Source organism: Pinus tabuliformis, chromosome 4_2, assembly GCF_031772625.1.
Source record: "Pinus tabuliformis cultivar Carrire ecotype Pingquan chromosome 4_2, CPIR1, whole genome shotgun sequence".
Classification (NCBI taxonomy): domain Eukaryota; kingdom Viridiplantae; phylum Streptophyta; class Pinopsida; order Pinales; family Pinaceae; genus Pinus; species Pinus tabuliformis.
The window spans coordinates 646,326,149-646,398,237 of NC_142304.1; the positions used below are offsets into that span (position 1 = coordinate 646,326,149).

Genomic DNA, 72,089 nt, shown 5'->3' on the forward strand with positions numbered 1-72,089 from the left:
CTTGGAATGGTTCAGACAGGTCGTTACGAAGGAAGATCATGAAGAGAACGTGTATAACATGTAGAAGTACATCAGTGGCCCTGTCTAGATCAATACCATGTTTCTCCTGGTAAAGAAGGAAACTCATAAGGGTTCCAAATGAGTGTACCCAAATTCCATGGAGGCTAGAGTCCGCTTTCAGCACGATCCCATCACACAGTTTACGGATTTCATCACGCAATACAAATCTTGGTACCATCATCTGACCAAGAACCTACGAGTCAAATCTGTTGAGCTGGAGTTTCCCCAAACTTAATCTTGACTTATTTGTCTTATTAGGCTATCTAGTTGGCTCTACCCAATTTTGTCTTTTATGGGTATGAGTATATTCTATTATTCTTTTGTAATTAATTTGTAAGTGGAATTCCAATTTTCAGTTGTGGAATGTGAAGAGGCATGATGTAATGAAGTTGAAGAGTCATTTTGTAAAGAAGTTGAAGAGTCACCCCTTTTGTTATAAATTTATCCTCATAATTGATGTAAGGGGATTTTGGGGATCTAAGCTTTTGATTAGGCTTTTAGCTTAGGATCAGGAGCTTGGGAGTTTATTGAGAGCCTTCCCTTCTCCGTAGCATAGATGGAGTATCTTTCTTTGGAGGAGAAAGTGTTGACTTCATGTTCCACTATTGAGGCTAGTGCTTCATCAATGGTATATGCATGCTTGGAACTTTCACTTAATAAATGCTTAGAGCAGACACGTTTTGACTTATATGTTGTGAATATAATAGGATTATTCTTGTTATGTTTGCAATATATGTTATTTCACTTACGCTAACGCTTATGAACTATTTCATTTGCTTTAGTATGAATCTTGTTGGATGTGGTTATTTTTCATCCATTTCTCGTGGCTTTTGGCACACAATTTTCACCTTTACTGATTTTGTGGTGCATGGTGGTTTTTCCCATGGTTTTGTTGTTTCAATTAAGGAACTATAGTATATTCTAATCCATCATATATGGATTAGTATTTTATGGATGTCACAAGATATATATTGTATTATAATAATACACGTAAATTATATTGAAATAATGTCGCTTGTTTTTGCAGTTTGGGTTTCTAGGATTTTATTTTTATTTTTATTTTTTGTGTTAATGTGTGTGTTTTCCATTGTATTTTTATATTTTATTTTTTATTAAGAATATATTTGAAACAATTAATTGTACATGGTTACACCCTATTTTTTTGGTGAAAGATATTTTATTTTGGGTATAGAAATTGAAAGATATCAGGAAGATAGGAAACTCTAGTTAAATATGAGGAAGTATGTTGAGACAACATCATAGGATTTAATATGAAAGAATGTAAACAAGTAGAAGTACTTATTCATGTAAGTGTAAATTTATCTATAGAACAATGTTCCAAAACACAAGAAGAGGAAAAATACATGTCTTGTGTTCCATATGTTAGTGTAATTGGAAGTTTGTTGTATCCAAAGATATGTACTATACCAGATATTGCACATGTAGTGGGAGCCTTGGGTAAGTATATGTCGAAACTAAGGAAGGAGAATTGGATTGTATTAAAGAGGGTTTTCATCTATTTGCGTGGCACTACTAGCTATATAAGATGATACCATGGAAGACCATGATTGGATAGAGTGTTTGGAATACTTGGTTTGTTGATGTAGATGGGTTGGAGATTTTGATTGTAGAGGATCTATAAGTGGGTATGTTTTTAGTATATTTGAAGGAGAAACCAGTTGATGAGCAGGAGACAATATGTAGTGTTACTCTCAACTACAATAGTTGAATACATGGTAGCCACTCATGTAAGCAAGGAAGTAGTATGGTTGTATAGATTGTGTTTATGTATTTTGTTGGCCCAACGCGTTGTAAGGATAGATTGTGCGAGTCAGACTACAATATTATTAGGAGAGAACCCAATGTACCATTCTATGACAAATCCTATTGATGTCCAATATCACTTTGCGAGAGATATGGTTGAAGAAAATAAGGCGTTGTTCATGAAGGTGGACACTTTGAATAATGTTTTAGATTCATTAATAAAATCTATGAGCACTATGAAATTCTCTTGGTGTACAGAAACAAAGGGTATTATTGCCATGTATTTGTAATAATATACTCTTGTGAACCTTTTGTGCAAAGAATATAACAAGTGTGAGAATGTTGGGCATGTGTTATATTCTCTTCACAACCATCTCTACATGTTGTACATTGCACTAGATGTAGTTGGGGGGTCACATTGGCAGCAAAATGCCTTATTTGGGGGGGTTTCAAGTGGGGTGAACTCCCCCTTGGTCTATTAGTTTTAAAGTGGGCTTCTTCCTCCTTGCACAAGAGTTTGGGGGTAGCACCCCCCAAACAAAATTACACTGTTTTTTTGTATTTATTTTTAGTTGATTTAACCACATGATTTTTTATTTTAGTAGGTTTGAGGTGCATGGTGTTTTTTCCCATGGTTTTTTAGTTTTGGTTAAGAAACTACAATTAGATTCTAATCCATTGTAAATGAGTTGGTATTTTATGGATGTGACAAGATATATATTGTATTGTAATATTGTACAGAAAAATATATTGAAAATTTCTTGCTAGTCTTCCTAGTTTGGGTTTCGAAGATAAAATATCTATATTAATGTGTATGTTTTCCATTGCATCTTTTTTTTTCTAGCAAGAATATATTTGCACAAATTAATTGTATAAGGATAAAACTTCCAATTTCTCAGCTATGAAAGGAAAAATAGTTTGAGTTGTATATGTGGGATTGTTTTGATAGTAAAAATTATGCATAGACCAATAATTTAGATGTAGGATGAAAAAAATATAGATGTCTACACTGAAATTTTTACAAGATGCTTTCACAAAATTTTTATAAAAATGTTGAAAAGAAAAATCAAAATGTAGCAGGAAAATTAATTTTGGTTACAAATGAAAAGTATTTAAGTACCTTCCCGTGTTCTTGAAAAATGTTCAATTTTTGGTGCATAATCTGAGAAAGATTGGAATTGCTAAGTTCCATTCTCAAATATTAGTATACATTATTTAATGTTCATCACAACTCATTGATTTGCAATGTCTAATTGTTTTTTAGTAATGCTGGAATTTTTAATATGTCTAAGTAGAAAATTATTTTATAAGAAATAATGAGATATCTCACAACAATATATTTGTGAGTAGATATTTCAAATATGGTAAATAACCTTTTTTTTCCACTTCGTGATGTTACTATACATGTAGATTAATGAAATAAAGATCAATACTAATTATGAAATTTATTTAGTAAATAATTTGTTTTTCATATTATTATCCATAAACTCATTTCATATAGAGAGGTTGATGCATATGTGGTGATTCAAAACTATATAATACCATTAAAAATCATATACTGCTTAGAAGTCATTGCACCATGTCGCAATCCAAAAATTGAAATTATCCACTATCAATTATCTATACATTTACATGGAAGCCACATGTTTTGACTTTTTTTTTTCTATCCATAGAATGATGGTATACAAGTTGTCAATATCCAAAACAAATGAATGAATATTGGTAGGAATTTTAGACCAAGAGGGAAGTGTTTTCACATTATTAGAAAAATCAGAAGTTGCAATATAATAAAGACAATTTTAGAATCCTTTAAATGATATGATAATTAAAGGAAAATTTAATAGAATTCTAAGGATATTTTAATAGAAGAATTTAAGTAAATATGAGAATACTTGCAACATTGTTAATTTGGTTAACATTTAATAGCTTTTTTCTCTATATTGTTTCATGGCAACATTGCAACTGAAACCATTTTCATTGTTGAAAAAAATAGAAGTCGAGGTCACCTTTGGCATCTTTGTTGAAAATAAGTATAGTCTATAGGGGTTTGAAGTTCAAAATATTGACTACATTAGAATTTCATGTTTCAATACTTGTGAAGTTGAACCCTGCTTTCCAAGAAGTGTTAGTGGGTGAAAACTAGAACCTTCTCTAGAATTTGGTGGTTGCAGTTATTCACCTGATGGAGGATGTCTTCTTGAGAAGTGATGCCCATTGTCCAAGATTTCTGACTCAATAGTCAATTTATCTACAACTTCATGCCAGTGTTAGATACACCATTCAAGAATGACCTAGAATTTGAGGACCAAATACTAGGATTCTTGGAGTCTCTTTTCATAATGGAGAAAATCTGGTCTTGGAGTGTCATAGTGGGTTCCATTTATTCGATAATGATGGAATGATACATGAGATTTTATCCATATATAATTGCAACATATCGGATAAGATGAAAGCATGAGAACTTCGAGAAAAGTGGAAAATGGGGCAAATGCTTAGGACAAGGGAAGAACTAGATAACCTGTGTCCTGATTTATGTGTAATTTAAAGCTTCTCAATTTTTAGCTACAATCTAAATAAGGGAGTAAAGGCATAGGCGAAATAAATGCTTTAGGGTGTGGTCCATCTTATAGAGTTTGAAGAGAAATACTAGTTATACCTACCACACAAGTCAACAATTCCTTGCATGTGGAATGGCTTTTCTCGCACAAAATGCTTTTGGTGATATGTTGCATCAATTTGTGGATTTTCTAAGACATAATTTCCTCTATAGAGAGACGAGACCATGGAATTCCATTGCTAGAGGTGGACGAGGATACAAAATTGTATTTCAAATCTCATTCTTTAGATCTGAGGCTTAGTACAAGCATTGCAAAGAAAGAAATGACAGAGGTTGGTTTGATTGTCGAATAAAATATTGAGAGATAGTTTGACTCAAAAGTCTCATTAATGGTAAGATCACACCAAAAAACTGTCTTAAAACTTAATTATAAGATCAACATGTTATATATAAAAATTGAATACTAATGAGAAAGATAACAACATTTCTCTCAACCATACAACCTAAACTTAATTGACATAATTATATAATATAATACATATACTAATTAAAAGAAAAATTATTAAATTATGTATTATATAATTTAAATAAACCACAAACATATATATAATTATAATTTTTATAAATATTTTGAACAAATACCTAAACTTTAAAATATTGTTCATGAAACCATTTTTACTCTAAAATAATAAAATTAATTATTATATAATTTTAAGAGAACTTTATTTAATTTAATATGAACATCAAATACTTCTAAATATAATTCTAAAATATTTAATAATTGGAATTCTTATTATATACATATATTCCTTTATAAAAATGCATTCAAAATATATATTTGGAAATCATAATGATAAAAGATTGAACTAAATTTTTAATATTCCATTTAAAATTATAAAGTTTTTATTAAAAATTTGAATTAAATATGATTATTTTATAGTGATGTTTTTTTTGTCATAATATAAATTGAAATTAAATCCATAATTACAATTTTTATAAAAATTTAATGATTCGATTCATTAATTATTTATTTTCAAAAAATATTTACAATTTGATCGACAAAATATATAGAAACACATCAATAAGATCAATTTTATTCCTTATAAAATTTAATTTCATTAGCAATAAAGAAAAAGAAAAAAAAAATTCTAACTATCCAAAAATAGTATTAATCAAATATTAAAATAAAATAGTGTTAGATTTAAGACTTTTGTGACCCATAATGTAGATAGATATCTTTCATATTAATCACATAATCAAGATTTGGTCAATGTTTCGAACTAATGTGGTCCATAGCCAGGACAAGGTGAATAATCAATCGATATTAAGGAATAAATAGTATGGATGCATCATTACCCAAAATTAACCATTGAAAACTAGCCGTGAAATTAGTTAATAAGGTAAATCGAATTTATAAATTACTCAAGTAACTATACATTATTAATTATTAAAAGTAGGGAGTTGTTTATTAAAATAACAAAAATATATTTGCTCAAAACTAGCCCTCAGGAAAATAAAAATAAATTATTAAAAACAAATATAAAATAATTAAAATATCATATATTTATGTTATTTTTAAATAATTAATAATATATATCTATATAAAACTAGCTTTTATAAAATATCTTAATTAATATTTCAATGAATAAAATCAAAGTCGATAAATCTATTTATTGTAATGTTTTAATACCTAAATATGTGTATGAGAGATCATAGGGCTTAAATTAATTTAAATACATAACATATATACTTGAGGAACAAAATGTCATTAATCAAAAAGTTGTATACATAAATTACATATATTAAGGGATCTAATAATAGTATTGCGGGATCTAATAATAATATTGCGCAAAATAAAAGTTAGAGAAAAGCTCCAAGATTATAAAATTACAAAGCATGAAGGGAAATAAGATAGATAATAAAATAAACAAAAATCATCACGAACCAAGTAAACAATACTACAAATAAAATGAAAACTTAAAAATAAACAAGAAATACAAGTAATGATAAGAATAATGATAAAAACGAGGGAGCAACGAGAGAGGAATCAAGAAGTGAGAACCTAAATCCAACTCTTACTTGGAGTCTTTCTCTAACTTTTATTTTGCGCAATATTATTATTAGATCCTTTAATATATGTAATTTATGTAACTTTTTAATTAATAACCTTTTGTTCCTTATATATATATATATATATATATATATATATATATATATATATATATATTATCTATTTAAATTAAGTTAAACCATATATATATAAGAGTATTAAAACATTAAAATAAATATCTAAAACATTAAAATAAATAGATTTATAAACTTTGATTTTATTCATTGAAATATTAATTAAGATATTTTATAAAAGTTAGTTTTATATAGATATATATATATTAGTAATTATTAAAATTAACATAAACATTTAATATTTTAATTATTTTACATTTATGTTTAATAATTTATTTTTATTTTTCCTAATGACAAGTTTTGACCAAATATATTTTTATTATTTGAATAAACAACTCTCCACCTTTAATAATTAATAATAGTATACTTATAATTTATAATATTCTACTTACCTTATTAACTAATTTCACGGTTAGTTTTCAATGGCTAATTCTGGGCAATGATGCATCCATACTATTTATACCTTAAAATCAATTGATTCATCACCTTATCTTGAGGATGGACCACATTAGTTGGTTCGAATTTTCACCTTATCCCGAGAATGGACCATATTAGTTGGTTTGAAAAGTCAACCAAATCTTGATTATGTGATTAATCCAAAAGATATCTATCTACAAATATATGTTAATCAAATATTAAAAATAATTATTTATAATATATAAAAAAAAATAGTTATAATATATTTTAAAAATGTATTTATAATATATAAAAATAAAAATATATTTATAATATATAAAAATATAATGAGTATATTACAATAAATATTATTCTGTAATAATATATTTATTTATGTTTCAAATTTTGGACGAGTTAGTTTGTAGAAAACAAATAGATATTATATTATCAATATAATATTTTAAAAACTAATTTATATTAAAAACATAATGACGATGGAATATTCAAACTCGCAATGTCTCTTAAAGAAGACTTCATGAACTAAAACATGTAAAAAAAATTATATATATAATTTAAATATTTTAGAAAGAAAAAAGTTAAAAGGTTATACTCTTCTCAAGAAAAATCACTAAGCATGCCATAGAGTTTCGCCATGAGATAGCGATCTTCTCTCCTCCTTTTTTCCTTTTTGTTGTTGTTGTGGTGTTTGTTTTTTTAAATGATATAACAATGTTTATAAAATCTTGTTATTCCAAAAGTGTTATAAAACGCTTACTAAAGTTATTTAGTTTCATAGATGTAACTTGAACCTAGATTAGTAAATTGATTTGATCCAAAATGGATTTTAAATCCTCTAAACTTCTAAGTCTTCAAATATCGGAAAAAAATATCGCATGGAAAAACCATGAAGAATGGCGGAAAACAGAGTAAAGCGAAGGTTGAAGTATCGTTGAATCAGAACCATTGGATTGGACAGATTAGTGGTCCAGATCAAATCGCCGATATTGCATCGGCAGAGGTCAGCAAGGCATATCGGTGCTAACCCTGAGTGAGTTGTGACTGGGATCCAGCGATATAACGTGGACCGTCGGATCGGCGCGTAGATCAACGGCAGAGACCACGTATATCGCATCATATATTTCCAAAGGGAGTACTTACCACAGGCCCAAAGACTCAGCGATATGCGATTGCGACTTATCGCATCACACTACCGCATCGCAACAATGCAAAGGGATGATGCAGATAGGCCGCGGGTAATGCGATTGCGATTGTGATGGGCCGATGGCGCCGATTGGTGATCAATGATCGACGGAGGAATGGGATCAGAACCAAATACAAAGGGCCGTTGACATGCGATATGCGATTGCGATCAGGGCGGACCCGAAAGGAATTATAGATGCGGCTGTATAAAATTTGAAGTTTGATAGTAGGTGTTTTCCTATGTATTTCTGTGTATTTTCGCTATGGATCAAATACAAAGGGATTATGACCGTAGCGCTAGGACTTGCTATAAAAATCAAGTGCAGACCTGATAGGATTATAGGGCAGATTCAATATCATTTGAAGTCCGGCTTGAGGGAAATTGTCACTATTTTTAGAGTATTTCCTATGTATTTCTCTGTGTAAACAGAGAAGTGATTCTTTGGGATTTCCACCCGCGCTAGTCCTTTCCATTTGAAAACAGTGGCCACCATACCTTAGAGTGTTTTGCAATGATTGTTTAACACTCAATAGGGATTTGAACGAACAACGACGGGGAGCTAGAGAGCCTGAAAAGGAATGAAAACTAACAACGTCGATAGGCTTAAAAGCCATTAAATGGTAGCGCAGAAGAGGGAGAAGCAGCTTTTCAGAGAAGGAAGCAAGAGAAAGTAGAAGACGGAGAGCAAGAGGGAGAGTTTGTGCACTCTTTTAGACTCGAGGATTTTGAGTAAATCCCTGTTGTGTTTGTCACTGTTGTGTTGAGACTCTGCTTGAGATCACACTTGTAATATTCTACTCTTAAAGACATAATATAGAGGTCAACACTGAAAGCTGGACCAGGTGACGTAGCCAGGAAGTCTGGTGAACTCCTTGATTATTTGTTGTGTTGATGTACGTGTTTATTATGTTTTATAGCTATTCATTGTCTATATTATTCGCAATCTTTTCGATCCGTTGCACTAAATAATATAGGCATTCCTGCACATGAGTTTGTAATACATCTCATTTTCAAATCAAGTGGTATCAAAGCATTTGGTTTTGATTTTGTTAAGGTTAGACAAGCTTGTGTTGGAATTTGAATGCTAACTAGATTGAAGCTCAGACATGGAGAAGGAGAACTTGTTGAGGCCAACCCAGAGATTGGAAGAGTCTTTTCTCAGATAAGAATAGTAGAAGAAGCTCCACTGGGATCAAAATCTCCGTTCATGGACAATTTTGTGGCCATGCAAGCCATGGTGGAAGAGATGTATCTAGAGTTTAAGAAGGGTCGAGGTGAAAGCACTTCAACACCAAAACCAGACAAAGGAGAAGAGGAACCTTTTCTAGTTTCCCCTCCAGAAGGCAAAGAAAAAGGATAAATGCCTTCTCCACCATCTCCTCCATCATCGCCTTCATCACCCTCGTCATCTTCTTCGCATAAAGCTAGCCCTGATAAGAAAAAGAAGAAAACTTCTTTGATTAAATTAGATGTGAAGTTTGATTTGCCAATTTATGATAGAGAACTAAATGCAAAAAAGCTAGATAATTGGATAAGACAGATTGATGTATATTGCAGGGTACATAATGTTGATTCAGAAAGGAAGAAGATTCAACAGGCTAGCCTTCGACTTGGAGGAACTGCACTAGTATGGTGGGAAGGAAAGACACAAGTTGATATGCAAAAACATGGTAAAATCATTTCTACGTGGAATGAATTTGTTTCTGCTATCAAAAAGCAATTCTATCCTTTAGCTTACATGCAGCAGGTAATGATGAGTTGGGAAACTCCTCGTCAGTTGAAGGGTCAGAGTGTACAAAGTTATACTCAGGAATTCAGAAAGAGAGCTTTAACTCTAGGTATATCATTAGATTCACTTGAGACTTTATTGAAGTAGATAGGTGGCCTTCATAGCTATTTAAAGCATATTATTCTCATGTTTAATCCCACTAGCTTAGATGATGTATCAGTTCAAGCCACACATCTAGAAGCTAGAGGTAAGAATGTAAACCCAGAGGTTAGGGGAACATCTAAATATTCTGTAAGCAAGAGTAAGGAAAAGAAGAAACTAAAATGGAAGGAGAGGCAAGCAAACACTGTAAAGAAGGATAAACCTTCATGCACTCATTGCAAGAAAGAAGGCCATGATGAGGCACACTGTTGGTCTTTGCATCCAGAACGGAGACCTAAGAAGTTCGTTGGAAAGGAGAAGAAGAATGTTGTTGCTATTCAGTAGGACTTGGGATCAGATTCAAGCGATGAAACAACAATTACAGCCATAGGTATTAAAGGTAAAGATTCTGAAGCATCCATAAATAATTCTTCACAATCTGTTGATAATGAAAATAATGAGAGGGAAAGAAATGATCTTTTTCGTATTAGAGTGATTTCTAAGCACAATAAGATTGATACTTTGTTTGATAGTGGATCACAAGTAAATTTGATTTCTGAAACAATTGTAAAGAAGTTGGGATTACAATCAAAACCTCATGAGAAACCATATCCATTAGGTTGGGTGTGTGATAAAACAAAGCTACAAGTAACGAGACAATGTAAACTTAGGTTTGTTATTGGATCAACATTTGTAGATGAAGTTGAGTTAGATATAGTTCCATTGGATATATGTGGTATTGTTTTGGGAAGTCCATACTTGTATGATAGGAAAGTTATTTTCTATAGAGTTGAGAATAAGTATCAACTCACTAAAAATGAAATAGAATATATTGTAAGAGCTCATAAACTCAAAGATAACTATTCTCTCATAAACTCAGGACAAATGAAAAGAATTGTGAATTCAAGCAGTTTTTACTAATGGTTATAAAGGCAAAGGATTCTAAAAAATCCAATGCATTTGAAGGCTGTGATTCTAAATAGAAAGTTGATTTAGTTAAATTTGGTTCAGAGTATGATGTTCTATTTCAAGAACCAAAAGGTCTGCCACCCAAGCGATAAATAGTACATGATATTTATTTGCAGCAAGATGCTCCATTACCTAACATTGGAATGTATAGGTTGTCAGCTTTAGAGAATATAGAGATAAAGAAGCAGGTACAGGAGTTTCTCGATAAAGGGTTTATACGATCAAGCACATCACCATGTGGATCTCCAATCGTTCTGGTGAGAAAGAAAGATGGTTCGTGGAGAATGTGCATTGATTATAGAGCACTACATAAAATAACGATCAAGAATCGTTATCCTCTTCCTCATATTGATGATTTATTAGATCAATTGAAAGAAGCAGTTTACTTTTCTAAGTTAGACTTTCGAAGACTGCTTTCAAGACAAAGCAAGGATTGTATGAATGGTTGGTTATGCCTTTTGGCTTAACTAATGCTCCTGCTACATTTATGAGAGTTATGAATGATGTACTCAGACCACTTATTGATGATTTTGTAATTGTTTATTTAGATGACATTCTTGTTTTTAGTAAGACATTAGAAGACCATGTAAAGCATGTAAAATAGACTTTAGATGTTTTATAAAGAGAAAATCTCTATGTAAAACTGTTAAAATGTGAATTTGGTAGAACATCTTTAAATTATTTGGGTTATATTGTAGGGGGTGGTGAATTGAAGATAGATCCCTGTAAGGTTGAAGTCATTGTGAACTGGCCTAAACCCAAATATTCTATAGAGGTTATGAGTTTCCTAGGGGCAACACAATACTGGAGAAAGTTTATTGCTAACTTTTCTTTGATTGCAGCTCCATTACATGCTTTAATAGGATTGAAACACATATTTAAGTGAGGAGGCAAACAACAGAAAGCCTTCGATACCTTAAAAGAAAAAATCAGTACTAGCACTGCCATATCTTCAACATTCATTTGAGGTTGAGACAAATGCCAGTGACTATGCCATGGGAGTAATGTTGATGCAACACGAAAAACCCATATGCTATCATTGTGAGACATTTACTTCTGCAGTAGTTAATTATCCCACATATGATAAAGAATTGTATGCATTAGTACAAAGTGTGAAAAAGTGGAAACATTACCTAATGGGTAAAGAAACAATCATACATACCGATCATCAACCACTTCAATATTTGCACTCACAAACTAAATTGCAGCAATCAAGACATTATAGGTGGATGGGTTTTTTACAGCAATTTCATCTTGTCATCCGATATAAGAAGGGCATACACAACAAGGTTGCAGACATGCTATCAAGACCAATAAAAAATGCATCTACTATACTTAAGCATAACTCAGTAATGCATGAAAGTTACATTGAACAATATGCTCAAGATGTAGATTTTAAAGATATATATGCAACTTTAAGACATGGCAAGCAAGTGGAAGAATTGGATTATTATGTAAAGGACCAACTCTTATATCATTTGGGAAAGTTATGCATTCCACAAACTGAAAGAGTTAACATAATTCGAGAAGCACATACTTCTCTTATATCACGTCATTTTGGTGTAAGTAAAATAGTTGCACAATTGCAAAGGTTCTGTTATTGGCCAAGAATGCATGAGATAGTTTCTAGATATATCAAAGGATGTACAATGTGTGCTACAAGCAAACCAAGTAATTGAAAATTAGGCTTGTAAACTCCACTTCCAATTCTTTCTTGTCCTTGGGAAAGTGTTTCCATGGATTTTGTTGGGAAATTGCCAAAATATAGGAAAGGTCTTGATTATTTGTATGTTGTTGTGGATAAATTCAGTAAAATGTGTATTTTGATACCATGTAACAACCAGGTTACAGCTGAACAAACAACAAAGTTGTTCTTTCAGAATGTATGGGTTCATTTTGAGTTACCCACTTCTATTGTATTTGATCGAGATTCTTGATTTGTTGGGAATTTTTGGTCAAATCTATGGGAGTTGATGGACACCAGGTTGAAGAAGAGCACAACATTTCATCCACAAATAGATGGTCAGACAGAGGTGGTCAACAGGACAGTAATCCAGTTGCTCATAGGCTATTGCAGCAAGCATCCCAAGCTTTGGGATGAACATTTGTGTTATGTGCAGCATGCTTACAACCATGCCAAGCACTCTTCTACTCAGAGATCTCCTTTTGAGACTTGTTTTGGTTTTATTCCAAAGTCTCCCTTGGATTTTGTCTTTGGTAGAGACATAGTAGTTGATGGACATAGTGATGTGGACAAAGCAACCAAGTTCATTGAACAAATCCAGGAAATTCACCAAGCAGTACAAGAACAGCTAGAAAGAAGTCAAGCCAAGTACAAGGAAAGACATGACACACATCGAGTTGAGCATAGTTTTCAAGTTGGTGATCAAGTCTGGCTGTACATCAGCAAAGACAGAATGCAGGGTGAAGGTAAGAAGCTAAAACCAATAAGGTATGGAACTTTCAAGATACTTGATAAAGTTGGTGAAAATGTTTTTCGCCTTGATTTGCCAGCTTATATGCAAATCTATTCAGTCGTTAATGCAAAAAACTTGAGATTGTATGAACCATCAATGATTGAAGATCCTGAAGAGCAAAGCCAATTGCCTTCTATTGAGGATCTGTTGCCTGAATATCTCAATGAATTACAGGAAGACAAAGTTGTGGACAGGGAGGTGAAAAATATGTGTTGAGGGGATGTTGAGTACCTGAGAGTAGGGCTCAAAGGTTCAAATCCAAGCAAAGCACGATGGATAGAAGTTAAACAAGTGAGGGAGTTGTATCCTCACTTGATTGATACCTAAAAACCAACTTTTAGTGGTCCAAAAGATTTTCAGTGGGAGTGATAAAAAATGGATCTTAAACCCTCTAAACCTCTAAGTCTTGAAATATTAGAAAACACTATCGCATGGAAAAACCATGAAGAATGGCAGAAGACAGAGTAAAGTGAAGGTTGAATTATCGTTGAATCAGAGTCGTTGGATCAGATAGATCAACGGTCCAGATCAAATCGACGATATCGCATCGGCGGAGGTTAGCGGGGCATATTGGTGCTAACCCTGAGTGAGTTGCGACTGCGATCCAACGATATAACATGGACCATCAGATCGGCGCGCAGATCAATGACAGAGACCACATATATCACATCACAGATTTCCAAAAGGAGGACTTACCGCAGGCCCAGAGACTTAGCGATATGTGATTGCGACTTATCGCATCGCAACAATGCAAAGGGGTGATGTCGATAGGCCACAGGTAATGCGATTGTGATTGAGATGGGTCGATGGCGCCAATCAGTGACCGGCAGAGGAATGGGATTGGAACCAAATACAAAGGGCCATTGACATGCGATATGCGATCAGGGTGGACCCGAAAGGAATTATAGATGTGGCTGTATAAAATTTGAAGTCTGATAATAAGCGTTTTCCTATGTATTTCTTCGTATTTCCGCTATGGACCAAATACAAAGGGATTATGACCGTAGTGCTGCGACTTGCAATAGCAATCAAGCGTGGACTCGATAGGATTATAGGGCAGATTCAATATCATTTGAAGTCCAGCTTGGCGGAAATTTTCACTGTTTTTAGAGTATTTCCTGTGTATTCCTCTGTTTAAACAGAGAAGCGAGTCTTTGGGATTTCCACCCGCACTGGTCCTTTCCGTTTGAAAATAGGTGGCCACCATACCTTAGAGCATTTTGCAATGATTGTTTAACGCTCAACAAGGATTTGAACGGACAACGGCCAGGAGCTAAAGAGCCTGAAAAGGAATGCAAACCGACAACACTGATAGGCTTAAAAGCCATTCAATGGTAGCATAGAAGAGGGAGAAGCAGTTTTTCACAGAAGGAAGCAAGAGAAAGCAGAAGACAGAGAGAAAGAAGGAGAGTTTGTGCACTCCTTTAGACTTGAGGATTTCGAGTAAATCCCTGTTGTGTTTGTCACTGTTGTGTTGAGACTCTGCTTGAGCTCACATTAATATTATGCTCTTAAAGACATAATATAGAGGTCGACACTGAAAGCTGGACCAGGGGACATAGCCAAGAAGTCTGGTGAACTCCTTGATTATTTGCTGTGTTGATGTGTGTGTTTATTATGTTTTATAACTGTTCATTGTCTATATTATTCGCAATATTTTTGATCCATTGCACTAAATAATATAGGAATTGCTGCACATGAGTCTGTAATACCTTAATATTGATTTAAGATCTCATTTTCAGATCACGATTAGACTACCCATTTAAATGAAAGCCTTTTACAGCGCACTTAATATTTTATCATTGACAAAACGTCTACAAAACTAAGCTAAAATGTACTGTGAAATTTCGGAAATCATCCAGCAACGTAGAAATGGAATATCAACCTCAAAAGCATGCCAAGTCAAAGGAAATAGAATCGGGTGTGTTTTTCACCTACAAACTGACCCAAATTTTCTTCTCGACAAATACATCACAATGCTTTCTAGATAGGCATGAGTACACATTGTTTGGTCTACCTTCACTACATCCAAAATCTTGTTGCTGTGATGATAGAAAAATCATTTTGAAAGATTGGTTGTTCATTGAATTGCCAAATATCAGCCTTCCACAGGGACCCATAAAAAAAACTTCCATAGTTTCACCGAAAGTAATTCAAAGATTTTTCCATGGAATTTGTAGGATTTCCTTTAGTCTACAATAAAAACCATTTGGTTTCCGTAGATTTTTAAATTTCTCAGAATTCACATTACAAACCAATTGGTATTCAAATTTGTGTTAACTCAATCCATGTGTACAATACCAATACTTTACGCAAGCGCCGACTCCCACCCTTTCAACTCTGGGTAGATCATGCACGTATGACATTGAAAAACTCGAGATGGCGTGTTTGCATTCACAACCTACAATCACCCACCTTCATTAATGTTGGCGGCGCCTTTCCCAATGCATATAATGTTGGCCGTGCCTCTCCCAATGCATATAACGTTGGGGCACCCCTTTCAATGCATATACATATGTATTGAATAGTACTGAATTTATTTCCACCAATAAAAACATAATTCAGACACAGTTACTGCATAATTTTTTGAAATTATATTATCTCAATTCCAACTATTTTTAGCTATCCAAACAATTCCTTCCCTTCCTTAAACTACCCATTAAATATACTCTTAAAAACATATACTCCATCTTGGTATGTCCTTCCAACCTTTCCACATGTTCACTCTCAGTTAGTCGTCATCGTTGGAGTAGATATGGTTGTAAATTTTGTCAGATAGCCCTCGACTGCACTACCTGTCTTGCACCATTTTATTTCGATGCCTTCTTTACCGGAAACTAATAAACAAATTAATTGTGAGATTGGTTTTATACTTTTTCGTTGAGATGTCATCAGTTTTATATATTTAAAACAAGAGAAGCTGCGACGCAGCGAGTCCCTGCGTGAAGTTCGATCCAGGCCCATAACCTGAAAGCTAGATAGCTTCTATCGCTTGATTGCTTATTTACTATGGGTTCCACAGCATAAAAAAGGTAGATAGCTTCTATCGCTTGATTGCTTATTTACTATGGGTTCCACAGCATAAAAAAGGCTATGGAGGACAGCAGAAGCAGAGAAAATTTATCTGGTTAACAAAAGCAAATTGTTTGTAGTTGATTGTAATTATGCACCCAAAGAAGGAAGGGTTAAGCGCTTTAGTACGGGACTACAGAACGGAAGCAGTAGAGGCCTCAAATCAATTCTCTATCTTTCTGGGCATATACCTAGCTGCTGATTCCAACGGTAGAAGACCAGAGCACACCAAAACCCCTATTTTGGTTTTTAAAACGCTCAATTTAGCTTCCGTAAGACTTTGGAATGCCAATTTCAATTTATGCTCCAAAGCTAGCTCACAACCCACCTGTCCCTGGCTCTAGTGCATTGACTTGAAACTCTAATTTGAGAATTCGTTGCAACAATATTGCAAACATAGTAATCGTTGGAATGCATCCGCGTCATGTGATATTTGGAGCATTTCCAAAGTTTGCGACATGATATATCAACAAATCTGCACCATATTAAAATATGGTTTTAACAACATTCCTACCATATAATATATGGTTAAAACTTTTGAATCGTCGTCAATAAATATGACTCCCCATATCATGGCTGAAAACCATAATGCAATGTATATTTCATACCTTGTCTCACTGCATATAATCGTTGCCGATGAGTTTGGCAGATATACGAATCTTTGTGGTACATTTCGGTTATAAAACCAAAGTATGCACTTAGCACTTCGCTCTGGTGCAACCATATACCACATATGGCATAACAAAGACCCGGCGGTGACAAGACCTCATGGCATTGGATATGATATAGTCATAAGCATAGGATAAACATAAGCTCAATTGAACTGACGGATGATATTTTTGGGTTCAACGTGGCATATATTTGATAACTTTTCCATATGCATTATGACCAGAGTCCAATGGTGCGTCATCCATGATTGGATAGGATGGTTATAATAAATGTAACATTGTCATATGAGTGCATGAACTCTAGTAGTTATGTAATTCTCCTCGGCGGTGTGGTAAACATTGACGGTGGAATATTACTCTAACCCATGGCATATATCAAATATAACCAAAGTTTGACATAGCTCCCCACGGAATATTCGTGATATACGATTTGACTTTGGAATATGTCATTGTCATAAGATTGCTCCACACCGAGGTAGAGCCATAACACGTGGCTTGCATGCTCGCAACTTTGTTGTAACAATCCAAAACATCTGTCTACGGTCACTATTACAGAACTCCATGAAGATGACATCCGATCCAGATTTTAGTTCCCGATTCAAATGTCATATCCTTCGACATGCAAGGTCGGTAAGCTCTCTCGGATGACCGGCTTCACTTGTCGCAGTTAGGAGTTCGTGTTCACACTCACATTCTGTGAGCTGGTTCTTGATCCTTTGGACATTTTTCCCTGCGCTCTGAGCATATTTGTCTCCACATGTCCCGTCCCCTTCTATGGCGAGGCTGCATGGAAACTCTGCTCAAGAGCTTTAAAGGCCACGGATTGTGTTGGCTTAAGAGTAGAGGAGTGTTTCTGTTAGATGCACATTCTGAAGAGGCATCGATTTAGCTCTCGATCAGCTAATTTTCTAGGAGGTAAGCTCATTTAATGACCTAGTTATGAAAATGGCGGCTTTCGCTGTTTCTGGCTTCGCTGCAAAGCTTTTGTCATTGAAAGAATCCGTGTCCTGCAGAATTTAAGAACAATCTTCTTGAAAACTAAAATGGAATTTGAGATACTCTGTTTTTGCTAAAAATTGGACTTGTGCGTTGCCGGAAACATAAAGGCTTCGTTTGCTGGCATTTATCAGTTCTCTGTCCTTATTTAGGTCACATTTCACTTTATTTTGCAGTACGAATTAGTTGTGAAAAATGTTACTTCTGTATCGTAATGCACATCGCAGTTTCGAAAAGCTGGATTTAGTTGCCTAGTCTGGGCTGGCTTATACCAGTTGCTAAGTACAGATCCGAGGTTTCACTTCACTAGTGTCAGATTTCTTGTGGCCATTATTTTTATGCAACTGCAAAGCGCCTAATAAAGCTAAAGTCGAATATTTTAAATTGTAAAGAGTTAGGGTTCGAATCTCGTTAGTAGCAATAAAGCTAACACGATCTGAATTTTTAGGTTTGCTTTAAATCTATATTTTCGAATCTCCTGGCAAACAGATATCAGTGTGTTCTCTAATGACATGGTTCCGCCAGGGTGTTTACTCGTGCTAATTCTATCTTATTTGAAGGAACTTCAGTTTCTGCTTGCTGTTAGCTCTGAAAATGCTTTTTTTTTCTATTGAACATAGTATTAAATCGAACTCGTTGGGAGGAAAATTAGTGTATTTTTTATTTTCATTAAAATAATAGGGGGGAAACTCCTCGGAATACCATCGTATTGCACAGCCTTTGTATGAAGAGCAAATTATACAAGATAGTGAGTCTGCTTGCTGTTCCCTGTAAAATAAATTTAAATTTGCTTTATAAAAGTAATAAGAACCCATACATGTCAACAAATGGACAGCAAACCGTATAGTGTAGCAAATGAATGCGTAGTTGGCGATGAAACAAGAAAATGTGGAAAATTTAACTTTTACAGTATACATTTTGACAGGTTTCGAAGCGTAATTAGTGCAGCATTACGATTTCTTCATTCTTAGATACAGCATTGCTCTTTAAACAAAATATTAAAACCTAGTCTTGACTGACTGTATGATTACGATTTCTTGATTCTTGAAAATTTTCCGCATATAGGATTGCACTTGAAACTAAATCTTTAAACCGAGTCTTTATTTTGCTATCTACAGGGCTCTTGCGGAGCACGGTTACCAGAGAAGTTCCAAGAAGTGCCGGGAGAAATTCGAGAATCTTTACAAATACTACAAGAAAACAAAAGAAGGCAAAGCAGGAAGGCAAGACGGAAAGAATTAACCGGTGCAGAAAGAGCGGAAAGAATTTTTGTTGCAGGTCTTGGCAATCGGTATGTCGAGAATATCTGAACATTTGTTCACTCAACAAAATTTATTGATTCCCCATTTCAGCGCCTCGAAATTTCGAATAATTAACTGCACAGTAGGAATGATCAGGTTCACATTAGAAATCTCACCTTGTTCATTGCTTCTCGCTGCAGGAACCGTCTGCTGTTGCAGAGAGCATTAGAGGGTCTGCGAACGCTCTGCCTTGGAGCAATCCAAAACCAGGAGGGTAGCAGTGTATTTAATGAGATGCAGTCGGCCGACGTCACAAAGACACGGGTGCAGGGCATGCACAAAGACACGGGTGTAGGGCAGGACCTCACCACAGAGCGCGGGGTGTAGGGCAGGACCTCACCACAGAGCGCGTACATTGTAATAGGGAACACCACCTTTGCATAACCGCCAGAAGTAATGCTAGCATTAAAACCATACACCCGTGACGGTTAGCTGAAAATGCACCGCACTTAATTGCTTTAACATATGGTTTAGGTTGGGATTAGCTTCGGATTACGTTAGGTCCTCGGGAGGAGGCCAAATAAGGTGATTTATAAATATGTCTTCAAAAAACTTGGTATATAGTTGATGACCGGGCATCAGAAGCAGGTCAATTAATGCTAAATAGCTCGCGAACGATTACAATAGTCCATGCCTGAGGGCAGGGACTAATAAATGATGATGTATTAGTTATCTCACTGCAGATTTTGAAAGCTCTTGCAATGATCCACTCTCTAATGCATCAATGAACTGATGAGTATGAGAGTCTGATGTTTGGTGTTTTTTCAGCTCCGGAGATTATGATTCTAATATATTGCACAATTCTATTAAAACTTGATTATAAATATAAAAATAGATATTATATTCTCACAAATCATATATCAAGACATGTCCCTTCTTTGTGCCATTCTAACAAACACGTTTACTTTTTAAATGGGGAGGCACCAATCCATAGAAAGGTTTGAAGAGACATGTAACTTTTACTGGAACAATAATATTTTAAGATTTACAAGCATATTGCATGAGATTGTTGGTATGAGCTTTGGAATTGTTGTCATGAAAATTCCAATTAAGACTACACATAACTATTTACAACTTTAGAGTACTCTAAGCCAGCCCAATCAAAATGTAACTCATTTAGATTTAAATCGTATTTAACAATACTAATTTACTAAATAAATGAAATCAAAATTATTTTCAAGATGCGACAGTTGCATAAAATACAAAATTCTAAAATAAATCATATATAAATATAAAACAATATTTCATTAATCATCTTAAAAAAATCATTCTAAACCGTTCGTTAAACATTATACATATTATAAATAAAATAAATATAATACTAATTTGACAATGTACTTAACAATATTATCACAAATATTATATATATTAAGAAATTTATTATGAGTTTGAATGCATTTTATAGAAGAAATAAAATCCATTAACCTTTAATGTGTTTTTTAGATATAATGTACCATGCTTTATTTAGCAGAAGGATGTTCAAAAGCATATCTCCCTTCCGTTTCTTTCTTGGATTGATTTTAATACCCTAGAAAATCGATAAAAGAATATAATATTTAGAAAGTGGTTGTCCTTGTCTTTCTCTTCATTGAGAATTAGATAATTTGGTGCCTAGGAAATAGGAATAAAGTGAAATTGGGATTGGCCCCTGGCTCAATTAAGCATTGAATATAGTGTGTCAAACATTCTCATAGATTGATTTCACTAAGTGGGTTGTTATGTTCTATTAGATTATAAGGGATAGAATCGACAAGAATGGGGACATGCATGATGGAAAATAACCATTGATCTAGGTTTAGTAGGCCAAGCAGCTCATTTGGAATCCTATATTAATATTGTCATTTCAAAATTTATCAGCTAAGGGAGGACAAAGAATATGATCTAGAATCATCCAAAATCCCTAGCAATGGGGAATTTGCAGGTAAACTAGGTTATGATTCCTTCACTAAATCTCAGTTTATATAGGAGAAAAAATCGTAGTAGAGTCCATTATAGAAACTCCATGCTCCTGTTAAGTGCAAACTCACTTTCTAGTTGACTATTAACAACAATTTATTAACGTGGGACGGTCTCATAAAAATGGATTGGGAGGGCCCAAGTTGCTATCCTTTATGCAAATCTTTGAACGAAAATGCTTCACATCTATTCAGTTTTTGTTCATACAAAGTGCATATAATCTCCAAAATACTAATCAATATGGTCATCAAAGGTTCTTGGTCAAGTATAGGCTTGGAATGTTTCAAAGCATGGATACAATATGGAGCCACTAATCCATTCAAAGTGTTTCCATGCATTCTTATATATATATATATATATATCCTTTAGTGGGCTAGAAAATTTAGAATTATCTACTCAAAAGACATTCCAAATGAGGTCATCGTAGGATTGATTGTCAAATTATTCATTGAATACAAGGTTGATCTAAAGGCGAGTCCCTATCATGCCCCCTCTTATCCAAAGATTCCCATGGGGCTTTTCTTGTGGTGCCTCATAGGGTGGTCTTCCCAAGTATGGTTTTCATGTAGTTATTTTCAACTCTTAGTTACTCTATCTATAAGTCAAATATACTCAAGGTCATTAAACAAATAATTGAGAAAAAATCATTGCATTATGCACTCTTATGACAATTTTTTCACTAAAGCCTTTCACAAATCAAAACTAGTAATGGATTGGGCCAACAACAAGGTCTTTGTTGAAAATATAAATATATAGTAAATCCTAGAAGATACAAAAGAATCACTCTCATCCTTCAACTGGATTTCCTTTACCCATATATTCAGAGAACTCAATTCCATCACATATGGATTATCCAAGGATGCTCTAGATTTACCTGTTAGAGCTTTTCTGCTAACATATTTTATTGATGGGGTGAAACATGATAAAATGTTTATACATGCATAAAATGATATATATTTTGGATTATATCTATCCTGTCTAATGTTAATATGATCAAAGATAAAGTGGCGTTGTAGCAAATAGTGCAAATGTTAGCCTCTCCCATCTTTCATTTGTACCATATATATATATATATATATATATATAACAATTCAACCTAATCTCTTTTGCAACAATAATAGAGGATGTAAATCCGACCTATGTAAAAAGAAGTATCTTATATCAAAATTTAATAGTCAAAAGAACTTTTATATATATATATATATATATATATATATATATATATGAGATTGCAAATATATAATTTCGAACTAAAACATAGGTTTAAAGGAGGAAGTAATAGTGACTCAACGATGGATCAATCACTATATTATGGCCTTCTTAGAAATTAATTGTCTTTATGTATTTTCTTTTTCAAAATTTGGAAGGTATACTTTGACTCCATGGATATGTTTTTTTAAAAATGAGAAGATATAAATAATTTTAAAATGGGTTAAATTTAAAAAAAAATCTATATTAATATTTTGATTAATGAAATGAAATTTTATCAAGATTTTGAGTTGGTGATGATCGGGTTCACTCTTAAGGTATTCTTAGATGTTAAATTATTATTTCAATTCCATATCTTATTTAGGTGTTATTCTTGGACATGACCATGATGTAGCCTCACCGTTGTCAAACTTACAAAAAAAATGAAATGAAACTCTATAAATTTTGTTTTATTGTATTTGTAATTTTTTATTAAATTTAAGAAAATTTTATTATATTTGTTTTTAAAAATGGGATAAAAGAATCTCTATAAAGCCATTATCATTAACCAATTTTTAAGTAAGTTGCATGGAATATATTTAAAAGAAAGATTCAATGTTTGCTAAAAAGTCAAGAAAAAAAAGTTAAATGACAGGTTATATTTATGAGTTCTCATTTAACTATATACTATCTTGTTAGGTTATATTAAGTTTAGAATCTTGTTAGGTGAGATTTAAGAGTTTTCATTTAACTAACTATATAATGCCTTATTAAGTTTAGAATCTTATTAGGTCAGATTTATGAGTTCTCATTTAATTTTATATTGTCTTATTAAGTTTAGAATCTTGTTATGTTTAGGCTTATTGTAGAGAAGTGTTGCAATAGCAAAATCAATTTCCTTGTATTTTATTGACTTTATATAAAAAAATTGACCTAGTGCCCATGTCTACTTTTGGAATAAGATATAAGAGTTAAAAGTTTTTTGGAGTTGAGAGATGCTACAATAAGTTTTCACAAACATTAGCACAAAATTTAGGAACATTGTGAGATTATTAGTAGAAATTAATTACAATGTAGGGGTTAAGAAAGTTTGTACATTCTCCTCTATCTATTTTCACATATACATTGATGAGTTAGGGGGTTGTTTGGAAGAAGAAGGTTGTGTTATACTAAGTCTAACTATTATCGTCATTATCCTTCTTCTTTATGCTAATGATGTTAGTTTTATGGAAATAATTCCCTATGATATCGAAAAGTCAAAAAAATAAATTATCAAATATTTTTTCTTAAGTATGTGTATAACATTTAATATTCACAAAATAAAGATTATGATAATTAAATTCCAAGGCTCACTTATGTGAAATGTATGCATGAAAACAATCCCCCAGAGGAAGTGATTTTACACACCTATCTCAAAATAAATTTGCATCACAAGCCTAGCTCTAACTATAACATTAAAAATGAATTTTGTATGGTGGAAAAGCTTATAATGGACTTCAAAATATTTGTAACTTAGTAGAACTTCAATTATGAGTTAATCAATAAATCTTCTTTAAGACTCTACTATATTATATGATTATGAAGTTTAGGGTTGCAACATTTCTAAAGAATCATGGAGAAAGATAGAGCAAATGAGAAAGTACTCTGTAATTTATAATCTTAAAATTAAAGGAAACACACCCTATCTTATCCTCCTCATAAAAGAGATAATTTTATTCCATTGGGAGTGTGACAATGAATAGGTAACTATTATCCATGAACAAGATTAACAACATGGAAGAAAATATGTGTCCTAAGATTGCTTTAAACTACTTCTAGGTCACATGTAGCTTAGCTAAGGTTGGCATACTCTTGGTTAAATAATTAGGAAATGAAAAGAGCTCAATATGCATAATAAAATAATATTAGAATTTCTATTACATCTATAATTAATAATAAATTATGTCATGATAAAGAATTAGAGTATAAAAGAAAATTAAGATACTATAAGGAGGTTTTCAACTCAAATTAGAAGATCAAAAGTATAGATATATTTAGAATAAAGTAAATAAGAAAACCAATAACGTTTTAAAATAAATACAAACTGTCACAAGCAACATAGCATTGGACCATTCCTAAAACATCATAGATGGAAAGAACTTTTCATGTTTGTGTTACTATGAGACTTAATGATGAAAACACATTCTCTTATAATGCCCACCTACATTAAATCACAGTTTTAAAATACACAATAAATCATGAACTTTCTTAACCTTTGAATTCATTAAAACACTCTATATTGGTTTAAGAACATTTTATTAAATTTTTTAAAATACAAGATTTTTTTTAAGTAAAGAAAGTAATTTCTTATATTTTTTAAAGATATAGTAAATTGATTTAGTTTTGATTAATATTAAACACCATCATCATTATCATAAATAAATTTATAAATAATTTATTTTCTAAATATTAGTTTAATAAAAAAGAATTCAAAATATAAAATTGATTTTATATTCCAACTTTTCATCCACTTAAAATTTAAAATACTTATTTTAACCCAAAAAAATATATTAATCATAATAATTTAATATTTTTTCAAAAATATCATTTGATAAGGCATCACTTTTTTTTCAACAATACAATTTTTGGTAATATTTTGATTTCTTATTGTTTAAAATGTGTTTTTGAATGCATAAATAGATTCAATACTATTAAAAACCATTAAGACACTCATATTTTGTATATTACACAACTCAAACTTATGATCCTAAAACTCTTTACTAGATTTTAGGCAAAATTGTCTTGAACAATGCCTAAAACAGGGAAAAAGCATCTATTAATTAGACTATGTATTTTAGGTGTAGTCAAAGCAATAATTTTTTTTTTCTTTTTTTGTTCAAATCCAATAATACAATTTGGGTCATATTGTGATTTCTTCTAGTTTAAAATGTGTTTTTGAGTGCATAAATGGATTCAACACCCTGAAAAACCATTAAAACACTTGAATTTTATAGATTACACAAATCAAATTTACGTCTCTAAAAAATATCTATCGAACTTCATGAGAAATTAATAGGAAAAAAATGTTGAAAATGACCAAAACATATGTTAGTTAAAATACACTCTTTTATGCACAATGTAACTAATAAACATTTTGTTTTGTCTTATTTCACCATAATTTGGTGATACAAGTTTAGGAGATATTAAAATTTATTGTTGTTTAGATTGTGTCTTTGAATGGATAATTGAATTTAATGGCTTGAAAAAACACTCACATTTGGATTTTGAAAGTTACATAACTCAAACTTATGATTCTGAAAAATCTATGTGGGATTTGAGGCAAAATTGATCGAAAAATGCCCAAATAGGAACAAAATATTAGTTAGCTTATGCTCTTTTAGGAATAGTCTAGGAAATAAACACTTTGGACTTTTTCCAACAATATCTTTTTGAGTGATATTGTTATTTTTTGTTATGCAAATGTGATTTTGAATGCATAAATTGATTAAACAATGTGAAAAATCATTGGAACACTTGAATTAGGTAGATTACCCAAATCAAACTTATAATTCTATAAAATATCTGCCATATTTCAAGAAAAAAATTACTAAAAAAACACATGAAAAAGGAGAAAATTTTCTATTACTTAGACCACATTTTCTTAGTTGCAGTCTGACTAACAGATATTTTGGGCTTTTTCATCAATTTTTGAAGATACAATTTTGGGTGATATTGTAATTTTTTGTTGTTTAAAATATTTTTTTGAATGCATAAATGGTTTCAAAACATTCAAAAACCACTGAAACACTCAAATTTTGTAGATTACACAACTCAAACTTGTCATTCTAAAAAAAATGTTAGATTTTTGGAAAAATTGACTAGAACGAAGCTAAAAAGGGGCCAAAACATCTATTAGTTAGATTACACTTTTTAGGCACAACCTAACTAGTATATGATTTTGGCCTTTTTCACCAAAATTTGACAATATAATTTTGGATGATATTGTGAATTCTTGTTGTTCAGAATTTGTTTTTGCATGCATAGATGGATTCACATATTGAAAAACAACTAGAAAACTCAAATTTTACATATTACAAAAACCCTATGATTCTAAAAATTCTTTACTAGATTGTGGACAAAAACAACCAAAATAATGTTTGAAAAAAGGTCAAAACATCTATTAGTTAGAATATGTTCTTTTAGGGAAACCTCGAGTAATAGACATTTTCGCTTTTTTTCGTTGGAATCCAAGCATACAATTTGGATGATATTGTTATATAATGTTGTTTAAAATATGTTTTTGAATGCATATTGGGATTCAACATACTAAAAAACCACTATAACACTAGAACTTTGCACATTACACAACTCAAGTTTACCATTCTCAAAAAAGTCTACCAAATTTTGGGTAAATTTGACTCAAAAATCCCTGAAAAAAGACTAAAACATCAATTAGTTAGATTACTCTTTTTTAGGAGTAGTCTACTAATAAATGTTTTTGGTATTTTTTTGTGCGATGATATAATTTTAAGTGGCGTTGTGATTTATTATTGTTTAAAACATAATTTTGAATGTATAAATGTATTCAGAAAAACATTAAAACACTCATATTTTATAAATTACACAACTCAAACTTACCATTCTAAACATCTATACTAAATTTAAAAAAAATAGGCTTAGAAACACTAATATATTTATAAATTAAACTACGTTATAAATATTTTCATAACCCATTTCTCTATATTATATTATATATATATTCAAAAAAAATAGTTAAATAATATTTTGATGATCTGATATAGTCTCCTCATACGAATCCTGTTAAAGTTTCATTATCACAGTCGATCCCAGTGCTGGTGACGGGAAGACCTATAAATGTAGGGCAGTCTCACACTCCGGTCTGGTAGGAGGAGCCCATTCGGTCTCCTTGGTTGTTATGTTTCTCTTGCCCTAGCTTTTCCTTTACCTGTGCCTATTCCCTTAATGTATTTAAGGGTTATTGGTGGGGTTGTTCTTTTAGATGGCATCACGAGGGAGTGTCATTGGCCAGATTTGAAGGCATTTAATAGCTTGCGCTTTTTCGTCCTCCTTACCGGATAAGACGCGGCTGTATAATGGTGTAGACATTGTTAAAATAGTAACGAGTTATGTATTGTGATTATTTTTTAATTATGCATTATAAAAAGTTCATATTAATTGGTTTATGGTTAACTATATATATGTGAAGTGCTTTTAAACAACTGCGAGTAAAATTATAGTTTTTTTTTTGAGCTTTTCGTTTAAGAATTTTTTATTTTTTTATTTGTAAATGGATGAAATAATTTCCAAAACACAAAACTCTAATTTCAATTGATTTTTAATTTTAAAACAGAAAACATAACACATTTGGTCACTTAGGGATCAGCCGAAGAAAACCTTGAATCTGCACTTGCGATTTGCCAGATGGCACTTCTTGAGGCAAATTCTCGGATCTGTCACTCAAAGGGAGGCGGTGGCAACCTTATTGTAAGCTTCTGAAATCATAATTTTAATAAAATTAACTCTATAGAAAGGAGCTTCCATTAAACAGAGAGCAGAGTTAAGACTACGATCCAACATCAGATGATAAGTTCAGATTCATAGCAACACAAAATTTCTTCGCAACACAAGGGAGACGAGTGGGAAACCCTAGCTACCGGAGGAGCTAGACAAGGTTCATTTAGATTGATCCAAATTATTATGCCTAAAGTGTTTATAGATCTAGTTTAACTATTAATAACAATTAAGTAGATGGTAGATTTAATTTTTATAGAATATTTTTATTAGTATACACAAATCAAAAGATTTCATTTATTTCTAAAGTAGTTGTTTTTTCTGGCAAAGTATCATGTAAAATGAGTTATGGGTTTTTGAACATATGGTATAAATAAGCCATAGTATGACCCATTGTAATATAACAAAATCTATTTACAAATTAAGAATCTCCATAGTAAAGTGAGGTGAATATCCATGATTAAGAATCTATATATGTTTATCTTATATATTAATTCATTTTATCATTAATAATAATAATTATTATTATTTTATACTTTCATCGATCATGCCTCTACTCTAGATTTTATATCTGTCGAAATCCCGACAATCTATGCCTTTTTACCAACCAAGGAATCTCATCTTCTGCCAAGGGCCATCATTGAGGAAGTAATTAAGATACAAATTCCTCAAGGTCATATTTCTATGGTGCATCCAATCAAGATGGATCATGAGGGGGAGGTCTCATCCTTTATCTCAATGAGCATCACTTTCTAAAGTGTAAGATTGGTTTAGGCAAGGGTTCCAACAACTATGTAAAACTTCTCAAACTACTCCTCTGTTGGGCTCAAGAAGATAATTTTTAGTCTATACAATTCTTTGGGGATTGACTGAATGAATTCACTAGTTCAATGCTACTCAACTCTTCATTAGTTCAATGCTACTCAACTTTTTCACATCCACACATTGTTTCCCGATACATAATATCTGGAGTTGAATATCCATAGATATCTCGAATAAAACGTAAGAAAAAACCATACTCTTGTCAATAGTTTCACATGGAAGACATGAATTGGTAAACAACACAAGAGGAGCTCACAGGGGCGGATCACTAGGAGCTCCTACAAGCAAATACGCCTCTTAGGCTTCACATTAAACTCCAATAATAAATAGATACACTTTGTTAGGGATAGTAAATCAAATCCTTGAATGATAGGAACTGAATGTCCAAGAAAAGCACAATCATAACTACATAACAATAATCACCTAATCTCCATTAATTCTAACTCTCCCCCTTAATGGAAAATGGGTTATTAAACACACCTAATGTGTCCCTAAACAAATCAAACTTTAGTCTTCCCAGAGGCTTAGTAAATATATCAACCATATTATCACAAGAATTACAATATTTAACACAAATCTCTTTGGACTGCACCTTTTCCCTAACAAAATGAAATTGAGTGTCTATGTGCTTAGTGTTTTTATGAAACACAGGATTGTAGACCAGTTTGATGGAACTTTGATTATCACAATTGATAATCGTAGCTTCTGTCTGTTCTTCTCCTGCATCTTGGAGAAGTCTACGCAACCAAACTGCCTCACATGTTGCTGCACACATAGCTTGATATTCCCGCTTTTGCTGAGGATAAGGCTATAGTATGTTGCTTGTCGTTGCACCAAGAGATGACCCCGGACCCAATGCTGAAGGCGTAACCTATAATTGATCCTCTATCATCTAAATTGCCTGCCCAATCAGAGTCTGTATAACCTGTCAAACTAACATCAAATGAGTCAGAATACAAAATACCAAAGTCTGAAGTTCCTTGCAAATACCTCAGTACTCCTTTTGCTGCAATCCAATGGTTCTCATGAGGTCGAGTCATGAACTGACTCAAAACACTCACTGCATAAGCTAGATATGGTCTCGTTGTAGTCAAATAGATAAGACTACCAACCAACTGTCTGTACAATGTTGCATCTACATATTTCGAACCATCATCCACCTGAAGTTTGTTGTTCTACTGTAAAGGCACAAATGTAGCCTTGCACTCATCCATTTTGAATTTAGTCAACAAACTCTTAGCATACTTACCCTGGGACAAGAAAGTTTGGCTTGAATCTCTGCAAACTTTGAGACCCTAAGAGTAATGCATTTCTCCAAGGTCCTTCATCTCAAATTTCTGTGATAACTATTGCTTAATTTCTTCAATGAGATTGTCTGCACTCCTTGTCATGATCAGGTCATCTACATATAAAGAAATCAACACTATCTGCCCTTCATCATTAAACACAGTATACAAATTAAGATCATTTTTGCTCCGTTTATAACCATGCATGAGGAAATGAGTCAATTTTTTCGTACTAGGATCTAAGAGCCTGCTTTAAACCATATAAATATTTCTTTAATCTACATACTAAGTGCTCTTCTCCCTTCTTAACAAACCCCTCAAGCTTCACTAAGTATACTTCTTCTTTTAAATCACCATTTAAGAAAGCAGATTTAACATCTCTTGATGTATTTTCCAATGATACTTAGTGGCTAAAGCAATAATCAATCTAATAGTATTTAATTTTGCAACAGGGGCAAATGTTTCCTCAAAGTCAATACCTTCTTTCTGGGAATACCCCTTTGCAACCAACCTTGATTTATGCTTATCAATAGACCCATCTGCTTTAAATTTCAATTTAAATAACCATCTGCAACCTATGGGTTGTTTACCATGAGGAAGCTTTACAAGATCGCAGGTATTGTTCTTAATAATAGATTCATATTCCTCTTTCATTGCTTCCTTCCATTGAGAACTCTTACTAGCTTCATAAAAATTAGAAGGTTCTGCAATGTTTAACATACCAGTCATGAGCGCAGAACCCCTATATCGAGCTGGTAACTGTTTTGGCCTTCTAGATCTCCTGAGTAGTGGGGGTTCAATTATTCTGCTCTGTTCTTCTCTTTGTGGACTGAACACAATTTCCTCCTCTTTATCCTGTTGCTGTTGATGCTGTTGACTGATCCCTGTTTCAACATCCTCATCTGAAAGTGAAGGTACATGCCATTCTTCATTGTTTTGAACAGGATTTCCATCATCAACTTGTTCATAGAATACTACGTCTCTACTAACAAACACCTTGTGAGTAGAAGGATCAAACAATTTATAAGCCCTATACTCACTGCAGTATCTAATGAAGGTACATTTAATGGCCTTCGAATCTAACTTCTTCCTGTTCTCTTTGGGAACATGTGCAAAAGCTTTACAACCAAACATTCTAAGGTGACTTATTGCAGGCTTAAAGCCAAACAATGCTTCAAAAGGAGTTTTATAATCAATTTAGTGGGACTCCTATTCTTCACATAAACTGTAGTATTGACAACTTCTGCCAAAAAATTATTAGTTAGATTCTTACCTTTCAACATACTGCAAGCACACTCCACCAGTGTTCTATTTTTCCTCTCAGCTACTCCATTCTACTGAGGAGTGTAAGGTGTTGTAAACCGCTATTGTATCCCATGCTCTTTGCAGTATTTGATGAAATCCCCTTTCTTGAATTCTCCACTTTGATTTGATCGAAGAATCCCGATGAACTTTCCTGTTTGCTTCTCAATCATGTTTCTGAATTGCTTGAAATACTCAAAAGCATGACTCTTCTGTCTAAGAAAATACACCCATGTGAATCTTATACAATCATCAACAAAGATTAAAAAGTAGTGGGCCCCACCTTTCGATCTTGTCTGCATAGGGCCACATAAATCAGTGTTTACAAGTTCGAGTATATCCCTCTGTCTCCTATCTTTAACAGCAGGAAATTCATCTCTATGATGTTTACTGAATGCACATGCTTCACAATTAGTATGCAACTTTTTCAAAACAGGAAGATCATCTACCATAACTTTGTTCTGCAACAGAAGGTCACTGAAATTGATGTGCCCAAGTCGCCAATACCACAAATTTTTAGCAGACTTATCCAATGACATCAATGCTTGTTGTGGCGTACTCTTCACATCCAGTTTATAGAGTCCTCCTATACGAATACCTGTAGCAATAGGCTTCATCTGGTCCAACAAGTATTTAATAATATAATATGATTTAAAGAATTCTACCTAGAGATCCTGATCTGTAATTTTTGATACAGAAATCAGGTTCTTCTTAATATCAGGAACATACCACACATCAGATATATCCCTGATCTTTCCATCAGGAAGAGTAACAAAAACATCTCCATGTCCCTTGATCTCATACCCTCTATTATCTCCAAGGTATACTTTTACTCCAGTGTTGGATTCTCTAAAATTTCTAAACCATTGCTTTTTACCTGTCATATGTGAGGAGGCTTCAGAATCTATGAACCAAATATCCGATTCATCCTCCTCAATAGCTAAAGTAGTGTCAGCCTCAGCCATAAACAATTTGACATCCTGATTCTGATCTACATCTGCATCAGCCTAATGAACTACATGTCTTTTCTGCTTGTACCTTTCCCCATCTGCCTTTTTCTTATGGCAAAATTTAGCAATATGGCCTATCTTACCACAATAAAAACATTTAAGAGCAAAGTCATGTTTATGTGAGGTCATACCTTGTGGTATCCTTTTTCGTGATGTGCTGCCTTTCGTGGGATCAGCCACTGCTTTCCCCTTTGGCTTGAACTTTGTCATCAATGGAAGATTTGGATTTTGAGGTTTGAGAGACAACCTCCTTTTTTCTTCTTGTAGCAAAATCCCAGTGAGCTCTTCAAACCCTGGAGGCTTTTCTCTTGCATTCAATCTCGTTATAAACATCTGATAATCATCTGTCATGCCATTCATAGTAATCGTCACCAGATCATCATTTGCCACGGTCTGACCGATATCAGTTAGTTTATCTTTAACTTCCTTTATCTGGGATATGAATGAAGAAACAGACTCATTCTCCTCCATCTTGATTGAAAGAATCTTCTTCCTGAGGTACAAAGTTTGACTGGTGTTCTTGATCTCGTACATCTCTTTGAGAATCATCCAAATATCATTCACTGTCTTGCAATCCCGAATGTGAGGGATGATGCAATCTTTGACTAATAACTTGAGAAGAACCTTCGCCTTCATCTCCCTTTTCTCCCAGTCTTGAATTGTTCTATTCGATCCACCAGTTGCAGTATTCGGCTTGACCTCATCACTGGTGGCAATGCCATAGGCGTTCTGTTCCTCAAGCAAAGTCTGGAGCTTAAACTTCCAATTAGTGTAATTGGAACCATCAAGCTTATTGCTCTCATTGAGATAAGCTTGAGCGATTTGATTATTCATCTTGAATGAATAAAATCTTCAACAATTTAAGCAACCCTCAAATGTTAAAAAAATACCCTGATCACTGAAAATTTCCTTCAAAAAAAAATTGCCCTAAATGATAATAATTCCTCAAATTTCAATTAAAGAAACTCCATTTTTTTTTTTTTAAATAGATCACTCCAAATTCTCTTAAAAAATACGCACCCCTTTATTTTTAAATAAAGAGCCCCTCCTTTTTTTAATTAAAGATTTTTTAATTCTTTAATTAAAAATCTTCAATTAATGGCACCCACATCCTATTTCATGACAATATATGTAGGCCCACTATTCCTTGTTTCAACCGAATTCAACGTTAGAATTTAACATATTTCAAAGTAAATTCATGGGAATGTGCGCACACCTACTCTTTGTGTGGGTCACGAATACGGTTACAATTATGATGAGGAGCAAAAAAAAAAATGGCGGGGAAAGTAAAAAACTAGGGGCTTTTCCCGTCAATGGTTGTTACTACGTAAGACGGCCACCGTTCTCTTTCACCCTGGCAGACTCTTTAATATAAACAACACGCAGTTTTTTTTTCAATCGCACTCCTCTTCGACAATCAAACACAAGCCATCCACCACGACCATGGCTCCCTCACGTGGCAAGGCTGGGCTCCTCGGCTAGCTCCTTCACGCGGCAAGGCTGCGGCGATCTCCCCCGTCTACATGCAGCGTCCTCAAAATAAAACGCAGGTTTTCAACCACCGTAGCGACCGTTTTCCACGCAGATTCCAGACACACGCAACCAAAAAACTCAGCCAACAAAACAATTGTCGCAGCTATTCACCTCGGATTCGCGACTAGTCGCTGATGTACACCTGAATCCTGCGACGATGCAACAAATAAAAAAATGAGTATAGTCCCCAAGAGTATCGGTGCGATTACTCTTCAGTCTCAATGCCACGATGTCGCGTTCCTCAACTCAGCATACAGGTCTCTCTTTTCTACAATCAATAGTGGCACATGGAAGACATGAATTGATAAACAACACAAGAGGAACTCACAGGTGCGGATCACCATTAACTTTGATTATAATTTTTAGTATTTATCTCTTTCATCTATTAAAAGTAAATCATAATTAACTCATAACTTATTTACCATATATATTAATTTACAATTCATTTATATGTTTATTTGATTATAATTTTTAGTATTTATCTCCTTCATCCATTAGCAACAAATCATAATCAACTCATAACTTATTTACAATATATAATAAATTACATTCTATTTTACCACAAAAACATCTTGCATGATATGTAAACTTCCCATATAACACCATAAATGTATTGTTTTTAAAAATATTTTTGATTTTACACACTCCATTTGTACCACATTCAAAGGACACATGGAAACCCACCTTGCACTTCCCTTTGTAACTTAAACTAACAAGATATATTATTCACGACCCAAACCTTTCCAACATGACACAACATTGTATTCTTGATGAACCTTCACCAAAGTTAACTACCACCAGCATAGATCCATTTTAAAAATGGATCTAACAAGAGAAATTTAAAATGGATGTAACAATAGAAATTTTTTTATGAATAGGCATTATTTAAATATTTTGTATAATTATTTAATTTTTTTAATTTAAAATTTTCAACTTTCATGGCAGAGAGAGGACAAAATTACACACACAAACAAGTATAGTTAGTCAAAATTTATTTATTTTTATAAGTTACACAAATAAGTATAATTAGTCAAAAATTATTTATTTTTGTAAATATGGGAATTGGGTAATATATTTCAATATTTATTATTATTATTTATAAAATTACAATTTTTTTCTATTTTTTATTTATTTAAGAGAGTAGGATAACTTTATGGGTTATCATTTTTTTTTATAATTTTTACATTTCACTTATCTAGAATGTTCAAGGTTTTGATGCTTAGGCTTGAGATTAGTTTACAATACTTTAAGAGATTCAAGGGGAATATTGTATGTAGGATGAATTATAGATGACTTACCCATCTTATTTGAAATTAATGTACATTACATGAAGAGTCACTTAGTGACTCATTGAGCCAAGTTGAAGGTGGAAGGATTTGATTATGCCTACGTTGGCAATGAATCATTGAGCCATGTTGGAGGTGAGAGGTTCAAGTTATGCATGCATCGACGAACCCCACCCTTCATGTTTAGGCTCCTCCTAGGCCTATACCAACAATGTCCACGTTGTAGGGTGTCTATGTGTTTGCGATGGTTCGTGTTTGGCCCGATACCTATCCAGGCGGGTTATTTACTCCCTTTCTTAGCATACTATAATTCACAGTTGAATGCACTAAGTCTCGGTCCTTCCCTACCAATCCGTTGACATGCTTAGACATTATGAAGACCACTGGATTGTAAATTGATGACAATCCCCCTTCTTGTCCTAGACATGACGATTGCCATGAATTTAATGACGAATTTTTAATATTAGTTCAGCTAGAGATGATACAAGAGCTCTGACAAAGGCACTTGACACCTGGATGGAAGATTGGGATTCTCAGTAGGTGCACTCCAGAATGAGGGTTCAAATACAACTTATGGAGTTATGGACCTAGACTTTTGTATTTCTATTGTCCCTTTTTCCTTTCATATATGTGTATTTTGTTCCTTGGTTCTGTTCTTGTTTCCTATGATCTTTTTTTTTCCTCCCTATTCTACATCTCGAACCTCTGAGTGTCAACCATAGTGATGACCCATATTCACTTTTTTCCCTTACATGAAATATATACTTATCTTGACAATGTTTACCTACACTATGTAAAATTTCTAAAATGGATTAGGCGTAATTACAAGTAACTATTACCATTCGAGCTTCCATTATTTGGTATTCAATTTTTTATTTTACTTTTGTTTCTTCTTTTACAAGGTACTAATTGTTTCTTGTGTGGATTGGGCAGGAGGGTTGTCATTTGGAGGAAGGAACACTACTACATAAAGGGGGGTTTTAAGACAATATTTAAGACAATTTTTGAGTAAATTGTCTTAAATTTTGTCTTTAAGCAGGTGTCTCAAATTATTGTCTTAAAAACTTGTCTCTATAAAGACAATATAGATCACAATTATTATTGTTTCTTAAGAGACAATTCATTTTTGTCTCTTAAGAGACTATAGTTTTTATTAATGATATACTATCTCTATAAAGACAATAAATGAGATTAAAAACATATTGTCTCTGTAGAGACAATACGTCTTTAATCCCAGTTATTTTCTCAACCTGAAACAATAAAAAATTCTCTCTAGAAACAATATATAGAATGTGAATATTCTTGTTTCTTAATTCATTAATTCATGTTAGGGCACGATGGAATCGAACCACCAACCTCCTACTTGTAAGACAGGTGCTCTTCCATTGAGCTATCAACATTTAAAGAAATGTGTTATCTCCATCAGAAAAGATAAAAATTAATGAGCACTCAGAGAAACAAATAACCTGAAAGACAAGGCAGGTGTTGTTCCATTGAGCTAACACCCTTTTAAAAAATGTCTTATCTGCATTAAAAAAGATAAAAATAACGAGCACTTAGAGAAACAAAGAACCTCAACAAACATAGTAGTGAAAGAGATCGAGTTGAGAAATACAAGATATCTATATACATATAGAAATATTATCAAGAAAAATGAGGGCAAATAAGGGTATGAATTATTTTACTAGTATACAAATATTTGTGATTAATAAAAATACGGGAACTAATCCATTGTGTGTGTATATATACATTTCAAATCAAATAACTATGCTACATATTTTTTAAAGCCCCAATATTTTAACCTTGAACCTTTATTACTTCGTCTAGTAAGAAATTAGACAAGAAGGAAGCTCATTGCAATCTGAAGGAAATATCACGCAACCTCACTCCTAAAATGGTGTGATCAAGGGGGGAATTTATTATCGTGATGTTGGTTGGCTAAATCGAACAATGGCGGTTAATTGTACCCAAAAAAAAAGGGACAGAAAAGGGAGTGACTGAGGTGGTAGTGCTTGTTAAAACTAACGTCGAGAAGAAATGGGAATGCGTAGATTCATGTTGTTGCACCATAGGATATATTGGTTCTACATGGTGGATTTTGTTGGTGATCTACAATGCATTGCCTTCATCATTCTCACAGTATATAACTGGGACTTATGTTGAGCCACCTGGAATTAAATTGAGGAAGGAAGGCATGCAGGAAAAAAATCCCATAGTTTTTGTCCCAGGGATTGTCACAGGAGGGCTTGAGCTGTGGGAGGGCAGGCCTTGTGCAGAGGGACTCTTTTGGAAGAGGCTCTGGGGTTTTACTTCTAGTGAAATTTATCGGAGGCCACTTTTCTTGTTAGAACACGTCTTTGGATAATGGAATGGGATTGGATCCCTCTGGGGTTAGAGTCAGGCCAGTTTTAGGGCTTGTTGCAGCAAATTACTTTGCATTGGGATACTTTGTATGGGCAGTGCTGATTGAGAACATGACACACATTGGATATGAGGAGAAAAACATGCACATGGTTGCCTATGATTGGAGACTCTCTTTTTAAAATACTGAGGTGTGGGACCAAACGTTGAGCAGGTTGAAGAGTACAATAGAGCTAATGGTCAAAACCAATAATGGCAGAAAAGTTGTTGCAATACCACATTCAATGGGAGTCCTTTATTTTCTACATTTCATGAAATGGGTGGAAGAATTTGCCCCGATGGGTGGTGCACGTGGCCCATATTGGTGTGATAAACATATAAAAGAAGTAATGAATATTGGACCACCATTTCTTGGTGTACCAAAGGCTTTTACAAGACTTTTTTTAGCTGAAGCCAAGGATGTTGCTTTTGCTAGAGCCATTGGCCCTACTGTATTAGACAATGAGATCTTTTGACTACAAGCTTTGCAGCATATGATGTGCATGAGTCGCACTTGGGATTCAACCATGTCAATGTTACCTAAGGGAGGAGAAACAATTTGGGGTGATCTTGATTGGTCACCTGAGGAAGGACATGATTTCCTCTCAAAGAAACACAAGCACAATAGAACACCTATATGAAAAGAGCATATTTCAAGCAATACATGTACAAAAGACACAGATTTTGAAGAAAAGGCTTGGCTCCATTATGGAAGGATACTTTCATTTGGTAGGATGGAAATAGAACAACCATCATCTAAACTAAATATGGTTGACTACAAGGTAGTTTCTAAAAGTAATAACCTTGCCCAACATAATGTACCTTGTGGAGAAGTTTGGATAAAATATCATGAGATGAGCTGGGAGAGTGTGCAAATAGTTGCTGACCATAAAGTATACATGGCAGGAACTATTCTTGATTTACTTCGGTTTGTTGCACCAAAGATAATGCAGCGTGGGGATGCCCATTTTTCTTATGGGATTGCTGACAACTTGGACGACCCAAAATATAGGCATTACAAATGTTGGTCAAATCCTCTTGAAACAGAGTGAGTGATGTTATGCACCTTGATATTCCATGATGAGTGTGATTAAGTTGAAGAAATATTCCATATATGTTCCTCTCATGATTTCCTATTTTTATTTTGTCAATGATTTGACTCAAACTTAATATTTTTTGAAGCTTAAATATAGCTAGTTTAATCCTACAAAGTTGGGCCATTTTCCTGCAGTATTATTTTGTATCTAACTCGATCACTTTAAATAAAAATAAAATAAAAAATAGACAAGTAAATGTTACATAAAGTTAGGCAACCTGTACTATCCTTGTTTATGGGAATTTTATTATGCGACATTTTCCTGAATAAAACCCACATGCTCCATAATGAATTGGTGGAGTGAATATTTAAACATAGGAAACCGACATAATGTCCTCCCTTACATATGAATTGATCACATAGGACTGCTTTAAAATGGAAACAATAAAATTTAAGTAGAAATTTGATGAATATTACATTCTCGTGAATTTCAAGTGAGTAAACTCAACCTTTTTTTTTTCAGTATGAAAAAAGCACTATTTGTATTAATCAGATATGACACATATTACATATAGAAAGCTGAATCATGAAACTAATGCCTATACATGGAAGTCTGTATGTAGTCCTCCTCATGATCTTTTGCTCCTAAAAGCATTTCATGGAGGGAAAGAAATCAAAAAAGATATGGCTAATCAGAACTATATGAAAGTAATAAAAAAGATGACCTTTCAGTTTTACAAGATATAGAAAAAACCCTTGTAGGAAAGTAAACAACATACCTTTTTGAGGAGGCAGTTTCTAGAAACACTATAACAAGGGAAAAAGATAAGCAGCAAGATAGTTTATGTACCCGGAAGGGAAAAATCTTCGATCTGGTATGTGTTAGCACCCAATTGTATATCCATTTTCCATTTTCTAGGTTGGATTAGGAGCCCTTTCTTTGACAGATTGTCAGCATGAGTATTATGTGATTTGTCCACATGTTGTATGGAGTAGTCCTTTTTCCTCTTCAAAAAAAAATCAATTCTGTTCATCCAACCTGTTAGTGAATAATTTTTTGTGGAAAATTTACTTGTGACATGATCAATTATAATTTTAGAATCACCATAGATCTGAAGACGCTGGATATCAAGGAAAGAGCTCAAATATAAGAGTCCAGAGAGGGCCATTGCTTTAGATTTATTGTTTGTTCCTTTCCCATCACTCCGGTAAATGGAAAAATGCTGATCTTCATTCATGGAAATGAAGATACCACATGCACACATGCTGTTTTGCGTTGCCCCATCAAAAAAGGCTCTAGGGAAGCTCATTTGGACATTTTTAGAATCCCTGGTTTTTTTATTTTTCTGTAGAAATATCTTGGGAGGAAGAGAGTTATAAAGAGAAATGACTTTCTCAAAGACTGTCTTAAAATCTTCCTTTCTATTTTGGAACAAATACTTGTTCCTCCACTTCCAGATTGACCAAAAAAGAATTTGTGGAATGGGTCTCCATGTTGCTTTCTGAGTGCTCCACCATTCAAGTGATTCTTTCAGAGAGGAATGTAGCACAAAACTGAAGCCAAAATAGGTTGCAAGGTTCCTCCATAACTGAAGGGTGAAACTGCATTCTAGGAACATGTGACAGTTATTTTCCCCCTCCGCTTTGCATATTAGGCATATTCCCAGCCCTGACCATTTTATTTTTTGTAGATTCTCCCATGTAAGGTTTTTGTTATGGAATAATAACCAGGAGAAAATAATAATTTTGTAGGAGGCCCCCGTTTGTGCATTATACAACCACAAACTCTGTAAACATCATAAATGACGATAAAGGCGCTAGAATGTAAAAACCAATGAAAACAAAGAATTACTTTGTTGAGACTTTGTGTTGAAGAAACACTTGCTGCAAAAATCACATGTTATTCAAGAATCAACAATAAACCCACTGTAAAATTTATCTGCATTTTGAATAATGTCGGGTCATACAAAAAAAACAATCATTTTGCAACAAGTGGAATTCTGACCTCAAATTCCTTGAAATTGTGAATTATACTTCAACCTCAAATTACTTGAAATTGTGAATTATACGTCAATGCAAAGTTAAATAGCTAGACTCATCTTGAAGCACCATCCTCCATTGAGTCTCCAAATAAATCATCATCATTGAAGAGTGCATTAGATTTTGAATAGGAATTTCGTCATCCTATTGCTTATAGAGTTTTTCTGGTCGATCTTAGTCATGTCATTAGAAGGAATTTATATTGTCACATTTGAAGCAGCTTGCTCTGAACTACCACTGTTTTGTTTTTGGAACATTTTCCCATGAGGCACCAACTTGACCAGCGAAGGAATCCCCATAAATATCTCCATAGAACCCACTTTTCATTGGGGACTTGACTGTGTTCAAATATTGTTGTAACTTTTGAGTGACCCCTTTTGGTGCATCACTCTCTTCCTTTGTCATAGCCCAGTCCTAGCCTTTAGGTGTCACTATAACTTGCACAAGAGACTCGTATTTTCCAACAAGACTACCTTATCACTCTAACTTGCACAAGAGACTTGTATTTTCCAAAAAGACTACCTTATCACTGTAACCTGCACAAGAGACTCATATTTTCCAACAAGGCTACTTTCCTTTACCCCGATGGGCCCAAGCTCAGTGCTAAAATCTGCACCATCTGATATTCCAACTACCTCCACTAACTCTCCACCATGTTGATCCCTAAAAGACACTCTTGCATTCTGTAGTCACTTGGAAACCCTTTCAAATTGGGACTCCTCATCTTTACCAATTATAGAAAGTGCCCCTAAATCCTTAATGGTATTTGGTACCAAGTCTATTTTGCTTGCCCCAAAGCGGTTCGAGATAGTATTATATTCCACAACTGCGTCCTCATCTAAAGGATCTAGAGGATCTGAAAGGGTGAATTATGGAGGCAATTGTTGCATAGCCAAAAGGGCAGCTGTATTTTTTCTCAAGATATAACCTTTGTATGATGCAACAAAATGCAAAGACTGCCCTATTTCAAGTTCTACAGGGTTATCCTTTGTCACACGCTCATTTGCAACAAAAGTACCATGCACTGATCCCAGATCAATGACATAGATGTTGCACATATAACCAATTCTTCGATACAAATTTAAGATTGCAACAAACCCACTTATTTTCTAAACAGAAGAAATATGGGTTGTATTAATTGCATGGCTCCAAATTACATGAGAGAACAAAGAAACAGGTGGCCCATCCCATGAATAGAAAAAGATGCACTGCAGGAGGATGAAGAAAATACATATACTAAAGGAAATCTCCAATAAAAAAGAATTCACAAAGAGAAACAAAAAAGTACACATTTTAGAGCAAACCAAAGGAAGCACTTTTAGAGCACCCTAGTGCCATATTGAAGGCCACAAGAGTATAGGATAAAAACTGTGCATACCCACTTATAATAAGCATAATATACCCAAAGCTTGAAAATAAGAGTGAAGTTTCTTGGCAAAGAATATTATATTGGGCTGGTAACCAATCCACTACTAAGGGGTACAATGGATAGTCCAACAAGTTACAAATGACTCTGACCAAACTAGGCCTTAAACAAAAACCATATTGTTCCTTCTTAGTGAGTTGTAGTTTCGATCTTCAGATAGAATCAATTAAATTTTAGGTAGCTACCAAGTAATCTTCTCTGGTGGAAGATGCAAACTTGCCATTTCTATGTTGCACAACAACAACATGTTTTCAAGAGACGGATGGATGGTCCAACACAAAATCACAAGTAACAACCTGTCTCCCAAATATGTGTCTCTGCTTATCCAAATTGATCTGATCTAATACTTCATTATCCTTCACAACCTCTAAACGAAAGACAACTAGTTTAGGCTCCACAACCCAGTATGATGGTTGCCAATTTGAATGCCCACCCCCTATTCTAGTGGCTTGATGCACACCTGTTGATGTTAGAGTAGGTTCAGGAGCTACAGTCATTGGCACTCCATGTTGTTGCTGGTGTTGTAACTAAGTTTGAGCAACCTGTGATTGAAAAGGCTGAGATTATTGTTGTTGTTCCACAGTGGACTTTGAAAATGGGTTTACACTAACTGAAAGTGGTTCTATTGTTTGTGCCTTTTTTAATCTATCCAGGTCAGCTCGGTTGAATATCTTGAAACCAGATCCAACAATCCCACCATATAGATAAAAAAATGTCAAACCTACTTCAAATATTATAAATGTTCTGATAGAAGTATGATCCTCTCTGTATCCTTCACACACTGCGAGTTTGCCTGTGACATGAAATTTAGACTTAAATTTTCATATATTTTCCTCTTGAAAGTAAAACTATATAACCTTAACTATTTAGAATACTCGTAGCATTTTATTTAGCTAGGTTTCCCTCTGTTCCTTATTAGTATGTGATTATAGTAGATTCTCTAGGTTAGTTATTTGAGGCTACTAAAGTACAAGGGAAAATCAAAAGGAATCTCTTTTTGTAACGACAACCAACTTCTCAATGTTCATTCTATAGATGACTTGGCTTTAACTGTTGAATTGACTAAGAATTTTGTGGAAGGTATTAGTATTTGCATGGACACATAGCAAAAGTTGTTAAGAGTGGCTTTTGCTGAGGATGAAATATTGATTTTCCTTCTTGGTGAAGATGAACCCCTTAATTGGTTGAATCATAAATAAAATATTATATATTCTGGAGGGATCATTAATTATTTGGGCATCCCCTTTTCTACATAACTCTCTCTTGTTAATCATAGGAAGTGGATAATGTTCCAGTTGAAGAAATGCTTCAATCTTGGATGTAGATCGATCTTTTGTTTTCTCGGTAAGGTTGCAGTGACTAATAGAGTACATGCAATGGGAAAATATGTTCTTCTTCATCTTTTCTCTTCTAAATCAACCTATAAAATACTAGAGAAAGTCCCTAGAATTGTTTTTGTCCTTTCCCTTCTCAAGCAACCTATAAAATGCTAGCGAAGGTCCTTTGAATTAGAAGTTTTATTTGGTGCAAACACAAGAAAGTCAAAGGAGTTCCTCTAGTGGCTTGGGATATTTGCATCTTGCCAAATGATCAAAGGGGATTGAAATTTCCTAACATAAGAGATCAAGACGATAAATAGTTAGTATGAGCAGCAGAGAGGGATGCCCCTTGGCAATCCTTATGCCATGATTGAATTCAAAGTACTCAACAAATTCAAGGTGTTATAGACTCCTTTCAATTGCATGACATAATTGGTCAAAAACACTTCAAAAGATGTCAGTTGCATGGAAAATAGTACCAGACAGTTCCCAAGCATAAAAATTTGCATTGCTTGCATATTTCAAGATCTGTGATTTGTAGCTTATCATTCTCTTTACTCATGCTTGGAGAATCAGTGCCATATAAAGTTATAAACTACCAAAAATACATGCCTCATCAATCTTCTTCCAGGCTTGATTTTCCTCCAACAACTGATGACAAGTGAAATTTACAAAATAGTACCCAAAGTCACTTTAGCTAACACTTAATATCTTAGCCTTCTTCAAACTTTATTAGTTCATTAATTTCATTACCACCAAAGAAAACATAGTGCAAAGAAAGTCATATTTACTATGCTCCAGATTTCTTTTACCATCTAATGGCTACTTCCATTACATCTGCAAATGGATAGAACTATTTGTGTAACACAAAGTTTATTTTATCTCTAAATTAACTCAGACTAAATTTTAATAAATCTAAACTAAAGACTTAGGTGGTTTTCATCCTAGGTAAAATTTTTACAAGTTGTAAGGAACAAGCCCTAGTTGAAGTACCCATAACAACATGTCATTTTATTTCCATTTTAAAGTGTCACACCATCTCCTTAAGTTCAAGCTCCCCATAAATTGCATTCTTAGAATAACAAACCAAATTGCTACATAATCTACACGTACGAAGGATTAAATCTATAAAATGATCTGAATAGCTTACAATGGAAATGTCAAAGAAGAGTCTCACATTGATATTAAAAGCAACTCATCATACTATAGATTGAAATGTAAGCATTTTTTTAGCCCCAAGTTGTTATGAAACCAGCGCACGAAAAGATGGAAAAGATAGATCAACGCTTTAGAATCTAGCCTTTTCGAGGGGGCAACCTCCTTTACATTACATAAATGAACAATTCTTGGATGATACAAATGACAAAACCTCCTTTCTATATATAGGAGTCTAAGGAGTCACAATATAATCCAGCCGACCTAACAATAATAATATAAAGCCACAAAAATAACAATAGAGGGATTCTATGGGGCACATAAATAACAACATGGGGGTAATAGGGGCACAACAATATAAATAAGGGGTATAACTACAATAGTAATGGGGTAATCACTAGTATTATAGGGACCCAACATGCCCCTCTCCTTCAAAAAAGTGTTGTCCTCAACGCTTGAGTAGTTCTGGATACTTCTGCATAAAATTCTCATCCTCCCATGTGGAATCTTCAGCGGATAAGTTCTTCCACTTGATAAGATACTCTGAAATTGATCGATTTCGTAGCTGTCGAGTTCTTGTTTCTGTGACTGCTTCCGGTTCCAATATAATTTTTCCTTCCTCGTCAAGTTCTGGCAATATTGTTTGAACTGGGAGCTTGTCGCCTATAACCTTCTTTAAACATGAAACATGGAAAACTGGGTGCAATCGAGAAGCTGCAGGAAGCTCCAATTTGTATGCCATAGTACCAATCTTTTGCAACACCTTGTATGGACCATAATACTTTGGTGATAATTTATTATCCTTCTTAGCTTGCTTTAGGGACATTTGCTTATATGGTTGTAGCCGTAGGAATACCCAATCACCTACATCAAAACTTTTTTCACTGCGATGTTGATCTGCCTGTTGTTTCATTCTATTTTGTGCCAACACGAGGTTATCCTTTAAGAGTTGGAGGACTTGTTGTTGATGTTCGATGTGATGTTCCACTGCCTGAACCTTAGAATTTTCTCTTAAATATGATGTGATGGATGGTGGTTGATACCCATAAAGTGCCATAAATGGGGTCATTTTTGTTGCTGTATGGAAGGAAGTGTTATACCACCATTCAGCCAGAGGCAACCATTTGACCCATTGTGTCTGTTTATCAGATACAAAGCAACGAAGATATCCTTCCAAACATTTGTTTACTATCTCAGTTTGCCCATCAGATTGAGGATGATAAGATGAGCTATGAGCTAACTGAGTACCAAGACAAGAAAATAATTCTGTCCAAAAATTTCCAGTGAAAATGGGATCTCTGTCACTTACAATAATCTTTGGGTTTCCATGTAGCTTTTGAATTGTTTCCATAAATGCAGTAGAAACTGTACTGGCTTTAAATGGATGTGATAATGCACAAAAGTGTGCATACTTGGTAAGTCTGTCAACTACCACCATGATGACACTCTTTCCCTCAGACTTGGGTAAACCTGTGATAAAATCCATTGAAACCTCCTCCCAACGTTGGCTTGGAATGGATAAAGGTTGTAATAGACCTGGTGTCTTAATTGTTTCAACTTTATTTTTTGGCAAACCAAACATTCCGCCACAAACTTTTGAATATCTGATTTAAGGCCATCCCAAAAAAATTCCTTCTTAACCCTGTGGTAAGTTTTTAAAAATCCTGAGTGCCCTCCTAAGGGAGAAGTGTGCAATTCCATAAGAATCTTTTGTTTTAGCTGGGAATTCTTACAGAGGTATAAGCGATCTTTGTACCATAACGAATCATTTTTCCAGCTAAATGTATCAGAAGTACTGGAATCTTGTTGTAGCTTTCGAATAAGTGCCCACACTTCTTCATCATTCTTCCATTCCTCCCTTGCTTCGTTTATCCAATCTGGTTGGATAATAGAAATGGTGCACAACAATGCTTCCACATCCTCATCCTTTCTTGAGAGTGCATCTGCCACCACATTTTGCTTCCCTTTTTTGTAGATGATTTCAAAGTCATAACCCAACATCTTTGTGACCCACTTTTGTTGCTCTTCAGAGGATAATCTTTGTTCTAAAAAGTATTTAAGGCTATCATGATCCGTTTTTACCTTGAAGTGTCTTCCCATTAGGTAGGGTCGCCATTTCTTAAGTGCATGGAGTATTGCCAACATTTCCTTCTCATAAATAGCTTTGCTTAAAAACTTTCCCTTGATTGGACGACTTTCAAAAGCAATGGGTCTTTCATCTTGCATTAGAACAACACCAATTCCATTTCCTGAAGCATCACATTCCACAATAAAGGTTTTTGTGAAGTCCGGTGTAGCTAAGACCGGTGCTTGGCACATTGCCTCTTTAAGATGTTCAAAGGCCTTTGTTGCTTCCGGAGTCCATGAAAATGCATCTTTCTTCAATAATGTTGTTAGAGGTGCTGCTATTCTCCCATAATTCTTAACAAACTTGCGATAATACCCTGTCAACCCAAGAAATCCTCGCAGATGCTTTATGGATGTGGGGATTTTCCATTCCTTAATGGCTTTAATTTTGCTAGGGTCTACCTTAACTCCTTCATGAGATACAATATGACCCAAATATTCCACCTCCTGGACTCCAAAGAAACATTTGGATCTTTTTGCATATAATTGTTTCTCCTCCAATAGTTGTAGCACCCTGTCAACATGTTCAACATGATCCTTCCAAGACTTGCTGTAGATTAGTATATCATCAAAAAATACTAACACAAATTTTCTAAGGAATGGTTTGAAAATTGAATTCATCAAACCTTGAAATGTTGAAGGTGCATTGGTAAGGCCAAAAGGCATGACCAAAAATTCATAATGACCCTCATGAGTTCTAAATGCCGTTTTTGGAATGTCTTCAATCTTCATTCTGATTTGATGATATCTCGAACGAAGATCCAACTTGGTGAAGTAAATTGATCCATGCAATTCATCCAGTAATTCATCAATGACAGGAATGGGGAACTTATCTTTAATAGTGAGCTTGTTGAGCTCCCTATAATCCGGACACATGCGCCATGATACCAGCCTTTACCATTTCTGCAACCATACGTTCAATTTCACTTTTTTGGACATAGGGATATCTGTACAGCCTGATGTTTGGAGGAACACTTCCTGGAATCAGATGAATAGCATGATCATGATCACGCATAGGTGGGAGACCTTTGGGAGTCTCAAATACCTTGGAATGATTGTCCAGGACTTTTTGGAGATCTGGAGAAATAGATGATTCCAATGTGGAAACATCTAGCGAACATAATTGTGCAATTACACCTCTTTGCTCCTTTTTTAGAAGCTTTGTCATACCATTAGAGCTGATTATCTTTCCTGGTTTCCCTGCAATACCCCTTAATTCAACTTCCTTTCCTTCCGTAGAAAATTTGATGAAAAGTTCTTGAAAATTAAAAGCTATTGTACCCAAGGATTGTAGCCATTGGACTCCTAGTACAACATCAGCACCTCCCATTGGAATGGAAAGCATTGGGCTAGTCAATACATATTCTCCCATGGATAGCTTGATATTATGGCACTTTCCAGAGCAATTTATTGTTCCTCCATTTGCAATCATCACTTGACACTCTGGTGCTGGATATAGGAAGCAATTCAATTCTTTTGCTACCCTACAATGAATAAAATTGTGGGTGCTTCCTGAATCAATCAACACTATTACCTTTTTCTTCTTGATTTGTCCTTCTATCTTGATGGTTTGAGGAGTGGTAATTCCCGCCAATGCATTACAAGATATGGTCGGATTTATTTGTTCTTCATCTAGGCTTTGTTCCTGGAGTATATCTTCTTCTTTTGACCTTTCTTGCTCCTTTTCTTCTTCCTCTTCACAATCTATGTAGAATAATTTCTTCTCAGCACACTTATGACCTTTAGTGTATTTGCTATCACAACTGTAACAAAGCCCTTTTGCTCTTTTTTCTTCCAATTGTTGTGGTGTCAACCTTATAGGTTGTGGAAGACTAGGGGCAACAACACTTCCGTCTTTATAGTTGTGAGTGGTATGCTTCCTGGTTGCCATAATTTTGCTTTCCATTTTTCTTGCTAACCTGAATGCCTTCTCTAATGAATCAGGTTCCCAAAGGCGAACATCATGTTGGATATTATCCTTTAAAGACCCTATGAACACATCAATCCTATGCTCCTCTGGAATATCTTTTACCCTTATGTTCAATTTTTGGAACTCCTCAATGTGCTCCATTACTGAACCCTTTTGTTTGAGACTTATCAATTGGCTAAAAAAAGTGTTGCTTTTTGTATCTTCATAATGTGCTATCAATTCTTCCGTAAAAATTGCCCAAGTGATAAATTTTTTACGAGAGCAAAGCCATTGATACCATACAAACTGATTTGGTTCCAAATATACAGTTGCCATACGTACCTTTTGTGTGTTTTGCACATTATTGAGATCGAAGAATTGCTCCATCTGTAATATCCATGTGGCGGGATCCTTGCCATCAAACTTCCTCATATCGATTTTTGGAATATGGTGAGTCTTCGATCCAACATTAGCGTCTATGGAATCATGATTAACATTTCTTTTGTTCTCATCATGAGTTTCCTTTAGTACTCTTTCACCCTTAGGGACCACTTCTTGTAGCAACTTATTCATATTTATCTTCAATTCGTCCATGTCTGTCTTCAAATCTATCTTTAAATCATTCATCTTAGCTTCCACGTCAATCATCTTAGCTTCTACGCCTTTCTTTAAACAGTTCATCTTAGCTTCTACACCTTTCTTTAAACCATCCATCTTAGCTTCTACATCTTTATTTAAACCATCCATCTTAGATTCTGTTCCTTTTTGTGCAAGGGACAGTTGTTGCACTTGGTCTTGTAATTTTGATATATCATGTTGCATTTCTTCCTCTTCTTCATGAGTCATGCTAGAGCTTTCAGGTTCCTTACTAGGTGTTTGCATTTTCTTTCCTCGGGGCATCAGTTACCGATAATAATTCTCTACTATGCCCTTTGAATTCCTTCAAAATAAATTTTCAAACCAAGCTTAAGCAAAAATTTCAGAAAATATACACACCTTTTTTCACTTTGTACGAGCTCGATATTGCCTTTGATGTATCTCTGTACTTTCCAATCATCTACTTCTGAATTTGTGAGCTGTAGTAGCCCTCTGTGTCCTCTTTCCAATGCCACAAGTCTGACCCAAATTGGATTCTCCAAGGAAGAGTTATGTGAAATCTCCCACAGTGACTTGCTTATAGACTAGTTCAGTAGAGCGAACTTGTATGACATGCCACGAGTCACTGTTTCAACCTTTGAATCTGAAACACGCATACAAGAAATTACAGTTCGTCCTCTTTCTGTACCTTCTTACGAAATTTCAATCCGATCCCCAGAGAGAAAGTTATGACGATTTTCCCCAGGTCACCTGTTTTGAATGTAATTCAGGAGTCTGCAAAAAGACCAACTTCCTCAGATCATATCTCCGCAAATATCGCGCGAAAAGCTCTAAAATTCGGACCCAAGGTTCAGCGCGATTTCTTCTTAAATGGGTTTTTGCGACTTCTGAAACGTCACAGAAAAGAAGTTATAGCGAAAATGCCACAATGACCTGTTTGGAGCAGCGAAACCCTAGAATCCAAAGCTTTGATACCAAATGTTATGAAACCAGCTCAAGAAAATATAGAAAAGATAGATCAACGCCTTAGAATTCAGCCTCTTCGAGGGGGCAACCTCCTTTACATTACATAAATGAACAATTATTGGATGATACAAATGACAAAACCTCCTTTCTATATATAGGAGTCTAAGGAGTCACAATATAATCCAGCCGACCTAACAATAATAATATAAAGCCACAAAAATAACAATAGAGGGATTCTATGGGGCACATAAATAACAACATGGGGGTAGTAGGGGCACAACAATATAAATAAGGGGTATAACTACAATAGTAATAGGGTAATCACTAGTATTATAGGGACCCAACACAAGTTCTGCATTCTTGTACCATATTTCATCTTGATCTTAACCTCTTCCTAGGACCTACATATTACTTAATTTAAAAAACTATTTTACAGATCAAGACATCAACAAAGAGAAGGGGGGGGGGGGCAGCAGATTAATTAAAAGAAATAATGGACTATTTCCACCAACCACACATGAAAAGAAAGGATAAAAATTGTAACCCATAAGATTCCCTAGGCTGCACAACTAACATGAAAGAATACAAAATTATAAAAAGTATAATTCAAACTTACCAAAAGTATCAAGTGAAGCAAGTAGTACTTCCCCGGGCAAAAGACTAAAAAATTTCTTGCCTACCTTGGAATTCACCACTGACCATGTTAATTTGACCACTTCGGACAAAATACCTGCAGCTACATTCTCTTACATCCTTGAAACTCTTTTTTCCCTACACCCAACAAGCATATGTGAGTTCAATTTTCATGACCACTATAAAAAGTTGGAGAAATTTTGAATCTAAAAGAAATTAACCTACAAGGAAACAACATTACAAATATATTTTTAACTCTCTACTACAACATAGGAAACATACTTTAACAAAAAATACCTTACATATTGATCCATAAGGATAAGCCAAAAATCAAACAAGATAATGTGGCTTGAATGCTAGAATAAAAAGAGGAAATGCCTTACACATAGGTCCCTCTAACAAACCTATGAATTTAGTCTTACCGAAGTGAGAAAATTGCCTGACAGATGATACCGAACTTAATAAGGCCAAAATGTTAATGCAAATTTTTTAAATTTTAAAATAATCCCAGATGAAACACATGCATCACTGATATGTTTACAACTCATTAGTTGACAAAAGTTAAAGTGTCCTAGAAAAATACCCAGATGAGACACGTGATGTTAGGAATCCATTATTGTAATCTTATGCGGCATGGAATCTTTCTTACATGAGAAAAATGATGAAAAGACGTAGACATGCTTATGCAGTATAAATCAAATAGGTTAACCTGATTACAAAATAGAGGAGGATAAGAAACATGCTTGACAAACAGATCCATAACACATTATGAAAGCAATCTCACATGGCTTTATAGACAAATTGAAATGACCAACATACAACACAAATTACTTCATCTGCATATTTTGCATATCACATATGTTCACCTACAAATTGAACCAGATGACTAATGACTTCAAACATTGATTCAAACAAAAGAATAAAATCCATCCCTGATGCACCCATGACTCAAACCAAGTTACCATACTTGTACTTGACCCATACTCGCTGAGGCAGGTGACCTGGCATAATGGCAGTGTGTAAAAAAACAAAAAGAAACAATTTAATGCATAAAACATGGTGTGCTCGGCATGAGGCACAACAAGCAAGGTGGCTAATGGGTGTGTAACACATGGGAATATGCTAAATAGTTCACTCCAAATCCTAAATAATTCATAAAGAAATCTAATTCACATTGTTCGATGAGCCCACATAGTATCCGGTAGTTGTCTAGGTAAAGACTAACCAAGCCAATGATGCTTAGCTGGTATTTTCAAATGATCAACCACACTAGAACTGAGACACGACCTAGACTCCCTCGAGGGGTAGTAATGTCGAATATTATGAAAGAATGATGATTACATTCAGTGGTGGTTTGCAATAAAAAAAGCTCATATGGCTTCAAGCAAGGGCTCACAGGGTATGGGGTGTGATATAACAAAAGTATGTAGATGATATATGGCTAGCTCAAGTATAGGAGGTAATAGAGGAGTAGAGGTGAGTAGGTTCTTATGGTTAGGGTGCTCCACAGGAAGCTACAAATGGTGTAAGTCCTCTAGTTGTGATATCAACATAGCTAGCATATGTTATACACATCAAGATCACGCCTATAAAGGTTATGGTTGTCTACATAGTAGATTAGATGAGATGCAGAGATGTAGGCATCGAGAGTGTTTTAGAGCTACTAGATAGAGATCTAGGTAGAAGAGATGTAGATCTAGATAAGGCATGATAAAAGAACACTCCCACAAAAAATCATGTGCATAGGCTCAAGATAGTCAAAAGTACTAACTTATTGTATGTGAATTTGATATGTATTTTTTCAAGAGGCCTCCAGGATACTGAGAATTTACATGGAGGGCATAGAGTTTAGGTTGGCTTAGAGGGCATCTCTATCTAAGCAAGAGGTTAGGACTCTACAATATAGGGAGACTCAGTTGGAGGCAGAGAGATAGGCTAGAACAACGCTAAGTGATATTGTAATGATGGAATTTGTGGTAGCATAGAGAGATATCAAGGTACATAACCTTAGAGATGAGTTGGTTGTGAAATATGCTAGAATTTGAACACTTGACACTCAAGTAATCTAACTCTTACTAGAGGGATACTAGCTATATGCATGGGGCATCTAGCTGAAATGATACTTTGATCAGGTAGCATAGCTAGTTACATAGAAGATCATGGTAGGTCCAAAAAAGGGTATTAGTGACGCAGCCCAGCCACACTGGCCCACAACTCCACGTGTCCTCAGCTTTAAAACAATTGCCGGACTTTACAACGTGTTAGATTTTTTCAGCGGTCGCATGCAAAGGTGGTCAGTGAACGTCGGGTTGGCAACTGTGAGCAATTAATGCCGCATTCAATTCTTACCTACACACCTCGGGCCTAGTTCCTTTGTTGGTTCTTTGGCCAAAACACTTTGGCTTCCCGGTCATTCGAGATTGTTTTGTTCGCCTATGAAGTTGCTGTGAGAGTTTGTTGTGTGGTTTTTGCTCTGGCAAGTATGGAAATCCTTGGTTCTTCTCCGGGTATGACTGTGGGTGAGTACCGGTCTCCCAATCCTGGTTATGAGTTTGTCAGTGGTTTTCTCCAGTGGCTCGAAACCGTTCTGGTTCTGGTGGTGTGCTCACTCAGCTCCTTTTCACATGGTAAGATTTCTTAGTCTCGTTCTGCTGTTCTACTCTGGTCTGGTTGTAGAACCTGGTGTCTCGTCCGTTAACTACTCCTTGCTATTGTTCTATTGCCTCTGCTTTCATATGGTCGCCTCTACTACTATTATTGGTATCTCTGGTCACTGTTCTGTGCGCAAAATGGTTTAACTTCCGTCGTCCTTGGATTCAGGCAACAAATTAGTAGGTTCTCACAGCTCTGAAACAGGTATTGACTCCTTCCCTGATTCAATTCGGCCTTCTCATGGTATTGATGCTAACCAAAAACGCTCCTTCTGTCTCAGCTTTTTCGATTCGGTCACAGCTCTGCTCCTCGAACCCTGGGTCCGGCTTGCTCAGGTAATATATGAAACCCTCCTGTTTCTGTGGTTGCTTTGGCTTCGGTTCTTTGCTGTGTAACTGTATTAACGGTGCTCTGTTGTGTGTACAGGTCAATGGCTCGACCTAGGTACGTGGGTTCCTCTGGGAGTCAGTCTTCCAATGGTAGCGAACCTCTGCCGGTAGGCTCTGGCACTTCAATCTGTCAATGCACTGTTAGATCTTTGGGTTTTCTGTAGATTTTGTTTTGTCATCTTTGCTTGTTGTATATAGTCGTTGTCCCTTGCGGAGATGAGGCTTCTACCTGGTTGTAATTTCCTATTCTGGTTAGTCGTTCGTTTGACTGATTATTTGGGTTTCTGTTCCCAAACCCTAGGCTAGGGTTTGTCCACTCTGGACGCGGCGCTTGTTTTTGTTTATCAGTGAATGTAATGTATCTATGTATCAGTCAATAGCAATGAGAATATGGTTTTTTGATATCTGTTTGATCTATAAAAATTATGAGGACTCGTTCAAAATTACATTAACTGTGGTTTGCTTATGTGGCACTCTGTTGCTAGTTCTATTTGCTCTTGGTCCTTTTGCTGTAACTCCCCATTCGGACTGTGCTTCAACTCGTTGGTCCTTCGCTCTGTGGTTGTACATCTAAATGAGTTTTCTGTAGTTTGTTTATTCGACGAGAACACAAAAATAATACGACCTTACCATGGTCTTTCAATGTTTGTCAACACTGTTCATTACAATTCGATAAATAAAAAGAAAATATAATATTACAGTAGATAGGAAATGAATATAGATGGAAAGTTTTTTGAAATAAGATCTGTCTCTATTTCTTTATTTCTTTGTTATGAAATTACAGAACCTTTCTCTTGTCTTACATTGCTACTTTTATACCTTTTGGTTACAGTTAATTTGAAACTGCAATTGTTTGTCAGTTGAACAGAAACAATTGGTTGGGTAACTACAGTTTCGGTTGTCATTACAAGATCTGCTTTTAGATAATTTTGTCTTTTCTTTCCTAAATTGACAGATCAATTCCTAAACTGATGTTTATTACTGTTGAACCATAACAACCCTAACCAACATTTAACTTTGACATTTTTAACTTTGACCTCATAACAACTAAGAGTAAAATAAACTAAAATCCTATCTCATGACCTCATAAACTAATTAAAAAAAAAACAATCCAGATACTCAACAACCTTCCAACCTGGCAGAGACTTCACCCAGTCATGGTGAGCTAGATGCTCTTGCATCAGGCTCCCGAGCAAAAAGAAATCATGGCTCCGGTCCATGAGCTTCTCGACTGAAGTACCTGTCTGTTCAATTTGCCTGGCATCAAGCCACGAGCTGTCCTCAATAGGACGGTTCTTCCACTTGACCAGGTACTGTACATACTCCTTCCACCAAGTTCGTTTAACCACCTGAGTGTCGAGAATGCTTTCGATCTCGGGAGGTTGAACGTAAGGCATCTGTCTCTTCCAAGCTTCTCCTTTCTCCTGGGTACTCCGTGTAGGTCACGTGGTTCCATCTTCCTCCTTTTCCTCTGGGTCAGTCGTGTAAGGGAACAGGTCTGCTACGTTAAAGATAGGTGAAATGCCTATTCCGTGTGGCAACTGGATCTCGTAGGCATTCACTGAAAACTTCCGAAGGACTTTGCAAGGCCCTATCTTTTTATACTTCAATTTATTGTATGTACCTTTAGGGAAGCATTCTTTGTGTAAATGCGCGAGGACTTCGTCCCCCACGTCAAACTGTACTTCCCTTCTCTTCAAATCTGCTTGCTGTTTGTACTTTAAGTTGTTGTCCTGTAATTTAATTTTCACCTGTTCATGCAAATCTCTCATCGCATTAGTGAAATCTTCTCCGTCTGTGCTACGCCTTTCCTGCAGTCCAAGGTCCCGCAGTTCATGCACTCTGTGAGGATGCATGTCGTACAGGATCTGAAATGGACTGAAACCTATGCTGCGGTTAGGTGAGTCGTTGTAAGCGAACTCTACCTGTGCTAGTGCTCGATCCCACATCCGCGAATTCTCCCCGACCAAGCTTCGTAACAGGTTTCCCAGACTCCTGTTTACAACCTCTGTTTGCCCGTCGGTTTGCGGGTGATATGCAGAACTGTAGCTTAGCTGTGTGTCCATTTTTTTCCATAAGGTACGCCAAAAGTGTCCCGTGAACTTCACATCCCTGTCCGAAAGGATAGATTTAGGCAATCCATGTAACCTGACAATCTCATTGAAAAACAAGTGGGCCACGTGGGTGGCATCACTGGTTTTTCTGCAAGGAATAAAATGCGCCATTTTTGAGAATCTGTCCACCACTACCATTACCGAGTCGTATCCTCGCTATGTCTTGGGTAGACCTAAGACAAATTCCAAACTGACTGAGTCCCATGGTCTGCCTGGAACAGGTAACGGTGTATACAGTCCTGTGTTTTGACTGTGACCCTTCACTAACTGGCACACTTTGCATCTAGCCACAAACCGTTGTACATCTCTCCGCATCTTTGGCCAAAAGTAAAAATGACTAAGCTGCTCGAGGGTCTTATCCATGCCGAAATGTCTGGCCAAACCTCCACTATGCTTCTCTCGAATAATGTTCTCCCTCATCGAGCAGTCAGGTATGCACAGTTGTCCTCCCTTAAACAACAACTTTTCCTGTAGATTGTAGTCCAACCAAGGACTGTTATCTCTCACTAAAGGGTTCTGACACGCCTCATAGGCTTCCTTAAAATCTGTATCTGTCTGGTATAAGTCCTGTAAGTGCTCAAAACCTAGCACCTACACAGTGCTTTCCTGCAGAAGTAGAGCTTTCCTACTCAGCGCATCCGCTACCTTATTTGCTTGCCCACTAATATGCTTCAATACGAAATTGAAACTCTACAAATACTCCACCCATTTGGCATGTTTGTGGTTTAGCTTGTGCTGCTGCATTACATACTGTAGTGCAGAATTATCTGAAAACAACACAAATTCATTTCCCAATAGGTAATGCCTCCAGTGTTTTAATGCCTGTATAACAGCATAGAACTCCTTATCATACGATGAGTATTTCTGTCTACTCTCGTTCAGCTTCTCGTTGAAGAACGCTACAGGCTTATCCTCCTGACTGAGTACAACTCCAATTGCTGTCCCGCTGGCATCACAGTGAACCTGAAATAACTTCTTGAAATCTGGTAATCTCAGGATCGGCCTCTCAGTAATCTTTCTCTTTAACAATTGGAAACTTCTCTCTGCTGCCTCTATCCATCGAAAAGGCTGGCTGGCCTTTTTGATGGTGTCTAGCATGGGCACACAAATTTCGCTGAAATTCTTTATGAATTTCCTGTAAAAACTTGCTAATCCGTGAAAGCTACGTACCTCAAATAATTTTTTCGGAGATGGCCAATTCACTATCGCTGCCACCTTCTCTGGATCCATCTTTAGTTCATTCTCTGCTATTACAAACCCCAAATAAATCAATTCCTTCTGCAGAAAAGTACATTTCTTCAAGTTTATTAGCAGTTTATTCTGCTATAATTTCTCTAGCACCTTACGCACATGTTGAAGGTGTTCTTCCCTTGTCCTACTGAAAATAAGTATGTCGTCCAGGTATACAATCACAAACTTCCCAATGTACTCCTTCAGCATCTCATTCATTAACCTCATGAATGTACTGGGTGCATTGCTCAGCCCAAATGGCATGACCAGCCATTCGTACAGCCCCTCATTCGTCTTAAAGGTTGTCTTCCATTTGTCCCCCTCTCGTATCCGAATCTAATGGTACCCGCTTTTCAAGTCTATCTTAGAGAAATAAGTTGCCCTGCTTAAACAATCCATCATATCATCCATTCGTGGCAGTGGAAACCTGTAATGGATGGTGATTTTATTGATGGCCCTTGAGTTGGTGCACATTTTCCATTCTCCTCCCTTCTTGGGAGTGAGGACCGTTGGAACAACACAAGGGCTTAAGCTTTCCGTTATCAATCCCTTGTCCAACAATTCTTGCACCTGCTTCCTAATTTCTTCATTGTCCTTGGGGCTCATTCGGTATGCCGCTTTGTTCGGCAAACTGGCTCCGGGTATGAAGTCAATATGATGACTTATGCTCTGTTTGGGGGGTAACTTGTCTGGCAAGTCATCTACAACTATGTCCGTAAACTCCTGCAACATTTGCTGGATCTCCGTAGGTAAATCTGATACCTCTGTATGCAACAATACTATCCTTGCTTTCTTTACAACTGCATAACCTATCTCACTATCCTCAACCTGTTTTAAAAACTGTTTGCCGCTGACCAACAATGTTCTTGGTTCACTAGTCTCTGTTGTCCCTTCTTCCTTGATGGGTACAAGCATATGCTTGATTCCATCCTTCACAAATTTATAACAATTTGTCGATCCATCGTGGACCACTTTCCTATCGTACTGCCAAGGCCTGCCAAGCAGTATGTGACATACATCCATCGGCATGATGTCACAAACAACTTTGTCCTTATATCTACCTATCTGAAACTCGACCTCGCTCTGTTCATCCACCAGCAACTGATGGCCTTTTTGCAACCATGAAACTCTGTAAGGGTTAGGATGCTTCAAGTGTTTCAACTCCAATTTTTCCACCATCTTTGTGGACACTAAATTATCAGTACTACCACTGTCAATAATTAACTTACAACACTTACCTCGCGACTTACAAATTGTCCTAAACAAAGCCTTCCGCTGCGTTTGTTCGGTGACCTCCTTGACTGGTTTTAACAACACCTTGTGCAACACCAAAGCTTCCCCTGTTTCTAGAGCATTCTCTACTTCTTGGGGAGGTGCTACTGCTTCCTCTGGTTGTGCCACATATGCACCCTGTTGTCCAGGTGGATCTGCTTTTGGACATTCAAACGATCGGTGCCCCCACTTATGACACCTATAACGGTGATAACCAACCCCTCTACCTCGGCCATTTCCCCTACCTCTCTGGGATGACCTACCGCCTCTCGCGCTGTCACCTCTGTCTGTTGTTTTGGAAGCTTTAGAACTGCTGCCTTCCTTGTTGTTGTTAGCAGTTCGGCCCCTGCCATAGGACTGGCCTTTCCCTCTGCTGGCTCCTCGTCCTCTCCGGGCATTCTTCCTTCTGGTAATTTTCTCCTCAGCCTTCATCGCACTCTGATACGCTTCCTCAGTGTTGTTTGGAGACAAGATACTGATTTCATCCAAAATATCTAACCTTAGCCCATTAACATACCTGGCTGTTCTTTCTGTTGTATCCTCTGTATATCTAGCTCGCAAATTCACTCGATAGAACTCCTCCGTGTACTCCCTCACCATCAATCCTTTCTGTTTCAGATTCTGCACCTACCTGTGCAATGCAATCTGATAGTCCCTTGGCAGAAATCTGCCCTTTAACTTGGCCACCATCCTTGCCCAAGTTTTAATCGGCGCCTTGTTCAATCTCTTCCTCTCGTTCTAGACACTATCCCACCATAGGGCTGCGTGTCCTTTCAATTTCGTCGCAGCAAATTTAACTCTGCGGTCTTCGCTGACTTCCTCGCACTCAAAGTACTTATCCATCTCACTAATCCAATCCAATAAAACTTCGATAGACAGGCTGCCGTCATACGTCGGGAGTTCTGGCTTGGGTTTACTACTTGCTACTAAAACAGATCTCAACAATCTCACTTCTGCAGATTCACCTTCTGGTCCATCTGCTGCTACTTCAACTTCCTCTTCATTGTCATCGCCTATTTCTGGATCTCTTCGTCTACCTGCCTCTACTGCCTCCAAACAGGCAGCAAGAATTCTGATCTCCTCTCTCAATCCTTCCTCTGCCAATCTTCGAGCACCTCTGCCATGACCTCGCCTTCCTCTCTCCATTCCTCCTACTAACATAAACAACTGCTCTGATACCACTCTGACGTAGCCCAGCCACACTGGCCCACAACTCCACGTGTCCTCGGCTTTACAACAGTTGCCAGACTTTACAACGTGTTAGATTTTTCCGGCGGTCGCATGCAAAGGTGGTCAGTGAACGTCGGGTTGGCAACTGTGAGCAATTAATGCCGCATTCAATTCTTACCTACACACCTCGGGCCTGGTTCCTCCGTTGGTTCTTTGGCCAAAACACTTTGGCTTCCTGGTCATTCGAGATTGTTCTGTTCGCCTGTGAAGTTGCTGCGAGAGTTTGTTGTGTGGTTTTTGCTCTAGCGAGTATGGAAATCCCTGGTTCTTCTCCGGGTATGACTGTGGGTGAGTACCGGTCTCCCAATCCTGGTTATGAGTTTGTCAGTGGTTTTCTCCGGTGGCTCGAAACCGTTCTGGTTCTGGTGGTGTGCTCGCTCGGCTCCTTTTCACACGGTAAGATTTCTTAGTCTCGTTCTGTTGTTCTGCTCTGGTCTGGTTGTAGAACCTGGTGTCTCATCCATTAACTGCTCCTTGCTATTGTTCTATTGCCTCTGCTTTCGTATGGTCACCTCTGCTACTATTATTGGTATCTCTGGTCACTGTTCTATGCGCAAAATGGTTTAACTTCCATCGTCCTTGGATTCAGGCAACAAATTAGTAGGTTCTCGCGGCTCTGAAACAGGTATTGACTCCTTCCCTGATTCAATTCGACCTTCTCATGGTATTGATGCTAACCAGAAACTCTCCTTTTGTCTCAGCTTTGTCGATTTGGTCATGACTCTGCTCCTCAAACCCTGGGTCCGGCTTGCTCAGGTAATATATGAAACCCTCCTGTTTCTGTGGTTGCTTTGGCTTTGGTTCTTTGCTGTGTAACTGTATTAACGGTGCTCTGTTGTGTGTACAGGTCAATGGCTCGACCTGGGTATGCGGGTTCCTCCAGGAGTCGGTCTTCCAATGGTAGCGAACCTCTGCCGGTAGGCTCTGGCACTTCAATCTGTCAATGCACTGTTAGATCTTTGGGTTTTCTGTAGATTTTGTTTTGCCATCTTTGCTTGTCATATATAGTCGTTGTCCCTTGCAGAGATGAGGCTTCTGCCTGGTTGTAATTTCCTATTCTGGTTAGTCGTTTGTTTGACTGATTATTTGGGTTTCTGTTCCCAAACCCTAGGCCAGGGTTTGTCCACTCTGGACGTGGCACTTGTTTTTGTTTATCAGTGAATGTAATGTATCTATGTATCGGTCAATAGCAATGAGAACATGGTTTTGTGATATCTGTTTGATTTATAAAAATTATGAGGACTCGTTCGAAATTACCTTAACTGTGGTTTGCTTCTCTGGCACTCTGTTGCCAGTTCTGTTTGCTCTCGGTCCTTTTGCTGTAACTCCCTATTCGGACTGTGCTTCAACTCGTTGGTCCTTCGCTCTGTGGTTGTACATTTAAATGAGTTTGTTGTAGTTTGTTTATTCGACGAGAACACAAAAACAATACGACCTTACCGTGGTCTTTCACTGTTTGTCAACACTGTTCATTACAATTCGATAAATAAAAAGAAAATATAATATTACAGTAGATAGGCAATGAATACAGATGGACAGTTTTTGGAAATAAGATCTGTCTCTGTTTCTTTATTTCTCTGTTATGAAATTGCAGAACCTTTCTCTTGTCTTACATTGCTGCTTTTATACCTTTTGGTTACAGTTAATTTGAAACTGCAATTGTTTGTCAGTTGAACAGAAACAATTGGTTGGGTAACTACAGTTTCGGTTGTCATTACAAGATCTGCTTTTAGATAATTTTGTCTTTTCTTTCCTAAATTGACAGATCAATTCCTAAACTGATGTTTATTACTGTTGAACCATAACAACCCTAACCGACATTTAACTTTGACATTTTTAACTTTGACCTCATAACAACTAAGAGTAAAATAAACTAAAATCCTATCTCATGACCTCATAAACTAATTAAAAAAAACAATCCAGATACTCAACAACCTTCCAACCTGGCAGAGACTTCACCCGGTCATGGTGAGCTAGATGCTCCTGCATCAATTAGTATAGGTCCAATAATAGAAATAACGTCTGTACAGTTTGCCAGTATAGAGAAGATACCACAAGGGATACAACTTCACAGGGTTAGGTAGAGAGATGATACAATAGATATTATGGTATAGATATAACTTATCTGACAATAGTGATAATTGAGCAAGATATGTAAATTTATTACTTTTGGCTATATTTAGTTACAACTAAGGCATATGTAGAGAGATTAGGAACTAAGACCAAGTATGGGGAGATAGAATCCCAAACAATTTGGAGTGATATAAGGAGACCAACACTTGCAAGTCTTACAATACCACCTAGCACTATGGTGGGGTCCTTAGATATAATAAAGATATAAAGGATTGTTAGAAACAAGATAGAGGGACCTAATCTACCACGTCTAGCAATGCCCATACCTCCCAAAAATCATCAGAAGCATTAGTTTGAAGGATCTAATTACAATTACTAGGGCTTTTGATGGGGGTCGAATTATGCACCATTTGTTTTATATTCCTTACAACTGTTGTACAATTTTCATCCTTTCCTATACTCTTTTTCCTGTGATGTTTCTGGAGGATTTCCCTATCAACAATTCAATATTTTTCTGAGACAAGATGAACTTATTAGGACTATCATATAAACAAATATCATGTTTTTTCATTTTTTCTACGAAGAGTGTGTTGTACATGCTCTTCTTCATTTTCACTGGCTATGAAAATAGAATAGATATATACAAGAAGAAATTATGAATCACTCCCAAAAATAGAATCCATATGCCTAGAATCTTGGAGCATTCTTTATGTCAAAAGGCATGACTTTCCATTTCTACAACCCTTATAATGTTGAAAATTTTGTCTTCCATCCATCACCATATTTTCTTATAATATGATTGTCTAAGTGGAGATTTTATCTACACTGAAGCTTAGTATTACGGTTATCAATTTCGAAGGGATGTGGGCTCTGTTATATCTACTTAGTCCCACCTTATGATATCAAACAACATGCAAATAAGGGCAACAAACATTGATGGATATGAAGCAACATGCAACACAATCCGGGAACTAACATATTAAATTCACCACAACAAGTACTTAATTGTCTTGCTGCGAAAGAGAGGATTATTTAAAATTATGGGCTATTTAAACATATCTAAAATAAAATGATCACCCGAAGTTATGAGATATCCCACTTCATATCCTTACGAACATAAAATAGGAGGAATTATAGAAATAAATGTGCGATTTTAGTTATATGAGGAACATTTCAATTAGATAAAAACAAAATGAGTCATGCATTGTCTATTTGTAGCACTAATGAATTCTTTTCATCAATGCAAAGATCACATTAAATTGAATTGCAATTTTCAATGAAAAATAGCTCCTAAGGCACTTTGAGAAACTAATTTCCATTTCCTAGGATTTGAATTTTTCAGTTACTTGAGCTGTTATAGTGTAAGCTAATTTGAGATATAAATATTATTATTTCAATCATTTTAATTAACTGAGTTTTTATAAGAACCTCTATTCTTTGTTGTAATATTAAAAATTAATCCTATAAAATATGGACGACCTATCAATAAGGGGGTTCACTAAATGTTAAGTCATTGCCATGATTCCATTCCCATTGTGATTTGCACCACAAATATGGCACATGCTTTGTCAAATTAAGTCATATACTAGTCTTGGGCTCTTTTGGAATAATAAATACCCTCATTCTCATCATCTACCCTGAATTAATGTTGTATAGGATTTTGAATTAAAGTCATCTCTTTTCCCAACAAAATTCTTGCATATATGCAATGTTATACAACTAAACTGACTCTCTTGTAAATTTCCTAGGGTTTCTAGTACACTCCCACATGTTCAAAAATTCACTAGTATATCATGATCTCATCATGAAGCTTCAACACGCCACACAATTAAATAATTGTGTCCAAGAGTTGATAAATAAACTATAATAAAATATGGATCATAGCAACTTAACAATTGAACCACAACCAAAACAAAGCTGGAATTTTATAGTCACACCTTGTGAGAACAAACCTTTAATAGATGAATTACGTACTTCAACTTTCATAAAAAATCTAATAAAGCTAAACTAATTGTTATGAGCTGGTTGTCCAGACACATTGTTGCAACAATAGATACAGGCATGGATAGGGATGCAACAATAGATACAGGCATGGATAGGGACGGGAATGTATACAAAGATAGGGTCACTAATTTTGAAAATGAGGTACCTGTGTATATGGAGATGCATCATGAAATAATCCTATATAAATAGGATCATAAACCTAACTATAACTGTAATTTCTACCTCTAGTACATGAAATTGGAAAGAATGAAAGCCACCAACAATCTTGCTCAACCAGTAGAAGGGAAAACACGGAGTAGTGTTGGGAGAAGTTGATCTTAGGACATTATTGAATGGACACAATAGAAGATGGATTGGGACCAATAAAGGAGAAGATGCACTAAATCATAAATGATGCTAGTCCTGCACAACCTGGATCTTAAACGAAACAATCCTAAACAAACTTGTTAAGAAGAATTATGAAAATATGAACAAGTGAATCTCAGAAAATTGGAAGCTAGTGTCTAAAATGAAACCATTCTCATCACCAACATGCTTCATAGGATTTTAACTAATTAAAAAAAATATATATATGCAGGACATGGTAGATCTAAAGGATTTGGCAGATTTGAAGACTTTGATTTTAAATGATGATGGAACTACCAATGGAGACTATCATTGAAGGGAATTTCTCTACTATTCACATGGAGAAAAGCTTGATAGGAAAATATACTCAATTTTTTATCAACTATCCCATCTACTTACACTTCAATCAGTTATTGATGTATCTCCTCTCTCTATTAATATCAATCCTAAAGGTCAAGACTCTGTCTTTGTCAGCCAACAAGACTGGTATTAAAAAACTATAAAAGCCCTTTTTTGGTTTTTGGCAACAATGTGACTCCACGTTATCATTGGCAGGTTTGTTAAATGGAAAATAAATTGAGGCTTATCAGTTTCTTGTCTCTTTCCTGGAATCATATCTGTGATGTATGTTTCCTGGACTCATATTTGTGATGGTAATAAATTATAATGAAGGATATGCAAATCCCTTGTATTACATTGGAATATTTATGGGATAGTTAGTATCTTCGTTCGATATGAATAAGTTAATGTTTTGGTTTTGAATTGAATCTATGTATCTAACTCTTATGAATCTATTCTTTCGGTCTTATATTTGCAATCATGTAGGAATGTGTAGTAATAAGGAGATTTATGGGACAAGAATTATAGTTGTTTTGTAGTCCGGAAAAGAAAGTATTTCCCTACAGTAAAAAGAGGAATAATGTGAAAGGAAATTCATTCATTCACTTCCATCGATGAAATAATGTTTGGCTGCATTTGGCATTGTGCATGGAAACCTAGCTCTCTACGTAGATATAATTATGTGTACAGAACCTTAAATTTGCAGAGGATTATCAAACGGTCTCTCAATGTCTGCAAACGCTGCCTCGATAATTATTTAGTAAGAGAATGATTGAAATGGAAGGACTAGCTACAGTCTTGTTTCCTATAGCATCGAGTGATGTCTACAATTAAGATTTTGGAAGTGTTGGGTGGCCGCAGGGGAAGGTGGAGTCTCTTGTGAGACTCTTTTCGAATGCAATTGGGATTCCAAGCGATCATTTTGAATCCTTGAGCCATAGCATAATTATCGACGATTGATTGTTCCATCCCTTTTATAATAACATGGAGGATGCGTGATGGGGCTTTGAGAAGAAGGCAACATCTGTCTCATCTCAATCAGTCTAAGAAACTTGTGTTCCTTTCCATTCGCAATTCTATTATAAAAGCAACGGGTCTACAACATAAATTACCAAACAAAGGAGGAATTGATAAAGAAACACCTTTGTTGCAGGGATAAAGTCACCCATCCATTCCTCACAACAGTTGGTTGGAAAATGCGATGAGGTAATTGTGACAGCTTGAAGTTCCACCGCAATTAAATAGGTATGACTAGTAATTAACTTTGATAGCAGAACAAACCTTTAGAAGGAAGCAATCGATGACATAGAAAAAGAACCCCGAGAACAAAGTATGAATGTGTGTTCTAAGAAGAAATATCCATTGGGAAATTTGCGTATCTCCAGACAAAGTGTGAAGGAAATAAAAATAACAAGAAGGGATAGAATGACATGTGATTAGGAAGTTACAGAGCATGATAGGTGAGCAAGTTCATCAAATACCCTAAATCGATGGCTAGGGCAAAGGAGGTTGTTGAACGCCAAGTTTACCCGGTTGACATTGTGGAGGCATCATCCGTTTAAGGGTACTGTAACCTTAATCTTCTCCATCTTCGTGTCGAAGCATAAGAGTTATTAGATATATGAATTAGTATTTATGCATCTTAACACCACATCTAGTTTAAAAATATCACGTGCACAACACCCAAATATAGTTTTAATCCTGGGCTACTCCAAGGTCTCAGTGGAAAGGGTATTCTTGATATTTAACATGATGAACAACCAACATGACTTAACTGTTACTTTGGAAAATCCCTAGCGAGATATCAAATGTATGACTAGTTTCAGGCCAATCCGATTTTAACATGGAATTGGATGGACACAATGCTAATTTTGAGGACTCGGTTGTGAAGAGTATTTACAATAAGCGTGGTGACCATTTTCTTACGATAATTGAAATTCTACAGACACTTTCAAAATAGGGGAAGAATTTTGATGGAGGGCAATTATAATCTACTACTCTGTGAACGATACAAAAGTCTTTAACATTCCATAGCATCTTCAGTTAAATATCAAAGTGCTATAAATGAAATAGAATAAACACTACGGGGCTTACAGAGTATCATGTGATCTACATATGGAAAAAATTAATGTATTATTTTAAACCATTAATTATTAAATAAAATTATTGTTCTTTGTTGTTAAAAAACAATCTCTACAAAACCAAGAATTTTTTTCTAAAGGTGTAAACCCTAATGATGATAAGCAAGAAGAGAAACCATGTATAATAATAATGATGTTACCTAGAAGGGAGTTCATCTGACTTCGCAAGCATTCAAGCTTCAAATCAAGTCAGTAGTGGCATTTGCTCAACTGGTGTTGCCTGTATTTAAGAAACATAACAGAATTTCACGGTGCAAATCTTCAAGATGCTTACCATTAATAAAACCCCTGATAGGTAAACAGGAGAAGTAAAACTCGATAAACCCAAATCTCAAAGGCAAACACCCCCAAATATCAAAGACAAACACCCTAATTTACCTTAGATTAAACCCTAAATGAACATTGTAACAATCCGTATGCTAGAGGAATTTTAGCGCATATTGCGGAGGAATGGAGCATTGCCTTTGATGGCAAGGGGCTAATTGCTGACGCCTATTTGTTTCCCTTGTTTAAAATTCCATGGGGTTCAAGATGGAACTGTGGTGGCTGTCGCTAATAATTTCTTAGCACTAGAGCGCGATAGCAGAGGAATGGAGTGAGAATAACTTCCCTTTGATAATGGGGTTGAAGGCAACATTGTTGGGGCTATCGCCAATAGCAGTTTCTTTCCAAGGAATGGAGCACAATAGCAGAGGAATGGACCGAAAATGACTTCATGAGCCCGCGAAGGGTTTTGTTTTTTCCTTTTGAGCCGGCCAAGAGTTTTGTGTTTTAGTTTTGTCTTTGTTTAAGACTATTAAAAAGTTGTTTTTTGTCTTACTTTAAGATGATTAAAAAGGGAAATCTTTTTTGTCTTAATTTTAGACGATTAAAAAACCAAAATTCTTATGTCTTGGTTTAAGACCATCTAAAAATGAAATATATGTGTTTGAGACATGTTTTTTAGTCTTGTCTTTTCTTAAGACGATTAAAAAGTTGTGTTTTTGTCTTACTTTATGATGATTAATAGGGGAATTTTTTTTTGTCTTAATTTAAGAAGATTAAAAAACCAAATTTCTTATGTCCTAGTTTAAGACAATTTAAAAATGAAATATATGTGTTTGACGTTAAAAATTGTTTGACGTTAAAAATTGTAATTACTTACACATGAGGAGTTGGTTAAAACTAGAGAGTCAGTTAACTAAGTGTTAAGTGTTGACCATTGATCATTGAGTCAAGTCAAGTGATGGATAAAAAGTTAAGTGCAGTCCATATTTAGAGTGACAGCAGTTAACTGAGTTAAGTGTTTGTGCATGTCAAGTTATTTTAGGCCAGTCACTAATTGAAAAAGGTTAAATACCATTCACTAGGTTTATTGTAAGAATCATATCTTTTGTGTTATCAATAGAAGAGCTGTAGCTCTTGTGTTTTGTGTATGAATTTATACTTTGTCTCCTCTACCTTTCCAAGAAATTTGTATCAGTGCAAGGTTACACAGAGTCACGAAGAACGGATTAGTCGCTGTCCATGTGAGAGGAGAGAAATATATTTTTCCTCGTGGTGAATGCTATAACGTACCTTGTAAGTTGCAAAGAGGGCGTTATAACCCACAAGGGCTCGCCGAGTTAACAACTGCAAACTTATGCGCTTTTCGAAGCATGCGGGCCAAACCAATTTTCGTGGTGTTAGAAGAATAACGTTGGAGTTTGTCGTCGTGCAATGCGTTAGTCACATACCCTCATCACAAGAAGCGCCTTAGCATAAACAATTCGTGGCGTTCTGTAAGTTTTTCGAAGACATGCTTCAAAGTTAACAAGCTCACATGGGTAGTTCTTTTTTGGAAGGGCACGAAAATTATAAAAGATCACGATATTTATTCAAAGGTAAATTCGAGTGGTCATGTTAACAAGTGAGGTTTGTATTAAATTAAAGGTGTGTCGAAAAGGTTTCTTTATTAAAGTTTTCAAAAAAGCATTTTTGAAAAGGGTTTTGGAAAATGATTTTTTTTAAGTTTTTTTAATTAAAAAAAAAAAAAAAAAAAAACATAAAATTTGGGATCTAGAATTTTTTACAGGGTTTTTTTGGTAAAAAATTTAGGGCTTTGTAAATTTCATCCGTTTATAAAATTAGTATGGTGTTTTGTCAAGCATGACAATTTTTTGGGTGAAGATTGTGCTTTACGGCGTGCATATTGAAAATTATATTTTTTTAGGGGCGATATGGAAGACAACTTCATGCAATCAGAAAAGCATCTATAGGAAAAGGAATGACAACAATCATGGGTCGCAAAGCGCGACTGAAGAAGACTAAGAAAAGGAATCGAAAAGAAGAGGCAGAGATTGTTGCCATGGTTAGAGAGGTTCAAGCCGTAGCCGAGGAACTGAGAAGTCTAGCAGAAAACAAAGAAAAAATAAGGTAGAAAAAGATACTACTTCCAAGGAATCATGGAAGATCTTGGAAACAGAGATTGGCACAAAGGAGAGTGAAATGCAACATCAGGTTATGTCACAAGCAAAGAATTCAGTTGTAGATATGAGAGTAGATGAGAAAGACTCTGAGAGGAAAACGAAGCTTGGAGAATCCCACTCAAAAGTGGATGATGGTTGTCAAAACCATAAAATTGAAACCCATTATGCAACCATGCATATGGATGAAGAAGATGCAACAAAGATTGCAGAGAGAGAAGCAGGAGACTCTGTGTGTGAAACATAGAAAGAGCAAATAAATTCTCAAGGACTCCACTGTAACGTGGATGATGCAGATGATTGTGAATCCCACTGTTATGAGACACATGTGGATGATGATTGCAAAGTGAGATATGAATTGGTGAATCCAATTGCAGCTGATGGGTTTGGTGAAGTTGAAATTGTCAATAAGCACATGCATGCTCGGATATCCCACAATAGTGTGGATGAACATTATGTTGATGTTATGTGTGGTTTCTTTTTTGAAACAGAGATTGATTGTGGCAATATGGTAAGCACAATGTTTGATGAAACATTGAAGGTTGAAGTTACCACTATAGCAGTAAGATATGAAGTAGTTGGAACTGCTTATGAAGCAGTATGTCATCTAGCAACAGTTGATGATCAAGAACAAGATAAAGTGATTGAAGAGCTTTTGATGAGAATATCCACTAACAACATAACTGTGGAAGACAACCTCCTTATAGTTGAAAAGAAGGTAGATGTAGAGAAGGAACCTCTCACTGAAGAGAGTCATATTAAAGATGTTTTTAACATTTTTTTTTAATATGCAGGTGTACAAAATAGCATGGGAGCAGAAGTTGAAAGCAAGGTTGTTAATAAATTTGATGCAAAGTTGAAGCTCATTGAAGAATAGATTCAAAAACTAGTAGAACAAATTGATGTGAGTCTTAAAGCAACAACTGGAATAAAAGAATTGAATGAAATAGTGAATATTGATCTTGAGTGTGCAGATTACAGGAAAAAAGCACCAGTACCTGATGATGAAAGTGAAAAGAATGACATGAAAGACAAAGATGAATGCATTGAAACCATTTTTCGACAATGGAGTCAAGTAGAGATATGATTTTTCTATCCGGAAATATGGGAGAAAGAAACAGAGGGACATGAAGCGTAAGAAGTATAGCAAATAAGACAGTTTGAAGATGTCATGTTTTGGAAGCAGTCCATGGTTGAACAAATATCTGAAGAGGAAGGTGTACTAGACAAGATCAGATTATGTTTCATCACAAATTCAAGAAAAGTCAAAGAAAAATTGTAGCAGCATCAAGTAAAGGAATATGGAGCCTACAACAAGAACCCATAATAGAGAATGAAGCAATTTCGAGGATTTAAAATTTGGAAGAAGAGAAAAAGAAAATGCAAAATAGTGAAAGTCTTGAGTCATTATAAGCCTAGCTGAGACATAAACCAGTAGGCATGTTTGAGTGATAATTGAGTCAATTTCTATTGAAAGCCTAGCAGGCATAGTTGAGTCATGTTTGAGTTATGTTGAGTCATACGGTCGTAATTAAGGGGGAGTGTTAGAAATTGTAATTACTCTCGCATGAGGAGTTGGCTAAAACTAGAGAGTCAGTTAACGAAGTGTTAAGTGTTGATCATTGAGCGTTGAGTCAAGTCAAGTGATGGATAAAGAGTTAAGTGCAATCCATATTTAGAGTGTGTGTTAGTTGAGTTAAGTGTGTGTGTGTCAAGTTATTTTGGGTGATTCGCTACTTGGAAAAGGTTAAATACTCTTCATCGGGTTCATTGTAAGAATCATATGTTTTGTGTGATCAATAAAAGAGCCACAGATCGTGTGTTTTATGTATTAATTTATGCTTTGTCTCCTCTGCCTTTCCAACATTTGAGACAAAATTCACATTTCCTGTTAAATTAGTGTCTTGAAAACCCATGCAGTAGTAAGTATGATAAACCTAAGCTATAGATCAAGGAAGGTAGGTAAGCCTACCCGTGGACTTGCTTTAGAATATTTTCCCAACATGCACCGACACTTGACACGACGATGAGAGGATGGATGCTAGCCCTTCCCTTGCTTAGTTTTGCATGCGTCTTGCATTTTTTGTATTTAACTTCTTTTCAGAGGTGATTGGTTTATATGGTTATCATAAGTCCACTGGAAATTTATTGTTTGTAGTGTAATACTCGGGAGAAGGTTAACACCATAGGACCATGTTTTTCTATTAAGAAAGGCAACTTTATTTTCATTGCCTTTTATGTGTTTGATTTCAAAATTGTATTTTCTAATAAAGGCCAACTATCTAGCATTTAAGTAATGTTGGTCAAACAAGTCCTTTAGGCTGACATTGTCTATCATCAGCACAAATAGTCTTCCAATAAGGTAGTGTTGCCACATTTGACGATGTGTATAATTGTTGCTAACTCTATCTTGTGAGTGGCATAATTATTTTCATGTTACTTGGACTCATAGAAAATTACATTTCATTCATGTGATAAAACACCCCTAACCCATTCTTAGATGCATTAGTGTACACTATGAAATCTTGATATAGTTATGCAATTCTTAAGACTGGGGTGGTAGTAAGCAAGCATTTGGGTTGAAACTTTCTTGAGATTTAGGGGTCTAGTTAAACTCATAGCCATTTTTCTACCATGAAGTTATAGGTGATGCAATTTTTGAGAAACCTTCTATTTTGAGACACAACCCCATGTCAGGGTGGGCTTGCAGGTTTTGTAAATTCTGCTTGTGTTAATGTAAGAGGAATCTAGATTCTAGTTTTATGTTTTAGTTGCAGCACTGTGTAATGTAAGTTGTTGTTTAATTTAGTTTGTTGTTTGTGCTTTCTGCTATGTTACA

At 35.4% G+C, this 72,089-nt stretch overlaps 1 protein-coding gene, 1 long non-coding RNA gene and 2 pseudogenes across 2 annotated transcripts; 2 read left to right on the top strand and 2 right to left on the bottom strand.

The window, feature by feature from the left end:
* The first annotated feature begins 17,791 nt into the window (after positions 1-17,791).
* LOC149171028 (uncharacterized) lies at positions 17,792-19,774 on the top strand. The gene is made up of 3 exons (XM_089427412.1): positions 17,792-18,133; positions 19,333-19,505; positions 19,656-19,774. The coding sequence occupies exons 1-3, from the start codon at positions 18,079-18,081 to the stop codon at positions 19,731-19,733; spliced, it is 306 nt and encodes a 101-aa protein (XP_089283538.1). The 5' UTR covers positions 17,792-18,078; the 3' UTR covers positions 19,734-19,774.
* LOC149171029 (uncharacterized) lies at positions 19,584-19,956 on the bottom strand. The gene is made up of 2 exons (XR_016259535.1): positions 19,851-19,956; positions 19,584-19,818 (listed from the first exon to the last, which is right to left on the bottom strand). It is a non-coding gene; the product is annotated as an uncharacterized LOC149171029 (long non-coding RNA).
* A 17,403-nt stretch (positions 19,957-37,359) lies between these two features.
* LOC149171030 (phospholipid:diacylglycerol acyltransferase 1 pseudogene) lies at positions 37,360-38,861 on the top strand (annotated as a pseudogene).
* Positions 38,862-40,940: 2,079 nt separating this feature from the next.
* LOC149171031 (protein phosphatase 1 regulatory inhibitor subunit PPP1R8 homolog) lies at positions 40,941-51,999 on the bottom strand (annotated as a pseudogene).
* Between the last annotated feature and the right edge of the window lie 20,090 nt (positions 52,000-72,089).

What these genes read in the sequence shown, in the direction of transcription:
- LOC149171028 (XM_089427412.1), top strand. Translation starts at nt 18,079, where the DNA reads ATGCACATTCTGAAGAGGCATCGATTTAGCTCTCGATCAGCTAATTTT. An exon ending in ATCAGCTAATTTTCTAGGAG is followed by an intron (nt 18,134 to 19,332) that starts GTAAGCTCATTT and finishes TGCTATCTACAG; the next exon opens with GGCTCTTGCGGAGCACGGTT. An exon ending in GTTGCAGGTCTTGGCAATCG is followed by an intron (nt 19,506 to 19,655) that starts GTATGTCGAGAA and finishes TTCTCGCTGCAG; the next exon opens with GAACCGTCTGCTGTTGCAGA.